The sequence below is a fragment of the Hippopotamus amphibius genome, chromosome 3, assembly GCF_030028045.1.
Source record: "Hippopotamus amphibius kiboko isolate mHipAmp2 chromosome 3, mHipAmp2.hap2, whole genome shotgun sequence".
Lineage (NCBI taxonomy): Eukaryota > Metazoa > Chordata > Mammalia > Artiodactyla > Hippopotamidae > Hippopotamus > Hippopotamus amphibius.
Window position 1 is genome coordinate 190,142,115 of NC_080188.1, and position 72,089 is coordinate 190,214,203.

Genomic DNA, 72,089 nt, shown 5'->3' on the forward strand with positions numbered 1-72,089 from the left:
GTATCATTTGATGAAACAAGTTATTTTAAAATACTCAGTAATGAGATAAACAATAGTGTTGTAGCTAGGATTATTGGACTGGATAGGGAAAGGAAGAGGCCAAATTAGACTCCCCCCAAATCTCTGACAAACCTGGGTTCCAGTTTTAACTCTACGGCATGTTAGTTTTATGCACTAAGTGAATCCATTACCACATCATAAAAACACAGCTTGTTTACCTCAAAGTTAAGTTTGAGATAACTAAGAGAAATAACTTTATAAGTACTAAATATATGTGTGTGCTTATTTTTAAGTTGTACTGGCTAACCAAACAAAATCAACCAAGAAGGTTTATAAATAAAAGCCAAGTAATTGGCAATGTGACTATATCCCATATGCAAAATGAAATACAATATTTTCAATTTAAAAAAAAATGAATGCATACACAATGATGCAGATCTATTGAAATTAACACTAATTTCACACTATGTATTAAATACATATTATACAATTTCATATTATGAACTCAATTTATAAAATTGGAGGAAAAAAATGAGAGACAATTTTAAGCAGATGGTTATCACTTACCTGAAATTAGTTGGTTTTATTACTTGCAATGTAAGTGCTTAGTAAGTTCCATTAATGATTTCTCTTTTTTTGTGACTTAAACATATTTACAATTTGCATATGAGTTTCAATAAAATAGGCTATTACTTATGCTATGACCTTTTATTGTTTTCTTCAATCAGAATGGCAAAGATTTTTAAAAAAGATAATAAAAATTCATTGTAGAAAAATTTGGGAGAAATTCTATTTGTTTAAATGGAAATTGGTAAAAAGTTTCTAATGGAAGTTTGACAGTAGGTATCAAAATATAAATTTGCACATAGAATTTGATGTAGCAATCTCATATCTGGGAATTTACACTGATATAAAGACATATATAAAACATGTCTGCACAAGAATGTTCATCACAGTATTATCTTCAATAGTGAAAAAGGAGAAACAACCCAAACTTTAATAGTCGATTACATAAGTCACAAAATAATTTGTAGACAGTAGCTACTATGCTCAAGAAATCTACTTATTGATATGAAAAGATTATAGTTTTATATTAATAGGATCTCATATTTCACATTATAAATATGATTAAATTTAATTTATTTGTAAAGCATTATGCAATTTTATATAATTTCAAATAGATAAATTCTTATGACAATTCCATGAGCCATTGTTATCTCCCTGTAAACAAAAAGATTCAGAAATTAATCCCAATCAGCAAGACACAGGTAAAACTATTTGATCCAATAAATCACAAATTTAATATTAACAAATTTTGCATGGACAGTTAGTGGCTTCATATCTTCAGGTCTAACTGGAAATAAATGATAGCGGCTCACTAAATTCAGTGAAAAAAGTAGATAATGGGCCACTAAAATACACAGGACTGATCCCTTAGTGTGAGCACAAAATCCAATTACCTCGTCTCTTTTTCCCTGTGGATATATGTCAGCTTCATGAAGAACATAAGCTGTCCATTATTTTGTTGTTAATTTTGCTTCTCAAGGCCATTACCCTGAGATTAACCAGGTCTCCTGCTTATCAAAACAGCATTTTGACGGTTTCTGATTCTGCAGCGTCTATTTCTGAAAAAAAGTGAAATGTGGAAATGTCTTTTAATTAGTCTGCTGGCTATTGTTAGAGGGAAAAAAGGTATCTATGCAAACTGCAGCTTACATAAGAAAAATAAAATTGTGTCGCCACCTGTTACTCTGATTTGAAGAAAACATTTCTGAGGAATTAAAGTATTTAGGCAATTCACGGACTCTATAAAGCAGAAGGATGTTTCTCAAATGAGGTGTGTCGTGCAATTAATGTAAAAATGTAGCCAAATCTTTGTGCTATAATATTGCTGCCTGAGGCCATAATACAAATGAGGAAAGGCGGTCAGCGGAGACAGCAAACAGCACAAAAACTGAATCTTGCCCCAAACTCCAAAAAGCTACATATTTAGGATAGACGTTCTTTGCCTTTTTGACAATATGAACAGGATTAGGTATAGGAGCTTGTTTATTTAAACAGATTTATCCTAACTCAATGATGAATTCCATCTTGCAGATACACTCATAAGTTAAAGCTATGCTGCCATGAAAGTCTCCCTAGCTGTTGAGAGAGGAATAAAAATATTCAAGTTATTTATTCTTGTCTATGCAATTATATTTTTTACATGTAGTGCTATTAATACATTGCATGTCAACCAATTTTGTTACGTAACAAGTAGTTTGCTAAGTTCTGAGAAGAAATTCAAAGCTGAATGAAACCCAAACTTCATGGGTTAAAAAAAAAGTCTAGAAGGAGAGACACCAGAAGTTCACAAGTTGGAAAGTGATTACACATTTTGTAGAGGCTATGAAAGTTCAGAGCAGCAAGACCACTCCCAGCTCTGTGGATCAGAGACAGGAACGTGTGCAAACCACACTTTGATTCGTGGGCAGAATTTAGAAAATTAAAGATGGTGTAGTTTAAGCAATTCCAGAAGGGGTTAAAGTATGGACAAAGGTACACAATGAAAAAATTAAAGTTGGAAAAATTAGTTTTCCTAAAGTACAATCTACTTTGAGACAATAAACTTTGGAAGAAAACCTACAAAATCAGACTAAAACCAGACTGTGGAAGATGTTGAAAGTTATCCAAAGAGGTTTATATATAATTTAGGAAGTAACAGAGAGACATATAAGGTCTTGGGACAGAAAATAATGAGATCATATCTGTTTTTGGCAAAACTCCTCTAAGATATACAGGTTGGGTTGGAGAGGAAAGAAATCTGGAGACAGCACAGTCAGCGAAGACAGATGTGTTAGTTTAGTTGGTTACTTGGGTCATGTTCGCAGACTTCAGAGCTCTACGTAATTGTGAGGGACATCTAAAGGAGATCTGATAATATAATATCTTCATGTGATGTAATATTAATAACTATAAAGTTTACATCTGAGAGACTGAGAGTATAGTCTAGTCATAAGCAAAAACTGAAGAATCAATGATAGAAAATGGAAAGTGAGGAATTCATTTTTTGACACATTGAATCTGATAAGCTGAGGGATAACCAGGATGGAAGTATGTAACATGTGGCTTTGAGACTTATTTTGGTCATTAATTGGGTGATTAGAACATAGCAGCTTGTATTGATGCCTATATATAGTAACAGCTAATACTTACTGTGGATGTATACAGTTTGGCCATGCCACAGAGGCATCTATACTTAAAGTAAAGCACATAGGGTCCTGGGTAGATAGGGGTTCCGCACGTAGCAGTGCAAACTTGACACGGTGTACTTTCTTCCTTGCTCTTGGCTCAAAAAGCTATGTGATCTGATAAAAAAATTTAGTATTTTAAATATATGTGGATGTGTTTAAACTGGTTTTTTCAGCTTTATTGAGTTATAATAGACAAATAGGAATTGTGTACATTTAAAGTGTACAACTTCGTGTTTTGACGTAGGTACACACTGTGAAATGATGACCACAATTAAGCTGATTAACGCAGCCACCATCACACACAGTTACCATTTTCTTTCTTTGTGTGTGTGTGTGGTGAGAACATTTAAAGGCTACCCTCTCAGCAAACTGTAAGAACACGATTGACTATAGTCAGCATGCTGTACATAAACTCTCCAGAAAAAATTCATCTCACAGAACTGAAACTTTGTACCTTTTGATCAACATCTCCCCACTTTACCCCTGGTGTCCACCCCTGGCAACCACCATTCTACTATATATATATATATATATATATATATATATATACACACACATATATATGCACATATACATGTACATATCACATTTTGTTTATTCATTCATCCATCAACACTTAGGTTGTTTCCATAGCTTGGTTATTGTCAATAATGCTGCAGTGAACATGAGAGTGCAGATATCTTTCTGAAATCAAGATTTCATGCCCTTTGGATATATATCTGGATCACATTATAGTTGTATTTTTAATTTTCTGAGGAACCTCCATACTGTTTTTCATAGCGGCTGTACCAATTTATATATCCATCAAGAGTGTACAAGGGTTCCCTTTCCTCCACATCCTCATCAGCACCTGTTATCTTTTGTTTTTGATAATAGCCACCCTAACAAGTGTGAGGTGATAGCTCACTGTGGTTTTGATTTTCATTTCCCTGTTGATTGGTGATGTTGAACACCTTTTCACCTACCTGTTGACCATTTACATGTCTTCTTTTGAGAAATGTCGATTCACGTCCTTTGCCCATGTTTTAGATCAGGTTACTTTATCTGTTATTGAATTGTATGAGTATGTATGTATGTAGGTATATATTTATGTATGTATTTATGCCACTCTATATGTATTTATCCCATACTGTATGTGGAATCTTAGTTCCCTGACCAGGGATCGAACTTGTGCCCCCTGCAGTAGAAACATGGAGTCTTAACCACTGGACCGCCAGGGAAGTCCCTGTATGAGTTTTTAATATATTTTGGATGTTAACTCCTTATTAGATATATGATCTGTAAATATTTTCTATCCTATAGGTTGCCTTTTAGTTCTGTTAATCATTTTCTTTGAGGTTCAGAAGCTTCTTAGTTTTATGCAATCCTATTTATCTATTTTTGCTTTTGTTGCCTGTGCTTTTGGTGTCATATCCAAGAAATCATTGCCAATACCAATGTCAAGAAGCTTTTCTTTTTGCTTTTCTAGTAGTTTTATAGTTTCAGGTCTTGTGTCTAAGTCTTTAATCCATTGAGTTGATACTTGTATATCTGGTGTGAGATAATAGTCTGATTTTATTCTTTTGTACGTTAATATATACTGTTCAGAAAATCAGACATACTTAAATACCTAAAAGTGGCACAGTGAGAGTAACTATTAAAATTTGAGCTATAGGTACTTAATACCTGAAATAATTAAATTGATAGGTTAATCATTAAATTCCATGAAATAATTACATTCATAGGCTGGAAAATTACATGATATAGGAAATAATGAAAATAATAATGAAAAACATTTACTATTTTAGAGACTTTAAAAAATGGATAAAAATGTTTCTAATTTTTGTTAAAAAAATGACTGAAAATATATTTATTGCTTCTCCCTCCAGAGACCATTTTGAAATAAATATTAAAAGAATAAATATTGCATATATCCACAATAACAAAGGTATTTGTAGCAGGGTCTTGAGTAAAAAAGATTTTCTTTCATCTGGAAAACTTATATGTTGTAAAAAACAATGATCATGCATCAGGGCAGATAAAGCAGAATCTTAGACTAAAGGTTCACAATGGGTGGAAAAGACCAAATATAGAAATATAAATATAAAATATTTATATAAATATAAATCTCTAGATGTTCATAATCTACTTGGTAAATTAAAGGTCCAGAAAAAGAAAATAAACTTTAAAAGAAGTAATTGTTGGAAAATAATGAAAGAAAAACTTCCAGATCTGAAGAGCATAAAGCTCCACACTGAAATGATCAATTATGTGTCCAGCTTATTCGGTGAATGAAGTAGAACCACACTAAGTCACAGCATTGAACTACTTCATGAATCCAAGAATAAAAATACAAAGAAATGAGAATTACATGGTATCAGTCATCAGCAACATTGGATGGAAACAGACTATGTGGTAATACTATCAAAATTACAGGGAAAATGGTTTTCAAACTAAAATTCTATCCCAAACTATCAATGGTATATCCATAGGCGAAAGAAAAGAAAAACCTACATCTAAACTGCCACTTTATATAAAAATGAACTGTAAATGGATCATACAATTAAAAGTAAAACACAAAACTCTAAATTGTTCAGGATAGGAGAAAATGTTTGAAACCTAGGACTTGGGGGAAAAATTCTTAGAAACACCACCAAAAGCACATCCATAAAAGAAAAACAACATTAATAAATTGGACTCCACTAAAATAAAAAACTTTTGCTCTGTGAAAGACCCTGGTAAGAGGCTGAAATACTATTAGGAAATAATATCTGGAAGCTACATATTTGACAAAGGACTCATATCTGATATACATAATTCTCAAAATTCAACAGTTTTTAAAAAACTAAATAGTGGTCCAGTTAGGAAATGGGTAAAACACATGAAAAGCTACTTCATTGAAGAGCACATAGAGATTGTAAATAAGCACGTGAAAGGATGCTCAACATTACTAGCTATTAGAAAATTAAAATTAAGACCATCATGAGTTATCACTACACACCTATGAAAACAGATAAAATGAAAGTGACAAAACTGAAAGCAAGCGAGGATGCAAAAATACTTGATATCTCATACACTGCAGGTGGAAAATATCTCTCTGGAAATATTTTGGCTATTTCTTTAAAAAAATATATGTGTATGTGTATATATATGTAAATGTATATATATACACATATATATATGCACATGCACTTACCATATGACCCAGCAATTGCAATCATCAGCATTTATTCCAAATAAATAAAAATTTATGTCCACACAAAAAGCTTCACACAAATGTTCATCAACAATCCTCCTTATAATAGACCAGCATCTCTAAACAACCAGTACATCCCTCAACAGGTGAATGGTTAAGTGAACACTGCCACAGCCTTACTACGGAGCACTGCTCATCAATAAAAAGGAACATGTTCAGAACAGTTTGGGTGGGTCTCAAGGACATTTTATATGTGAAAATGGCCAATCTCCAACGATCACATGCTGTATGATTTCATACATGTATGATAATGTAACATTATCAAAAGACAAAAATTAGAGCAATGAAAACAGATTGCTAATCCCCAGGGGTTAGAGATGAGGCAGAGGGGATGGCTACAAAGGGGAAGCATGAGGGGGTCATTGAGGTTCTGTGTCTTAATTGCAGTGGTGGTCACATGAATCTACACGTGATAAAGGACAGAACTAAACACACATGTACCAACGTTAGTTTACTGGTTCTGACACTGCTATAATTATGTAAGATGCAACCACTGGGGAAGAATGAGTGAAGGGTGTATGGGACCCCTCTGTCCCATCTTTATAATTTCCTGTGAATCTATAATTATGTCAAAATAAAAAGCTTTAAAAAAAGTAAAATAAAACATATTGTATGGCTTAAAATATAACTCAAACTTATATCATTAGTTTTGTGGAAAGAGTGAACTACTTTACCATATGGCTCCCCGAACACACTGTGACTCTAAAAAGATGGACTTCCTGTATATATAGCATTGTCTTTTGAGTCTGCGTGCCCTTTGCTAATCTCGGCTCTATTTTAAAACAGAGAACTTCCATCAAAAGCATAATAGAAAACAATGTGTAACTAATTCACTTTGCTGTACACCTGAAACTAACACAACACTGTAAATCAACTATACTCCAATAAAATTTTTTTTAAAAAGGTGTAGTAGAAAACATATATAGATTTAGAGAGATCTGAGCTTCAATCCAAGATCCACTAGTTATTAATTTAAGGAGTTTACTACTTGTGTAGTCATAAGTAAAAGTCTTACTGTATTTTCTGAGCTTCAGTTTATAATCTTTAAAGTGCAGATAACAGAGTGTATATAGTTTGTGGTCCAGAAAAACACAATTTATGAAGTGATCTCTACCAACTTCTTCCATTTTAGTTTTAGAACTGAATTTGTCTATGTTGGGGAGAACTTATATCCCTTCATAGAACAATGACTATATGATTGTAGCATGAAAGGCCACCTAACATTTGCTTTTTTTTCTAACTTAAAAACTTTATCAAATAAAGAAAACAAGTGATGTCTAATTTATGCTGGAATATATGTAGGAAATTTAGGATTCCTCCCCAACAAAAAAAATCAGGGAAATGCTGAAGACAGAGGAGATGCTGGAGTAAAGAATGAGTTGCAAAATTTCGAACAGACACAAGAAGATAATATATGGTACTTACGGGTGTGTGTGTTTAGTTTACTAAAAGACCGCATGTAGCAAAGGCATTGAGTATGTTATGTCACACTGTTAAAACTTCAAAAGAATACATGCGCTATAGCCACCCCTTCACTACCTCTCCCTTGCCCCACCAAGGTTGACTGACGCCAGGATGGCACTTCTTTTAAAATAAATCATAATCCATATCCCACTTATGTCATCGTAAAACCTGAAGTGAGTCTGCATACCTCCTATTTTAAATTTGTATTTCATATATTCTTCCAATTAAATATTTATGACCATATCTGGACCTACAAATAAGAGTATTCAGGTACAATCCTGAACAAACCTGTTCATTATTTCATTCCCACAGACACAACTTTCACAAAATAATAATTTCATAGGTTATTATAATAATGCTTGATACTTTTCTTTTAAATTTTAAATTTACAGCAAACAGTGAATGTAATTTGAGATTTTAAATTATATGCAAGGAAAGAATGTAGGTTTTGGAATCAGTTAAGCCCGTGTTTAAATCCTTACCCACTACTTAAACCAAATGACTGTTGGAAGGAACTGACTTCTTTATCTTGTTTCCTCATGCACAGAATGAGAATCCTATAGAACTTGTTGAAGAATGAACTTCAACACCCTGTGTAAAGCCATATACCCTATCTGGCATACAGTAGATGCTTACTAATGGGTTTCTAATGGCAATCCCTATCACTGTTTTATTTATTAACCTCCTCCTCATGGTTATTTCCGGTTTCTTTATACTTTCAGTACGTCCCTTAGAGTTACACATGGTTTCCTACCATATCCATCTCCGTTTATTCTTTTTACAAATATTTAAGGGGCATTCTTAGAGTGCAAGGTGCTATACGCCATGTGCTGTGAGATGCACAAAACTTTATCTCTGCCTCAGACAAGAAAATAAGACTGGGACACAGAGGGTGACAAGTAGGAAACAGGTTACTCGTAGCGTCGCAGTGCTACCAACTGAAGGTGAATGACAGGACAGGTCTTTGGGGAACACCAAAGGCTTCTGTGTAAAGGCAACTTTTAAGCTATGCTTTAGAGATATTTCAGAAGACAAAAAATGGATAGAGAATGCCAAGTAGAAAAAATTCCATGAAGAACAGAACGGTTAGATTACAGATGCACCCCCAGGGAATACAGGCAATCAGTTTTTCCGAGGGGGGAGAAAATCTGTATTTTAGAGAAACGGTTTACATGCTGCCATGCTAAGGACTCTGGGCTTACTGGATGAGCAATAGGAAACCAGTGCTCAGGAAAGTATACTCATTGTAATAGCATCTAGGTTAACAACGTATAATATCCTTCTGGGTAAAGCATACTGTCTAAAAATCAATTGATTGAAAATTAATGTACGTATGACATTTCTGAATTTCCTGCAGCCAGTGTATAAGTCAAGCTTAAGCACCAATGAGCAGAAGATTAAAAGGCTCAAGTAGTCAAAGTGATAAATTCATTGGAAGACGTTGCTACTGATTCCCAGCAGCGCACGTATCTGATGACTTCCTGCCTACTTTATAATATTGAAAAGAGAGTTCTTCCAGCAGTAATCTGCAAATTAAGAGAAACCCATTCAGCCTGTCAAAAAGTTAAATGGTTGAATATCTTGAAGTATCTAGTCAGATATTTTACTAATACTTGCTACAAAGAGTGAATACCTTTTCATTGCATTTTTTCCTTCTCCATTCTAGGAAAGGAAATTTCACATTTAAAAATTAAAAGTTAAAATATATATGGATATATATGCATATATATATGCACACATATATAGTATTCACGAAGGCAAATTATTTTGCAAGGGAAAATACATGTTTAAGAAGAAAAAAATAACAATAATCTTGTTATGCATTGAGGAAGAAAGTTGATTGGCTTGGTGACAAATTTATTTGCCTTTTTCCTTTTTTATTCTGGATAACTGATAAATAGGACGGGTCAAGTTATCCCTAGTAGGAATTTGAATCTGGTTGAAAGAAGAGAATTAAACTTTATATCATGGCTTAGATAATTGATTCTAGTAATATACAACAAAAGAAATGGAACCATTGACTTATAAAATAGTATGGGATATTGTATGCTATGCCTGAAATGTATTTAGATGTATCAGAGTTTCAATTTAGATATATAGAGCCTGAATCTGTTTTATCCTTTCTTTTTAGGCATTAGTGCCCTCAGATACAAGGAGCACCTTAGCACCTTCTTCCTATTGTAGATTTTAAGATTAAAATGTACAGAGAATCCTTCTTATTATGTCAAAATTCCAGTACCCAGACTGTGCTACTCCCTGTTAAAATGTTTTAAATATTTTGTTGGGCCACAAAAAGTGAACGAAATATTTTTAGTCAAAGATTTATATCGATTCCAGTTGAAATACTCTTTTAAAAACCATAGTGATTAGTTTTATTAATATCTCCCATGACTGCTCTCCTGCTCTCCATATTTTTGTATTGAATCCTAAACTCTATCAGAGAGTGAGGAAAGGGAAGTTTAGCTCATTGGAAAAGTCAGATGCTGTGTGCACAAGATGGCAATACAGAAATTTGAAACACGAAGGTAAAAAGGTCAATTCAACGGTTACTTTTCTCTCTGTTGTTAGCTAGAGTAAAGAAAACCCACAAGGGATCAATTAATAACAGATATTGTGAAGATTATGAGATTATAATGTTACATTCAATACACTTTACCAAAGGCAAAAAAGATGATCTTTTGATTTAGAGAATACATTTAGCTTTATTTATTTCTATCATATATTCAAGTTTAATTCTAATTAATTAATTTAGGTACATGAATCCATTAAAATGTAAAATGGTATATAATTTTTAAAACATAAAAGACCATTTTGCTTGCTCCAGGAGCTTGGTAAACTTCTAAATATTTCACTTTATCGAGGCAGATGTTTCTTTAACTGTATCAGTGACTTGGTATTCTAAGATAACAAAAAAAGTACATTTAAGACATACAAACATGAGACGTGACTAGCAAGTAATGTGATTGATTTCTCAACAAGCATACTAAGAACTAAACTCACCGACGAGCGTTACATTTCTAAGCAGCCACTATGGGAGATCAGACACATTTCAGCGGTGCTGCCACTGCTCAACACATTGCAAACTTCCCCTTTAGAACGCTCTCAGAAATAATGTATGAACCATACAAAGCTCAGGCTCATTGCTTTATAAATTGCACCTCATATAGCAGCGACTTGAGGCAAAGCAGAATTGAAATATGTAATTTTCTCCTCTCCTTTGTTTACAAGAAACAAATGTTAAATTATTAAGCCCCCAAATAAACTGCTTTTATAAGCCTATTATTTAAATCTAGAAAGACAATTGTAAAAATGATAATAAAATTCATCTTTCTTTTCCCCTTAGAAGGTGAAGACAGACATGTTATGGACCCACAATCAGTGCAGCTGTGTTGTAAGCTGCCTCACTCCTTAACTTCATGCTTGATGGTCCTGTTTGTTCTTCCAGGGACCACCTTGGCAAATTCCAGTATTTTATTTCTCCCCATTCTTCTCAACCTCTCTTAATCATATGATATTTCTGGTCATCCTTTTTCCCCCCACCATGCTATGAACAGTGTTCTTAAAGGAAATTCCACACCACTCTATATCCTTAGTCTTTCTCTGACTCACTGTGCTGTGTTTTCTTCCCCAGTTCACATAAGTGTTGCTCTACACACACAGTTATTAAAGTACTTAAATATATATTGACTAAATAAGTAGTTTAGCCCTCGGTTCTCTGCTCTGTTTTTCTGTGCTTTTACCCTTCTTAAATGTGACGTGTTTATCACCGCTACTCAAATATCAAGTCCCACTACTCAACCTCGCTCCATCCGTATCCCTTTCTAGCTATGCAACCTTGATCAGGTTATTTGAGTCTCAGTTTCCTTTTAGGTAAAATGAGGATAAAACTATTGTCTATCTCATAGACTAATAACCAGGGAAATAATGCTTAGGAAGTTTCTGATACATTTTAAGTGTTTAATTATTTTAAATATTATTTTCCCCCAAATCTTTAATGACATCCTTACTTGGATGTCATACAACTAATTCAGCATATTTTTAAAAAAATATATAAGCATTGTCTAGAGCTTGCACCAAGATGACATGTTAATGCTTTCACATAGATTAAATGTTGCAAGTTCCAGAATTAAACTCTTAATTATTTTTCTCCTACCTTTAGTAGTGAAGGGTGGACAGCAGTAGTTTTCTTAAGTTAATAGAGAAGTGTCATATAGATGTAAAAGCTCTGTGTTGTCTTGGGGTATGCTGTCCAAATGCTGTGACCTCCAACTGACAGGAAAGTTAATCAAAACTGTGTCAACATACTGTGAATCCCTAAACTTTCTTATCCTACTGACTTCCCCAAGCTTGCTTTTCTTTTGTTATTATCATGATCACAAGTGGGAACACCATTCTTTCGGGCTCTCATGTTTGAAATCTGGTCCTCTGACCCTTCCTTTCTACACAGCTTTCTACACAGCTACCACACTACTGATGCTCACTCTTCCATCCCTCTATGATCGCCCTTCTCCAACCCCTCAGCATCTCGTTCATACACCACTACACTCTACTTCTAACTCGCCCACCTGCCTTTATCCTCACGTTCTATCCATTCATCCACAGACACTCATCATGTTAGTTTCCCAAAATCAGTTTTGTACTATCTGAGAAAAGTTTTATCATGCACACCGTTTTGTACACCTATTATCACTTACTATATGATGTAAACACTCAAATTTGTAGAATAAATCTCAGCTCCTTACACAGAAACCCCCACTGATGGCATGATGGTGGTATTGCCCATAAGAGACCCACACTACATCTTAACTCTAGTTCTGTGAATGCCAAATAAGGGAAAAGGACATGAAACAAACACATACAAATACCACATGTAAGACGCCTTGGTTTAGTATATTTCCATTCAGTCTCACACAATAACCCGTGAGAAAGGTACTATCTCCATTTCAGTAGCAAAGAGCCTCAGAGATGTCAGGATTACTGTTCAGCAGGAAGGATCCACACTTACATATGAACCCACTGCTCTGGCCTCAAAATTTATGCCTATTTTATTCCACTCCTACCTTCTTTTAAGCAGCATTTTAAAAACCAGAGTTCCTTGGATGCATTAGTTTCCTATTGCTTCTGTAACAAATGACCACAAATTGAGAGGTTGTTATCTAAGAGTCCAGGAGGTCAGAAACCCACAGTCAGTTTTATTGGACTAAAATCAAAGTGTTGGCAGAGCCAGTTGCTTCTGGAGGCTCTGAGAGGAAAATCTGCTTTTCTGCCTTTTTCAGCTTCTATAGAGGCACCTGCATTCCTTGGTTCTTGTCCTTCCTCACATCACTCCAACCTCTTGCTTCTGCCACATATTTTACGAATGGCTTTAACCCTCCTGCCCCTCTATCGTAAGGACACTTGTCATTACACTGGGCCCATCTGGCTAATCTAGCATCACCCTCCCTTTGCCATGGAGGGTAACATACCCACAGGTTCCAGGCATTAAGACATGGACCTCTTTCAGGGCCATCATTCAGCCTATCACACTGGGCATGAGCTCTGATAACAGAGCCTGAATCCTCTGAAACCAAGAGCTGGTGATAATTAGATGTCCTAACAATACCTATACATGGCAATCATTTGTCAAGATGTATTGAACATAATCAAGAATCATTTAGCCTAAGAAGACAGTTTATTTACTCACCTGCTCATTTATTCTGAGCTTTCAGGTTGGTAAATAAAATTCAATTTTGTTCTTCCTGAACAATTAAGAGAAGCCTGAAAGGAACGTGAAGGACACATTAAATAACAATTGTGCATGTGGAAGGAGTTACGAGAAAGAGTATACTTGCAACTGCATTGAATAGAAATGTCAATTTTTTTGTTTTAATGTAAAATCAGTCTACTCTTGGCTAATATTTCTTATAGACTTAGCATGAGTTTTACCATGAGGGTTTTTAAATTTGGACAGTTTATTTTTCAAAATGCACTGTGTTCAAGCATATATTATAAAGTTAGTTCATTATTCCCCATCAGCAAAACAAGTCTAAATATGTTTAATGATTCTGTTCTTGCATATCATAAGAACATTACTTAACGGTGCTTGAATTAACCAAATAAATGGAACTAACTGATGGCATCCCTTCCTAATGACAGTGACTCTTTAGGCCATCTCTTCTGCTTCCATCAGTCTCATTAGCCCAGGGCCACTTGCCTAGGACGCACCCTCTGGAATTTCTGCAGATCAACAAAATGGGGACGCTTCCATGCTAACTCAGAAACAAGCAGCTTTTCTGCTGTCTTCTGACTTTTTTTTTTTCTTTAAGTTTTTTTGATGTGTACCTTTTATTTTCTTAAAGTCTTTATTGAATTTGTTACAGTATTGCTTCTGTTTTATGTTTTGGTTTTTTGGTCCCAGGGCATGTGGGATCTTAGCTCCTGGACCCAGGGATGGAACCCACAACCCCTGCACTGGAAGGCAAAGTCTTAACCCCTGGACCGCCAGGGAAGTCCTTGACTCCTTTATTTCTTCCACCCTGAAAATCGTCAGTCTTTCAGAAGTGTTTAATTTACGTTGAGTCATAAATATATACTGGTAGAATTTTGCTACCAAAGAACTCTGTCATATTGACATAAAAGCTTGAAGAAGCATGTACAAAACTTAGACTATAAATAAAAATACCAATATAAGTCCTTTATCTTGATAAATATATTCAAGTATTATCTCAAATATCAGCACTGTATAAAGAAATATTGACACAAAATGCATGATTAAAATAAATTGAGAAATGCATGTTACTAAACGATAAGTGCACAATTTTTTAAAAGAGTATGATGTCTTATGCTAGACTATTTAGTCCATGAATAAAGCTGTAAAAATCCTTAAACATATATACTTAAAGAGTATTAAAAAAAAATCTTCCTCAGACTTTCTGAAAATCAAAGATTAAACAAAAAAGACCTTGTAGACAGATTAAAGACCTAAAGGTGAATGTTGAATTATATCCATATGTTTTTTCCTGAGTTGATTTAACCTCATGTGAACAATAGTTGTCTTGTAAACAGATGTATGTGAACTTTCAAAACCAAACTTTCAAATGGAACTTATTTCAGTTAACGCCACAGACTGGAGGAAATGTCACACTTATTCGAAGAGTTATTTGTTACTTAGAAGTTTAAGCGTTCTGACCAGTGAAAAGTTAACAACAAAATGAAAAAAGCTGAAAATGGCATGATTTAAAGAATGCCAATGTGTAACCCAGAGGATAGGTATTTGCATACTAATTGTAATGTTCCTGCTGTCACATTCCCTTCAGCTTGAAGATCAGTCAGAAAGAGAAACTCAGCATCATCTGTGAGAGTCAGACAGTGGAACGAAAAATGCCAGTGAAGTGAGTTGCTGTTTAAAGCTATTTTTATCTCAGAAGATGTACAAATGGAAATGCTTGTCTTCATTAGTCTCGATGTTCTGTTTCCTTCATCTATGATAAATATGCTAATTGTTGTCTTTCCTCTTGATTGATTTTTTTCTCCTTTCTCCACTGATTTCTTCTTTTTTTCTAAAATCTGTCCACAATGCATGGCTTGCCTGTACAGTTAATTCTTTATGCTTGGTAAGATAAAGAAAGGTTACAAAGTGGAGAAAACCCATTGAGCTCGCTTTATGTGACGCTTTCCCAAACTACTAAATGTTTAGGCTAAAGACATAAGATATATACGATCCTTCCAAAAGTTATTCACGGTTGCAACATGGATTGAGAAATTTGAACATAGATATTAACTGCTGGGGAAGGCAGCAGCTGTCACTTCCTGGAGCACCGGGCTCCTTGCATGAATCTCCTGCTCTCCAGCACACCGCTAATTGAGTGTGGAGAGCTCAGTTGTCGGAGCCCACATTTTTTAGTGCCATACAACTGGTTCTAACGGGCACAATTAGCAAGATAACTGGTAGCTTTCACGCAGTTCCCATCTGGCCTGGCTCTCCTCCGGACACATAATATGGGGACTGCTGGCCTTGAAGGCACTCGCTTAATGAAGGAAACAGGAAGGAAATCAGCCAAAACCCCATGAAATACTAAGTGTGATTTTGGCTCCAGATACACAGGTGAATTTTCACGGCAAGTCAAGTCATACACACACATACACACAAGTTACCCCAACTACGCATCACAATTTTATAGGACATATATGCACACAAAAAGGAGAAGAACCAGAGAAAAGCTCTGTAAAGTTCCAAGTAAAATCTAAATAAAAGGGAAAAAAAAAGAAATGTGAGAGACAGAGAGAGAGGAGGGAGGGAGCGGTACATCGTCCATTTAATTAAGGTAGCACATGTCAAGTAAATTCAACCCAATCAGGCCATTTTTAAAATCAGCCATCCCCTTTATCCCTCGATTTTAATTCAATAGATTTTTCTTAACATTCATATAGTTACATTTCTAAAAATTTAAAACCTATTTGTCCGTCACCTCTAACATAAGAAATGTCCTATTTTCGTTTGATAATGTACAAAATTGAAGAATCACTGTCTTCTGAAAACTTTCTATTGAGTAGAAATGACTACAATTTGTTATTTAGAGGAAGTACTTGTGTGGCATGCAGTAAACTCGATCACAGGAATAAGCACTCTCAAATTTATCTGAAACATTTATTATAGATGTTCCAAAACATGAACAAAGTACAAGCATATGTATATGGACTCGTCCATTCGAGGAAGAACTGTAGAAAGAGTTTGGGTTACAAGCAGCTACACCTGTGTCTGAACTCTAACTGCCCATTCACACAGGCATGATATTACACTAGTTGTTGACGTCAGTGTCTTCTCACTCATTGGTAACATGGGATTAAAACAGACTGTCATTTTCAAGATTAAATGAGGTAAAGTATGTGACATGTTTAGCACAATGTAGTATACGTGGATTGTAAACACTCAGTACGTTGCCTTGCATTTTAGTGCTATTTTAAAACTGTCTTTCAGTTTATTCATATATAGAAATTACTTTTTCAACCAATTACATGCAATCACCCCCAAATTTAAAATTTTGAACAGCAAATTAATACTGTTTCTTAAAATAGTTGCATTTCCTCTAACTTCTGAAAAATAAATACTGCCTTACGACCAGCCCTTCCATTGTATCAGGTAGTCAAAATCGAACCTCTCAAGTCAAATTTGAAAACTATTAGAAACTGATGAGCTGAGGGCATTCCAGACATTATCATACACCAGCAAGGGTATTTCTTCAGAGGGTTGAAGGACAACTTTCTCTTTTACGACAATGTCAGTATTTGGTGGACCTTAAATATTGCTAGAATATCCTAGTATCTCTAATTCTATTCTATAGGTATAGAATATCTATAATATTTTAGTATATCTCCCTAATTCAAAACATTAGGAATTTTCTTTTTTCCTTCGTTCTACACCATCTCCCAGACTTTGTTCTCTTTTTTTGTTTCTACTGTTTCCCTGCATTAATGATAATACTAAGAACAGCTACCACTCATTTGAACACTTCCATTCCAAAAAGATTCCTTTACCTCCAACAAGTCCTTCACTGAATATTCCATTTGCTCTTGACTTCAGCAAACTCTGGCTCTCCCTAAAGGACATGGCTTTGCCTTGATGCCTTCAGGCGGGTGCTGTCCATTTCCTCCAATTTCACATGCTCAGGGTTGAGAGTGAGGCCCCTGGTCTGTGACACTTCTGCATCATTCCTCCTCCTTCCTCACCCAAAACACACTTTGAAGCTAACACAATTGAGCTACAGCTTTAATAACCTTCTTATCACTGTCATCTACCAGCATCTTGAAAGTCACTGCACTGCTTCCACTGAAGGCTTTAATGCCTACCAGAATTCGGGGTTTGGCCATTCAGTCATTATTTATTCATATGTCCAACAAATATTTCTTGACCCAGACACACTGTTCTTGGTGCTGTAAAATAACTTTTTCCTGTCATCAGACAACTTACAAAGGAATGGGGGAATACACGCTCATCCTTGAATGATTTTGTCTAGATTCTATTTCTCAGGGTTTTTCTTTGATGGCTGTTCCTTATTCAAAACGGTGTGCTGTGTGGCCAGACTGGGGGTCAGAACGGCCTGCCCTCTTCATTAACATACATTTCACAGGCACTACGTAGAAATTTGAGTACCATGCTAACCACCAAACTTCAACCTGCAAGTACACACAACATTTTAAACACGTGCATTTTAAGTGATCATATGATCATTTTAGCATCATCTGATAGAATTCCTAATATTTGACAGAAGACCTAATATTCGACTCATGAAATATAATGTAAGCATTTTACAGTAACAGTTTTCAGAGTGCACACAAGCTCTTCTACAGAAAATTACATCTTATGCCTGGTCCCATTCTCCATTTATGAAAGACGGAAACACAACCTAAATGTTTTACAATGTCCATCTGAATGAAAAAAACATCATTTCAAAAGGGCTTCGCAGGAAATGTGTCCCCAAGATTTACTAGATCAAGGGACACAGGAAAATCAGCTGTCTGCCATTGGGGAAGAAAGTAAAAGAAATGGGAGATAGGAAATAAAAGTAATGGGAGATAGCAAAATGAGTTCCCTGTCACAGAGCCCCCGCCACCTGCATAGCCTCTATGAGGACAGACATTAGTATCTGAAAAGATAACTACAACTGCAAGAGCAGAAGGGAGCAGTCACCCCTCACACAAACGATGAAAACCGCAGCAAATCACACCAAGTAACAGAATATAAAAGCATAGAGGTGGCTTCACACTAGCATATTTAAGATTATTATTAGTTGCTTTGATATGCGAATGTAAAAGTTTATAAGAATGACTAGGTGTGGGACTCTGTTATTATCAATCATTTTAATAGAAACCTTCAATTAGACCATTCATTTCCATAACAAAGTCATTTGCACATCACAGCTACATCATCCAAGATTTTTCTTCTGGGCAGCAGATGCTTTCTATGGATGGGGGGCTTATTTCATTAGGCTCTTTGTTTATTTATTTTTTTTAATTATTTTTTGGGGGTACACCAGGTTCAATCATCTGTTTTTATACACATATCCCCGTATTCCCTCCCTTCCTTGATCCCCCCCCCCTCGAGTCCCCCCCACCCTCCCTGTCCCAGTCCTCTAAGACATCTTCCGTCCTCGAGTTGGACTCCCTTTGTTATACAACAACTTCCCACTGACTATTTTACAGTTGGTAGTATATATATGTCTGTGCTACTCTCTCGCTTCGTCTCAGTTTCCCCTTCACCCCCCGCCCCCTCCCATACCTCGAGTTCTCCAGTCCATTCTCTGTATCTGCATCCTTGAGGCTCTTTGTTTATTAAGGGAAATAATTCATGATATATTTACATCTCACAAAGTTTGTATCTCAAACCTGATTTATTATTTCTACATCACATCCCCCAAAGTATACCTTCTTCAGAAGACTTACGTCAATAAACTTTTTGACTGCTTTGGAAAAGATACTACTCTGTCCTGACAGATTCCTAGATTTAAATAAATCAACTCAGAACTGGAAGCATACCAGTCTAACGAGAAATAAAGGCTGTCTCAGAGTGGCGTAAAGAATTCTCAAACTACTATAAATAAACATTTTCAAGGTCATCACATGTTAGAAATCCTTAGTCAAAGCTTTTAAAAACTTTTTTTAAGATGCATAATTATGAAATGGACAATTCTGTACACTGTAAAAACTTAGAAAATAGTTCATTCATCACTATTGCTAACATGATAACTTCAGAAATAGATTAGTGTAATGCTGCATAAATTAACAATACATTTGAGAAGAAATTCACTAGGCTCTGTAGAACAATGAGCAATCTTGTGCCTTCATCAGAGTTCAGGAATTTGCAAGTATTATTAAACACAGTTGGCTAGACTATTTAATAATTTGCTGATGTCAAATTACATCCGACTTTGCTCTGCTATTGCTGTCCACTGTGGAAAACATTATATAATTCTTGTTGACCTTCTGCAGCTTAATTCATGAAGCAAAGCTCATGTAAATGATAAAACTCAACAAACACACACAACTCAAATATTACTATAGATTACAGAAGAAAAAGATCACAATGCTATTGTCAAGGGTAGATGTTGTTTCCACAGGTCACCAACCACAGAAACAAGGGCATGGTCTGAAAATATGGACACACTGTTAACCAACCAAGGTAAGATCCACCTAAAAACAGGTTTAAAAATACAATGATTAAAATTAAATCATTAGAGTCTGAAAGCTGTAGACATGTTATAAAGTATGAGTTTGATTAGTATTTGAAGTATAAGATTCTCAACAGTCACACAAATTTATACAGGTCCAAAGTTTAAGTGGAATTAGGTTGGGTCCAAAATAAGACAAGATTATAGAAATTCCAGACATGGAAACAAACAGAAAATTCCAAATAGAAAGTCATAACGTTGTCACTTCCTTGGACTCATTATCAGTTGACGTATATCATGACTAACTTTGCTACAAGTTGAAACATACAAACTATTGAAAAGTTGAAAATTTAAATAAGCCACTTACTTTTCATATCCTGAAGGGTACAATAAAGTTTTTAAGTATTTATTTCAACTGAGCTATTCTTAGTGAATACAAAAGCATACTTAAGTGTGTGTGATTATTAATATGTACATTGTGCATATGTATCCTTTGTGGATATATCTATAATTAATAAGATGCCTTAATAAGATAATTTTGATCAATTATAAATAAAACATTCCATAATTTAATACAAAATACAAAGATATCTAGAACTTTTGTTTTTTGTTCTACATAATCCTGCTTTGCAGTCTCTCTGTCTCACATGGGATAGAAATGACACTATAGAGACATACATAGAAAATGTTTAAAATGCAGTATTGTTTGTTCTAATTAAATGGCACTTCCACTTTAAATTTATAATGTAAATATCAGAATATTAGAAAAGTTTAAAACATGGTAAAGCAGAATAAATTCTTCATGGCTGTTTATATATATAGTTAGATTGAATTAGGTGAAATTACACTCTCATTTTATGATTCTGAAATAACTAATTTCCAAACCACAGACATAAAATAATCCAAACTAATCCTAGAATCCAACTAAGAATATATATGAAAGATGTCAGGGATATGGAATCGCATTTCTGTAAGCTTTGAATGGCGTGTTTCTTTTTTCCTTAAATACATAACCAGTGGGACAGATTAGGTTTGCTAAGAGCCTCAGGAAGGTATCTCTGCAGATGGGGACTTGGCTGGGACAGCACCACAGAACAGAGGCATGGAAGGTGTCAGAGGAAAGCAAAGGCGTCCACCTGCAAACCTCCTGGGATTTTGTACCTCATGCCCACAAAAAGTAGAAAAGTCATAGATTCATCTGCAAAGCTGTTTGGTTTCCTCTTTTTATAAAATCAGAGAAATAGCTCCCAGGCTTTTTAATGCTTTGAACAGTTAGACGACCCACCATATTACCTACATGTTTTGTGACCTGAGGTTATGCCGTGCACGTGCTGAGCAGAGATACCAGTGTGGGTTCCGCCACCTGCTGCTGACTTACTCCACCAGGGCTCCTGCAGTGTCTAAACAGTAGCCGCTCCCTCCCGTGAAGAGTCCCTCAGATAACACGATGGGGACTGTGTGCAGCATGTTATTCCAAAGTCACCTGACACCCTAAGAACATTTAAATTGTATGTATAGAATAGCAGTTCAGCGATAGTGTGTCCAAGACAGAGATACCTAGTTCCAGTTTTCGTTGTTTATTCAGTTCCCTTGTGTCCAAATAGAACATTTGGAAGAGAAAAAGAAGGTGATGGCCGTGAGTTCGATGTAGCCCTTTGTTAAAATAGCAGGAGGGGAGAAAATAATAATAGTTTCTTTATCTCTAACTTCCTGTCTCTCTGGGATGCAGTAAGATAATCCTTACTGGGAAGAAGCTTTATATGCCTTAATGACACACATAGAAAACAGTGCCACATGAATCCACAATATTCTTTCAGTATTATTAAAGTATACTTAATCTCCTATGTAAAATGGATTTTAGTCTAAATTCTGTTTAGACCTGACAAATTCATCATTGTTTGGAACAAACTCATGGAAAATTTTAATTGTGTTACTAAGAGGATTTTTATAACCCAAATGTGTGTCCCAGAAGCTTCTCAGATTTTTTTTTAAATGCAAGAAATGTGCAGTTAATTGAATTTTTTATAGTGCTCACATATTAGCAACATTCACACTCTCCAATATTTCTGCAGAGAATTTTAATTGGTACCTGATAACCTTTTGCAATGACCTGTTATTTCAACTCTATTTCAAACAATTAAAAAATTGTTAAATCTATTTTTAATAGTGCTTTTAGACACTTTACTCTTGCTTCATGAAGCCCTTTTCTATTTTCTCTCACTAACCTTAACTTTCCTTCCAACCTTCAGCAACCTATGAACAACTAACTTGGGCCCCTTTTCCATACACTTTTCTCTGATGTTTTCTTTTTTGCTAGTCAATTTTTCCTTTCTCCCGATTCTCCATAATTTCTCCCTACTTTCAACCTGAAAAGTCAGCCCTTCAGCACACAGTCAGGGAAGAGCTGCTTTGAGCACAGGCACAGGGGCCCCCATGACAGGTCGAGGAGGAAACCACCAACATGTTGGAAGGCAAATCCTTCTGAATGATAAACGCACTGATGGATGTGTCCTCCTCGGAGATACACAGCCTCACTTATGAGCAGACACTGCCATCAGATGGTGCCGACTGAAACTCAGAAACGTGAACTGAAAGGGCTGGCCTAGTTCAGGCAACTGCGGGAATTTGATAATAATCTTTCTAATCTGCTACCTCTGGAGAGGCCCACGCTGACCCATCCTCAGCCCTAAAAGATTTAGAAGCATTACCTTCTCAAAGGAGCCCCAGGTGTACCAAAGAAGATTTCGGGGCACATTTGGATGAGGAAATAGAGGAAAGTGTAAATAGGTGGTCACAAACTTAAATATTTATGAGTGCAAGGCATAATAAATATGTAAATTTGGCTGAAAATCAAATAATGGGAAGAGGTGGGACCTATGGGTATCGCAGACTTCAAGAGCTACCTGTAGTTATTCAATGTAAAAAATGCTAATTATAGAAATACAGATATAAATACTTTGTTTATGACTACTGATCCAAAATGAAGTTTTCTAATGTATACAATTTGTCATATGACCACACTGTGATATACGGATTTTTTCTCATATTTTATAGCTGGTCTAGATGCTTTTCGAACATTCCTAAAATCAGAGTTTAGTGAAGAAAATGTTGAGTTCTGGCTTGCCTGTGAAGACTTTAAGAAAACAGAAAGTGCAGAAAAAATTGCTTCCAAAGCCAAGATGATTTATTCTGAATTCATTGAAGCTGAAGCCCCTAAAGAGGTAAGTGAAATATTCCACAATAGTGAACATTTATCCACTAACAAATCTGCTCCCAATCGAAAGACGCGAAGTCCACCTCGAGGGAAATTAAATTGTCACTATGTATTCAAACAGAAAATGTCTGTAAATTCGGACAGAATTTCCTTACGGTGATCCTCTGGCGCTGATTCAGTAAAGATTTTTAAGCACCTTCTATGGGCTTAAATGTTTCTGTTTTCTGAGCATAACACACAGGCTCTTAAAAAATAGTCTAACGTCAAATTAAACAGCCCTATAGAAATCCTAGTTAAATGTGCTGCTGGATTTCAAGTTCCCTTTCATTTTTCCTTTTGTAAACCACGGAGGGTCAATTTGGAATAAAATGCGAATAAAACTTTTAAAATCAGAAAGATATGTACGTAAGGGAAAAAAAAACTACTAACCAACAGTATAAATTCTTTGTATTTAATATTCTGGAGGCCTACATTATAGTATATAAAAGTGTCTTACCTTCCAAAAGAGGGGTTTGCTTACTTTTATCTCTTTGGTGGCTGTTGGGCTGCACCCCACTGGCCTAGAAGGCCTGTGCGTGCCCAGCTTCAAGACTGAAGAAAGAGCCCGCAGTCAGCGGCAGAGACATCAGTGGGTTCACGGATGGGGGAGCTTACAGGTCGGGAGCAAGGTCCTGGAGCGACACCCCACCGTGTGTGGTGCACAGCGGGGAGGACACACGGCCATCTTTACTCCCTGGCGGTGGGGGGCACAGGGAGGCTACCAGTTATAGGGGGAATTGATGTCAGCTTGGCTTATTGGTTACCAGGGAAACCAGCAGAGGAGCAAACAGCCATCTTGGGTGGCCTGATCTTACCATGGTGAAAATGAGCCGGAGGTGTGAGGCATTGTCTCAAGTGGTCAGGACCCACCTGTGCTGCTTTACCATCAGGGAAACAGAAAGGGCCTTAGAGGCCTTAGAGAGAAACCTGGAACGGCTCTAAGAATAGTTCCCCCGAAAGTGTTTTATGTGTGTAACATCTCATTTATATTTGACTTAATTTCCAGAACCAAACCATGATCATCTCTGCACACCCCCTTGGTGTTTACCTTTAAAGTTCCAGCTATGTTTTTTGTTCATGCTTGATTCCTCACTGAATATAACACATGCAAGGAGTTTTAATGCATAACTAGCAAACAGGAAGCGACGTTAAACTACTAGCACCAAACATAAACCACTAGTACAAGTCATCATCTTTCCCGACAGAGTTGAAATACTATATCCTCCTAAGTGACCCTTACTATATTTTCTAATCCAAAATTAAAATTCATGGTAGGAGAAGTTATTCTACTAATGAGGACAGAGGGCAGCACAGATGAAATGCAAACATTTCTGAAAATGTAGGGCATAAAGTTGCTGTATCAATAGTCCAAGTTTTAGATGGACATTAATTATTGTAGCATATATTGGTTCAGTATAACATCGCATACATACGAACCAATGAATCTTAGCCTGAAATTCAAAGGGGGAAAGAGAACTTAACTCCTGTGGAGCTATTTCAACATTCATTTCCCAGTTAGTATCTAAGAATCAATAAATAATTCTGGAAAATTGAAAAGGTAGTATATAAGATTTGTCAAGTTGATTAATGTGTCATTCCCTAAAAGGCTCTGAAATCAGCTTTAGAGGTATCCTATTTATTGTGATATTGGTTTGAAAGCCAGATGTTGTTCTTCTTTATGAATCCACCTACTGAATGATTATTTTAAGATAACATTCCCAAATAGTATGCATGAAAAATCTTCCAATAAGAAATGTAATCATTTAATTATAGCTGATTTCAAAGTTACAATTTATCATAAATTATCAATTTGGACAAGATAGTTTTATTTTCCTAATCTTCCCTTCCAAAATAAATTTATATGGTAGTAATTTTAAAAAATAGTACACTTACTATTTTAGGATATAAAACTTTCATACTTTTTAATAATTTGTCCATCTAATTAATTTTTACTATATAAAATATAATTAAATTTATGGCTGCTTTTCAAATAACAGGTTATATTGTCTCCTTGAAGTGTCTAAAAAGATTATTATTGGATAGGACAAAATTCTCACTGAAGACAAAGAACTGTGTATATACATTTGAAATAATCATTATCATTCCTATTATTTGCCACTAATTATTTCCAATTCAAATTACTAAAGTGCATTTGTCTCATATTATCTACCAATTGCAGTCTTCAAGGTATCCCTCTATAGTCCATCAGTTATATGTTAAATATAATACGACTATTAGTATGATTCATTGAATGGATTTTTTTCTTAGAGTATAATTGTTGTATAATGTTGTGTTAGTTTCTGCTGTACAACGAAGTGAATCAGTTATATGTATACATATATCCCCTCCCTCTTGAGCCTCCTTTCCTCTCTCCCCCCGACCATCCCACCCCTTTAGGTCATCACAGAGCACTGAGCTGAGCTCCCTGTACTATATAGCAGCTTCTAAATGGATTTTTTTTGAGCCCCTGTTCCCACAATGACGTCACAGAGTAGAGGGGAGATTGACACGTGATAAAATGAGTCGAATACACAACAAGAAATTTAATAATTTAAATAAAGTTTGTTATTAGCAGAGTGGGAAAGAGCGATTAAGTCTATCTGGAGAGTTAAGGGATGAATTTGTAGGGTGGTTCACACATAAAAAACGTATGTCAAGAAAAAACAAGTAATATTTATCAAGAGAGCAAATGAAGAAAGAATATTTCAGACTGAGGTCACAGTGTGTAGCCTGGATGTACAAAGCTCCCTCGTGTTTTCCAGAAAATACAAGCATTTTGCTATTGAAAATGAGAAGCAGGGGCATAGGCTGGACAGGCAGCAGTGGAGATAGAAGGTGGAAAATATTCTAGATTTACCTAGCAGGCAGATGTCACATGGCAAAGTGATATATTTGATATGGAGGTTAGAAAATATGATTTTCCTAAGTGGAAAATTAATTCAAGGACAAGATTCATATGAAAGTATTCTCCATTTTTCTATATTCAATTATAGTTGTAAAACTGACTCTCATAAAGAATCAAAATTATAACCAATTTCCTTGGTAGAAAACCCTAAAATAGAGAACCATGAAAAGGTCACGTTATCCAGATGTCTATTAAATCCCATTTAGTTTCTTTTCAACTTTTTATGTCTTTATTTCCTCACCTATAAAATTGCGAGCGGGACAATAATTTTTAGTGGATGCAATTAGACAATTTACAATTAGACTATAGTAAATTTACTGAATGATCCCTGTCTATAAATTAATGTTACTAATGGTTCTCAGTTTCTCATTCTAATAGGCAAAACTGCACACAGAAATTGAACTTTCAGGTCTCTGTGAGAGATGACAGCAATCGCAGTGGACCTCATGCCCGCTCCCCTACAGTGTCACCATCTCTCTGGTTTCCACACTAATCGTGTGATGTAGTGGAAAACCTAAAATTCAGAAATACAGGTTCAGATCCTGTGATCTTGTGGTGATCTGGTCACTCCTTCAAGCCTCAGTTTCCACATTTAAAAACGAATCTGTGAAAAAGCACATAGGAATCACACAGGAGAGATGAGAATGATGAATGAGATCATGTGTCTAGTGTTTACATCAGAGAGAACAGTTTTTAGAAAGTTTTAATCCTTTTTTTTTCTTTTATTGGAGTATAGTTGCTTTACAATGTTGTGTTAGCTTCTACTGTTAATCCCTTTTTTCTTTACACAAGTCCCCATAAGTGCAACTGAATCTACCTGAAAACATCCATTAACTAATTTCAAAGCGTGTTTGAAGAAAAGCCACTTTAAAAGACTTGATAAATGTATATATGTGAACACAAATTAGAAAAACATGTTAGCAAATCACTAGTTTCAGACAGAAAGAGCTACTCATCGAATGGGTTATACCTAGATATTTTCAGAAGATACTGCAGGAAAAAAATTAAGTATGAACCAGGTATTTTGACTAAATGATTTGAAAATGAGAAAATTATTAGATAGGCAATACATACTGTAAAGTGTCCTTACTTTGCACACCATAAGAACTTGTGAGTAAAAGCAAAGAAAAAAAAACCTTAAACTTGTATTTATTTTTCCTGCAATTTGGACCACTAATTTCATCATATTTGGAAATTTTCAAAAAAAACATTACTTGGTTTCAAAAAAATGTAAATCTTCAAAAAATCAAAATAATATTTTTATATTCAGCTAAGACACTGATATATTTTAAATATTTATGTCTTATTTCTATCATTTATATACATTATGTTTATATCATCACTCCCTTATATTAAAAAGAAAATTGGTCAGGATGGAAAATATATGATTAAAGATAAAACTGTTTATGTTGATTGTCATTCTGTGAGATGAGAAAACATTCCAAATCATACTACATTGTAAAGTTTAAAACTTACATAAATTCCGCTTCATAGTATGACCAACCCAGGAACAAATACATTGGTAGTTTTTTAAGTAAAAAAAAAATGTTAGTATGAAATATTTAATTCCTACGTGTCTTTATTAAATGTGAGGACCTCACAACTCATAAAACAGAAGAAACTACTGTCATGAAGGAAAGATGCCTTAATGGGTTGTGCAGGACACTTTTTAAAATACCTGTGTCTGGACTTTTTGTTTTTATTTTTATTGTAGTGCAATTTTATTTATTACCTTGTATTTTTATTTCACCACAACAAATGCTTATTCTGTGCTTACCATTCACCTTCATAAGATAAATTCCCTCCATGGGAAGGGAAGCTGGGTCTAAGCAAGAGAACAGGTCATAAACACAGAAGTATGATGCAATGCTTTGTGTGAACGAGGCAGCTTGACAAGGAAGTGCAAGAAAATAAGACAGGCTGATACCATGCTTTGGCTCAAAAGAAACTTTCATCCTAGGTGGGTTAACAAGTGAAATTTCTAGAACTAATTTAAGAACTGATGTCTAGAACTCCAGTTCTAATTTCTAGAACTTACTTTTTTTTCCTAGAAAAAATAGCAAAGCAACAAATGATTAAGTGCCAAAAAAAAAAAAAAAAAAGCAACAGGTAAAAGTGTTTGCATTATCCTAAAAGGATATAATGATTGAATAGTTCTGAGGCAGGATATTGAGATAAGTCATTTATCTTAAATAAGGTTAGTTTTAAACTGAGTCTTGAGGGAAGAGAAATATATATAAATTCTTGATAGAGAGAAGCCCATGAGCTTCTAGAAGTGTTTCCTGATATTACTGGAATGCCAATTTTGTGTCCTCCATTTTGTATTCCTATTCTCTTTGTATTTTAAGTGCCACTTTCCTAACGTGCTGATGTTATTCTGAGTCTTGGTCCTGCCTCAAAGCTGCTGCTTGCCAACAGTGCCCCCAACTATAGAATCACCTCCAAATATAACGTTTGCTTATTTATTAATTTCCTAGGTTTTTGTACACTAATCTATTACAAACCAAGCACCATGCTGGTGCAGCTAAGGAAAAAGAGTCTCTGAATAAATAAGGTAACCATCTTGGTGGGAAGGCTCTAATTAAAAAACAGATTACAATAAACTTTCATGAGTGTTGAGATAGGGAAACATGGGCCAAGTGGTTGCATGCAACAGGAAAATCCAAGTCTAAGGGATCAGGAAATGTATCTCAAAAGAAGTAATTACCAAGCTTTGATCAGAAATTTGAGTGTAGAGGGAAATAAGACAAAATGGGAGGAGAGAAACATGATAGGAGAGGAAGAGGAAGAAGAGTCAACCGAAGGACCAGCTGGTGCCCAGAAGGCTAGTCCAGTAGTGAAAGAAGCCTAGTACTGGGTGTCGCGGAGTATAAGTAGAGGCAACAGCATCTTCTGCACCCCAGAGATTTCTGCATCCTTGTTTATTCCATCTTAAATTAAAGGGATCTCTTAAAAGCGAGAGCGACAGAGACAGAGAGAGACAAAGAGAGAGAAAGAAAGAGGAGGATGAAGTGGAGGAGGGGGAGGGTGGAGGAAAGAAAGAAAAGCAGAGCTGAAGAAAGTGTAAGCCACATCTGCCCAGGGCTTTTATGTGGACTATCTGATTTGAGGACCACATTCACTACCTTAGGGAGGCATTACAATCATCCACCTTGCACAGGTGAAAAATAAACGGAGCCTTAGAGAGAAACTGATGAGTCCTGCAGCCACTAAGATACACAGATCAGGAGGAGAGACGTCTTCTGCCCATGCTTTTACATTTTATAAATAAATTCCTTTCTCTAGATCCACTACTTATTTTCAATGTTCATGACACAGCCTGGGAACCTTGAGGTTTACACTAAAGGTGAAAGCGTAAAATTACCTTGTCACATAGAGTCTACCTTCCTTTCTATCAAAAGCTGTATTTCTCTTCCCATATTCCCTCTAATTTGTACAACTTCTTAAACTATAAAGTGAAAAAAAGTGACAGGAATATTTTTTCTAATAACCTGTAGTATCATTTTGGCCCTCTGAAAAAAATGCTGCATCTTAACTCAAAAACAAAAAGCTCAGGTGTTTGTTTTAATTGGAGTATAGTTGCTTTACAATGTTGTGTCACTTTCTGCTATACAGCAAAGTGAATCAGCCACACGTGTACACGTATCCCCTCTTTTTTGGATTTCCTTCCCATTTAGGTCACCACAGAGCACCAAGCAGATTTCCCTGTGCTATACAGTCAGTTCTCATTAGTTATCTATTTTATACATAGTAGTGTGTACACGTCAATCCCAATCTCCCAATTCATCCCATCCCCCCATTCCCCCTTGGTATCCATACATTTGTTCTCTACATCTGTGTCTCTGTTTCTGCTTTGCAAATAAGATCATCTATACCATTTTTCTAGATTCCACGTATATGAGTTAATACACGATATTTTTCTCTTTCTGACTTATTTCACTCTGTATGACAGTCTCTTGGTCTCTGCAAATGACCCAATTTCATTCCTTTTTATGGCTGAGTAATATTCCGTTGTATATATGGACCACATACTCTTTATCCATTCCTCTGCTGAATGGACATCTAGGTTGCTTCTATGTGCTGGCCATTGCTCTTTGAATTTCCACAGGTCCCTGAACTACTTAAATTAATCCTGGGTTAGCATGTCGGGGTTGGTGAAGGAAGCCAGTCAATCAGACTCCCTTTCCGTTGCTCCAGATAGCATTTGCCAGGGACATCTATTTTTAGCAATTCGTACCCATCATGCTTTTATATGTTATGATCGCATACGTTTGATAATTTTTTCCATTTCTCTTGTCCAACTTGTGCCGCTTATTTCTGCCTTTAAAACCAATCATAACAAAGGGACACAGTCCTGTGCAGCATGGGTTCCTTCTCCCTGTCACAAACTTGGCTATTCTCAACTTTAATAGCCGCTCTTGAGAACATCTTGCAGGATATTCGTGCGCCTTTAATGATGCTAATAATGAAGTAATACTAGAGGTGTTAGTGGTGATTAAAGAGAATTATGTAACCAAAAACATGATTATAGGCGGCTTTAATCTGAATAGTAATTTTTAAGCTATGTTGTGAATGAGGTCTAGGAAGCTGCCTGCCCCATTTGAATGAGGCGGTTTACATATGCATGTACACACTTTTTGCATAATGACAGTCTCCTGCTACACTATACATCCTAAATGAGGAAAAGGCTATCTCATTTGAATGTGAGAGCTTGATTGAAAACTTTTCATTCAAATTTTGTAAAAATATATAGAGCACAATTTAGGGTCACAGGAAAGCCAAACGGTACAGTTTAAAATGCATTCTTCCTGCTAAAATAATTTGTTGGAAGCTAGAAGAATTTAAAACTGCTGGTGTAGAAATGAGGCATTGGCTTGCAGCAATTGCAGTTATCAAAATCACCTGAGTATTAAAATATCCCTGGCTCGTTATCATAAAATCGTTTTTAAACAACGACCACAGACACCAGTCAGAAGGCAATTATTTTAATGAAATGGATTGTTGTCAGTGTCAGCTGTGTCAAGGCCTTCTCAAACCTGACAGGATTTAAAAGCCTCTAAACAGTTGCGATGACATCTCAGCTGTCATCCCGTGAGAATCACAAGCCTAAGTCTTGTTTTCTGAGACTGGCAGTGCAGCGGTCTCAGATAGCTGAGATAATTCATGACCTTTTGAAAAATAAGCAAATTAAAGGTATTTCTGATCATCCTTGAAACTTAAGTGTACCCATAGAAATAAAACGCAAGTGACTATTCACATCAGTAAATAATATAGATAAAACTGTTTATTTCATCAATCAATACACCATTCAGCCCATGCTCTGGACCTACGAATTTGAGATACTCAGCCAAGTCGAAGCGTCCCTGCAATTCCCAAGCTGCTCAGGAGGGGCTCAAGATCACACAGTTGGAAGGTCTGCATCTCTAGAGGGTTACCTCCTGTTAAGGCGCCTGCCTTCAATCTACTACAAGATGAACATGTCCTCTGTTCTTATTTTTCGAGATAGAAATTGATACAATGCCACCAAAAGGTAAATTTGAGATGAGTGCAAAGTTGAGGGTGTAGTTTGCAGACGTGCCCCCCCAAAGTGATTACATTAAAGGAATGTACGTGTCAAAATATATACAGTATTAGCTCTAATATTTTCACTTTCGTCTTGATCCTGAAATTTCAGGAAAGTCAAGGAGAAAAGACAAGGCACACTGGAGAGACTCTTCTCAAATCTCACCCAGGCTGACCCTCAGGAACACTGAACAACACGGATCACCATCTTGTAATTGAAGTACTATCTTCAATTGGCTTCTAGGACTCAATTTCGTCCTGTCTTACTCACTACTCTCTAACAATTTCTTTTGCTGTTCCTTCTCACAGCCCAGCACACACTGTCATGAAGGGAGCTGGTCCTCATCTATTTTCTGCTTTCATTTACCCTTCGGGTGATCCCTTCCAGTCCTCTAGCTTTAAAAGAGCATCTCAAAGTTAAATACAAATCTGAGTCCTTATTTTCTCCTCGAAACTCTCTTCTACCTGAGTCTCTCTGTCTCAGTGAATGGCCACTCCATTCTTTTTGCTCTGGCTAAATAACTGACATTCACCCTTGGTTGTTCCCTTCTGCTTACACACCATATCCAATCCATCAACACTCTGTCATCTCATTCGTCAGAATATTTCTAAAATCCAGTCATTCTCAAAGATTTTGCTTCTCATCCTATCTTATAAATATTCAGGCACAAGCTCCATCCATTCTACTTTCTAAATATCTTTGAAATCTATGCATTTCCCTCCATTCTCAGTAACATGACCCAGCCTAATCCACCATGATTGACCACCTGAATTTTTGGTATGACTTCCTAACTTTTCTTCCCTTTAACCACACCTCGTTATTATACCACATAGCAGCCAGTGACATGTTTTTTCAAATATGTGTTTACATCAGTACCTTACATAAAATTCTCCTCATTGCTCTCAGGTTGATTACAAATTATTTAACAAGACCTATCAAGTCTATGTGGTCTGGACCTTCATGCCTTTCCAGGCTGTTGCCCTCTTTCCCCTGAAAACCCACTGGGCTTCTTCCAGTTTTCCCTCCCATGTCCAAGTTCCTTCCTTAATCTTATATGCTCATAATAATACCTTGATGATCAGCTTACAATCTCATTTCCTTCAGAAAGCTTTTTTTTTTTTTTTTCAGAAGGTATATTTTCCCCTGTGGATTACCTTCTCAAAATCTGTCTTCTTGAGTGACTTTCAACGTAATCATCTGTATATGGTCAGATCTTAGTGCAATTCCTAAGCACCCACTCAATGAAATACTTTAAATGAATAAAGTATAGAAATGACTACAAAAAACAACTACTTTTTCAGATGAGGTTTTTTTCTCCAGAAAAATAGGGATGATAATACAACCCATCTTACAGGTGTGTGTGTGTGACATAAAGTCGTCATATAAAGAGAGCACAACAGTAGTAATACTAGATGAATGTTACCTATTACTATATACACTTAAAGTAATCATCTTTAAACATCCTTAGGATTATTTTAGAAATAATGCCATTGGTTAAATACTTTGAAATGGGAGAAGACAAAGTCACCAAGGAAAAAAATTCAGAGAGAAGACTTGGCACAGAACTTAGATAATATGTATCTGCTCTGCTCATATTTTGAGGGGCATGTAGAGAAAAAATAATTACTGAAAAAACAGGGGAAACACAGCAGATTAAAGACAGGTTAATTGCATGCCACAAACTACTGAATTCCCTTTGTAATGACAAATCTCTCTCTGATTATCAGATTGAATATTTCACATTAATAGAGGCCATGGTATCCAAGTCTGTTTAAGCAAGAAATCAAATTTCTTAAGATTTTTGAATCAAAATAATGTATGATGATAAGGAAATTATAGTGACCTTCCTTTTGTGATCAGGGAAGGCTTCTTGAAGGATATTCAACTTAAGCTAAATCATAAGGGATTGAGGATAATCTGTACGGAATAAAACTGTGAAGGCGAGAGGGATTTTAGATGGTGAAACAGCATAAACGAAGGCTTTAGATACAAAATTCACCTTGGGAACAGAAAGTAGACCACTTTATGGATATCACCAAAGATAAGTAGGAGATGATTTCAAAACAACACTTTGACGTCCAGGTATGAGGAAGCTCCAATGCCAGGGCAAGACGTTTAAATTTTGTGTTATAGAAACTAATGGGTTGTCTGCTGAAAACTCATACAGTGAAAGTGATATTTTGGTGAAACTGATATAATAATGCCGTCCACAGTGTGCAGAAGGGGAGGTATCAGGTAAGAGGTAAATTCCATGGTTTCGGGGAAGAGATTACATTATGGAAGATTAAACTGGAGAGACAGAAGTGAGAATGAAAAAGAGCATTGTGAAATTACAAAATAAAAGGTGAATAAGGAAAGCATATACTGTATATGCGTTATATAAAGCATATATATATGCAGAGAGAGCGAGAGGTGGGAGGGGGAGAGGGAGAGAGATTAGAGGGAAAAGGAGGTGTCAGAGATGATTCTTATGTTTCCAGCTTGAAAAAATTGGAGAAAAATAATGACATTTATACAAACATGTGGGTGTGATATTTTGTCACTGACCTTAAACTGAATTGTCAAGACACAGCTTCAAAAGGCTACTGATTACCCCCAGGCAGCTTCTTGGTAGGAAAACAGGCAAATCAGAAAAGTGAGAGGGATAAGTCAGAAGCACAAGCTTAGTATATGTGAACAAATAATATTAATTGTCAGTATTATATTGAAATGGAATAGTTCTGCTTAAAATTTTAACATGGTTTTTTAACAAATGTAGAAACTTTTTTCACTTTGTACAACATATATTGTCACATATATTACACTGTGCAAGGCATAGTGAGAGATGGGTGAAATGTAAATATTCTCTGAGTAATATAAAGGCCTTTCAGAGGTCAGAAAAGGGGAGAAATCTACAAGTAAACCTCACAAGGTAGATGTTATCTGAATGTAGCCTTAAGGACATAAAAGACTGTGAAAGACCTAAGTGAGAAGGAGTGATTTTCAGCTAGACTCAGGTGGTATGGGAAAATATTCATCCGTAACAAAATACAAGAAATTTGAGGGGCAGTGTCTACCTTAGTGGGGGACAGGGCACAAAGAGAGGAGAAAAATGTATAGGTTTGAACTGTATTGTACAGGCCATGAATGCCAAGATGGTGGCTTTGGGCTTTTTAAGTAGGGAATGAGGAGCCACTGTAGGTGTTCAGTTCTGATGAAAATAAGAAGGCAGCACTCGGCGCACGCTGGCCCTGCTGTCAGTGAAAACTCGCCCAATGAATGAATGCCTAAAGGAGTTAACTTGCCACATTTACAATTAATTATGGGGATATAAGGTTCAACAAATTGCAGGTGACACCATTAAAGAATTAACAACACAGGTAAAGGAGGAAGCGGGCAACCTGTATTCTCACATCCCCACAACAGAAGATAGGATTAATGAAACAGACTATTCTAGGTGTTCAGAAACCACTAGAAGATCTTGATAATACCAGCTTTTCACTGATTCCCACCATGAGCCAGGCACTGTGTTAGGGTCACGACACGTTATCTTGCCACCTCCCTGCTCAGATCCCTGCAGTATCTTCCCATTGCTTCTAGTAGAAAGAAAAGAGCCCCTTACCAAGGCACATGAGCCCGACAAGACTTGGCCTGTACCTCCTCTCCCACTCTGCACCCCCGCCAGGCAGGCGCAGAGGCTCTTCAAACATAAGCATTTCTTTCTTGCCTCAGAGATTCTGCATTTGTTTACTCTGCCAGAAATGTTCTTCCCCAGATTCTCAGAGAACCTGCTTCTCATCCTTCAAGTGTAAATATAAACTAATACTATTTACAGTATTAGTATACTATTACGTAGAAAGCATAGAGTACTTTCCCCAAATATAGAAAGCGTCTGGCACATAACATACCCATAAATATGTGTGGTCTAAATGACCGTATGGGTCATCTCACTTTAATTCTTGTAACAATTCAGTCGAGAGCTGCCGAGCTTAACACTGAAAAAGCAGAGCTTGGAAATATGGAAGTAACTCACCCCAGGTCACCAAGAACAGAAGCGTTAGAGGACAGATTCGGAAAGTATCCTAAAATCTTAACCACTACCCCACATCATCTTCCTGTATAAAGAAGCAGAAATTGATTCCTTCCAGGAAGTTGCGTCCGGAACTTTGATGAAGGACCTGAAAGGATGATCAAAGAAATAAAAAGCGGATGTAATCTGGATCCCTGAGTAGCTGAAATCCCTAAAGAAAGAAAATATCAGTGCACAAATAGTGGTCTTTGATGATTCTTTTCAAAATAAAAAATCTTTTTCTTTTGTTCTTTTCCTAGAATTAATAATACTGAAACAGTTTGATATTACTTATCTCATCTACTCCTTAAAATACTTTAAGACAGACGCTATTATTATCCTCTTTTACGCCATGGAAATAAAAAATTGAAGGAAACTGTAGAACTTGCTTCACATATGAATAGCAAGTAAGCAGCTGAGGAGATATCTGATTGAAGGTCTATCTGCCTATCTTCTAATTTCAATTCAAGAAGCATAAATTGTCATTTATAGTCTTTTACCAGACCCCCAAATTCCGGCATTTTTACAGTCTCCCCCCATTTCACCAACAGACATTCTAATTCTACTCAACAAATATTTATTGGCTGCCTAGTATATGGTAGAAAACCCGCTAAGTGCCAAAAAATAAAATGATGAGTAAGACACATAGCACCTGCCTTTGGTGAGCTCTGAATTTTAAGGTTCAAATCTCTTTCGCACTTCATGAATATTTTCGGTTTAAGTGAAATAACTTGGATGTGAAATTTTCTGCTTCTCAGAATATATTCTGGAATATGAGTATAATTGGACAAGTATCTCCACAAGGTCTGTGGCATTTTAATGTATGTGCAGGTGAATAGCGTGTTCCAATATAACAGATCTCTATTAGACCATGTGGTAGTGCTCAGGGGACAAGAATACACACACACACACCTGCACATATATATGTAGATTCAGTGGGAGGCATGGTGGTCTATGAAAGGGGGTGTTATTTGGTCCATTTTGGCAAACAAAATACAAATTAAGATGAAAAACAACATTATGGGAAATAACATGGGAAGATATGGAGAATGGGAATGGATTGGTGAAAGCCATCCTAGTAAATTCTAACTATTGTTCTGCCTACAGAAAGTACATTTTAGGCATTGAGGTCAGAGTACTAGAAAGAAATAAAGGATGGGAGGGAAAAGAAATTTAAAATCATAAAAAATCTTGTTTGCATTCCTCTTTGCCATTTTTTTTATAATCTCAGACTAAGGCTTGACCTCTGTTCTCTGTCAATGCCAGCCCTCTGAACCTAGGAAAAGTAATTAAACCAAGCATGTGTTCTGCATTTCAGAAAATGAATGTGTGACCTTTCTGGTGTTTTGCATCAGACTGACTTTGTGTTCAGAAAAAAAAAATTCAGGTCACGTGTGTAGCTACAATCTGTGTAAACTGTGTATTCTTTGATTAAACTAGTCTAATGCGATGCAATTTATTTCCACAGATTAACATTGACTTCAGTACCAGGGACCTCATCTCAAAGAATATTGCAGAACCAACTCTCAAATGTTTTGATGAAGCTCAGAAGTTAATCTATAGTCTGATGGCCAAGGATTCTTTTCCTCGATTTCTAAAGTCTGAGATTTATAGGAAACTGGTAAATAGCAAACAGGTTGCAAATCATAAAAAATGGCTCCCTTTCTTGTAAAGAAGGTAAATGACAAACTAAGAATCAGATTATAATTGGGGGGAAGACAAGTGTTAGGATAGATCAACTCAATCACTATACATCAAGACTAGAATGCTTTAAACATAAAAGCACAATGTAAGTTTGTTTAGGGTTTAAAATTCATGTTTTACTCCAATAGAAAAATGATATCTTATATCTGAAGCCTGAATGTCTAAGTCATTTGTTTAGAATGTGTTTATTTTATCAGGTACTTAAAAATCTCCTACTGGGAGAGTACAAAGGAAGTTTATGGAGATATAATACACTCAAACCATAAGTGGATATTCTTATGACATTGCAAATTCAAGAAATTATATATCTTCACGTTGCGGCGTGCAAGACTGTTTAGCATCATATGCATGATTTTAAATACCATTTGCATTATTCAAAACCTCACTTCTGTAAAAAGAAATTCTGAACCAAAGCATAACCCTTCATTTAGTGTATCAAGTATTTCTTTTCAACCAGGATCTGCTACATAATAATGTGGTGGTTATCTAAACTGCTATGGCCCTCAGATTAATGAAAAAGGAAACTGGTGTGCGCACGCGCACACAAACACACACACACACACACACACACACACACACACACATCCCATTGATCAAACCGTCAAAATAGATCACTTGGTTTAATTCAATGGCATCACACAGGCATGTATGAAAAGGACCTTGAGGGTGGGGAGGATTGATTTTCTTCAATCAATAAAAATATAAAGGGAAGAGGAGGAACAGGGAACATGGATAAGTCCTTATTTGATGAACTGCACAGCAGTGACTAGCCCATAAAATAAAAAATTACTGCAATATTATCTACTCAAATAACTGTGGAGTTAAGTATTTATTCACTCCTTGGGCACTGGAACTTGTTTATAAAACTCAAAGAGATTTTTTAAATGTATTTATTTTGAGATGTTCCTAAAATTGTCCTCTTTCTACGTGTAAACGTCCCAGGACAATTATGAATAATTTCATGTCAATATGAGAAGCTATAAAGATTCAACGGATCTTCCATGTTTCCACTTTATTTTCACAGATTTATTTAACTTTGTTGATATCTCTATTTTGCAGATTGAGCATTAGAAAACACAGGAAAAATAGCAGGATTTATTTTACATTTCCACAAACCATTCATTTGATAGACAAAATTTTGTCTCCCCTTTGTCTTGAAAAATAAACCTTTAAACACATGCAAATGGAGCATTCCCTGGACACTTGTAAATTCTTTAAAGGAAGACATAATGCACACTGATTGTGAATATTCAGTGCCCCTTAAGGTGCACTTCATGAAAAAGACCTATATCTTTTCAACATTTCTTTTGAAGGTTCCAACCTTAATTTAGTTTCTACTTAAATAGAAAATTTAAAAATTAGTCCTAGAGATGAAAAAAAAAAAAAAACTTTAAAAGATAGAAGGGACCTTAGAAATTAAAATCACATCCCTCCTTTTAGACATAAAAAACCGAGATCTCGGTTATTTCCTAAGATCACATGTGGTAAGAGGCAGAGCTGGTAGGAACAGTGTTTTTCCCATGAGGCCACAACCTGCACCTTGTTCCTGCAGCAGCAGAGTAATCTCCTCCCCGTTAGAGCTGTGCTGAGGCCTGAGAATCTACTATCCTACTCATCCTCAAATACCCAGGCACTGTTCCTTTCACCGAATATGCAAATTGTCCTTTTACAGTCAGTTTGCAAATTGCTTCCTGTCATAGAGCAAGACTTCCTGTTCAGTGATTGCCTCTCAGGTTTTCTTTAAAGATACACAGGAAGTCACAAATCAAACTTTCACCACCTTGAAGCAGATGATTGGCAGTGGGTAAAAATACCGTGGGTGTCAAATGATCTGTTAAAAAAATTGGATGTTGAATGACCTCTAATAGATCCCAACAAGAGACCCTCAATTGCAATACTTCCCTCTCACCTCCTCAACTCATTCCCCATCCCAGGCTATAATTATAGGTTTTCTGACTTAATAGGACAGAAAAGAAAACAATTGCAAGTTTTTAGAATAAAATCAATTTCAGATTTTTGGAACACTTGGTAGTGAGGAATTTCGGTAAAATATCAGATATATATCTTTCACATGTTGTTTTCTGAGTGTCTCTTTCACTCCATATGTTACTTTATTCACTAGTAATCATTGATGAGTGATTTTTATGGATGGGATTTTTAAATAAAAGATTAACTTGCAACAAAAAATGAATGACAACATTAACACTCCTGGTAACATACTTAAATATTCAATAATTGTGTAACGCTATTTTCTAAAAATATTTACATCGGCTTTAAGAAATGAAGTACATATATTAAAAACTAAGCTAACGTGGGAAGTTCCTGTATAACATAAGGAGACAAACTCAAAGATAGGTGATGACTTGGAAGGCCAGGATAGTGAGGGTGGGAGGGAGTTGCGGGAGGGTGGGGATATGTGTATAAATACAGCTTTCATTTTGGTGTACCTTAAAAATTGGCACAGCACTGTAAAGCAATTATATTCCAATAAAGAGCTTAAAAAAAAACAACACAAAGCTAAGCATTGAGCAGTAATAAAATTACAAGACTGACATAGTATATGATCTTCAAATTATAAGGAGAGTTTTCCCAAGCATAGTGTTTTCCATTTCCTGACAGTTCCTACAAAATATATTTTAAAGCAATTTGTCTGCCTTCCATTAGATGGGATCTAAAGAAATCAAATGATATATGTATTCCAAAAAGAATTTTAGCTTCTTTAACAATCCAATGTAGAGCTACAATCCATAAATTTATCTAAAATCCTTTTGAATTTATTTAAATATCAAATAGTGATAATTCATCAATAATGAGTAATGATTCCTATAAGTTTATGCAAATACTTGCCTAGGAAGGATCTATTTCAGCCTCAAAGTATAACTGACAGATTTTTTTTTTTTTTTACTACTACTGTATTATAAAAATCTAAAACCTTTAGGGCATTACAAACATGAGCTAGTGACAAAGTTTATTTTCCCAAACTTTTTTTTAGTCTATGTTTATAGAGAATTTATTCTATTCGCCTTTGTTGTTTTACTTTTTTCTAGTTTCTCTAATTTTGTGTGATGCAGTAACTTTGCGTATGCATAATTTCCCAGGTGAGAGTACATGCTGATATAATAAAAGTAAAAAAAAAAGTTTTTCTGTTTCCTTTCCAATATTCTTTCTAGTAAGCTTAGTATCATCATGGCTTTTAAACAAATAGCAGCATTCTGGCCCATAACTTTGGAGAACAGTCTGCATTTATTTCCCAATATTCACAAAAAGTTCATATCCATTATCCAGGACTTGAAGTTTAGATTAAATGGAAGTGATCAGCTAATCTTCCAAATCATACAAGCCATGTCCTAATGCAAGGAATCAATATGAATTGTTGTTACATAACTAAACAGACCCATTTAAAAAAAAGAAAGGAAAATTCTCTTTAAAAACAAAAACAACTTGGTCTCAGTGTCACTAGCCTTCAAACATTTATTTCCTATGCAAAATTCCATTTCTAACCTTCACCCACACAATCCCTGTATGAGTTTCACCCAATTATATCTAATGTGGGCCTGATTTGCTTCCCAACTACACAGTCATGTAATTTATTTCATGCTGGTGCCAATTAATTTAAAGTGAACTCTTTTCACAACTATGTGAAAAAGGTGGGATGTTGTCACAGCAGTAATCAATTATTATATGAATAAAGAGTCACTCATCCTGCTTTCCCCTTACTGTTTTGTTAGATTTGCCATTGCATTTTAATGGAAGTGCATCGGGGAATGAATATTAAAGGAAAACTATTTACTTTAGCTATGCCATTTCAGAGGAATTTAATGTTTTATTACAATTACTATTTATAGTGTGCATTTGAATGTAAAATATATATGCATAATTAATTTTAATAATAAGTAAATAGATATTAGTGTGTTTCCAAGTATAATAAACAGGAGAGAAAAATAACATTTTTTTTTTTATTTTTTTTTATTTTTTTATTTTTTGGGCACACAGGCTTAGTTGCTCCGTGGCATGTGGGATCTTCCTGGAGCTGGGATCGAACCCGTGACCTCTGCATTGGCAGGCGGATTCTTAACCACTGCGCCACCTAGGAAGCCCAAAAAACAACATTTTTAATGACTTAATTTCTTTAAGAAACCACATCATTTTTTTCTCCTTATTTCATTTAAGATACAAAAATAGGATTGGATGTCTAGTATGGAAAAAAAAATCCAATGAAGTTTCATTTGGGTTATTGTTTAGCCATTGAATATTTATGCCTTGTGTTTTATCCAGATTAAAGTTAGCAATGAATATTTCTGCAAAAAAGGAATCTGTCTTGTTAAATTCACATTTTTTCCTGGGGTGATGACTATTTAACTATTCCGGGATATCTCACATAAAACATCATTTCATTGACTTATATTTTTACAAATAAGAATTTTGAAGTAGTTAATTTTTTCAAAATATGGTGTAGTTTCCTTATTCTGATACTTCTATTCATTTAGTGCATTAGGAAAAATAGTTGTAAATTAATTTTGTGAATGATGATGGCTTAGATATAAAACAAATATCTGGTTCTTTTTAAAAACTGATAAGAAAAAAATTAAATTTTTCATAATGCAGGTATATTAAATATTCTTATATTTGTTTCATATATTTTAATTAAGATATTTTAAAAGTATCAGTTTAGGTCTTTAAAAAGTAAATATTTTTTGAGTAATGCTTTTAAATTATTTTGTTCTTCTTTCCAAATATGTCGTGTTTACCACAAAGACATAATCATGAATCAAAATCATAAGACTGGTTTTCCTTACTTCTTATAAACAGAAAAGACAGAAGAAATTCCCATTACGTACTAGAAAAAATATATATTTTGAAATTGATCATTCAAAGCAGTTTTTAATGTCTGAACATGAATCTTTTATGGGATCTTACCAAAGCCCATTATTAAAAACCAAGAGCTCCTCAAGGGAGATTTAAATGTTGAATTTATGGTTAAGCTACTATAAATTTGCTTTTAAAGCATGTTTATTGTCAAACAATTCTATAGATTCTTTTATAGGATTTTGTTTTGCTAGAAGCAGTCTTTTAAAATGAGTAAATAAAGCCCCAACACTAGAAGATTAAAGATTGATTGGAAACTTCAAACGATGAGCCCTCACTGTGTTTTAAGCCAGATAAAAGCCATTTTCCCAAAAGTAGTTTTTTTTTTTTTTAATTTTTAATTTATTTTTTTTGGGGGGGTACACCAGGTTCAATCATCTGTTTTTATACACATATCCCCGTATTCCCTCCCTTCCTTGACTCCCCCCCCTCGAGTCCCCCCCACCCTCCCTGCCCCAGTCCTCTAAGGCATCTTCCATCCTCGAGTTGGACTCCCTTTGTTATACAACAACTTCCCACTCACTATTTTACAGTTGGTAGTATATATATGTCTGTGCTAGTTTTTATATGAAGTGGTAGAAGCCAAAGAAGAGTAAAAAGTATCATTATATAATGGCTTGAAGTAAATTTAGAACTTCGTTGAGAAATCTAAAGTTACATGTATATATGAATATATACATATATCCACTTAAGGAACTCTGTTTCTATCTTTTGAAAGCATTAATTACTTATTTCAATTGGTTATTTTTAAGCTCATATAAACTATGTTTCATAATACCTCCATTTCAAATAGGAGTAAAGCCTCAGAAAAATAAAATCAATCAGATATTAATCAAATTAGGTCTATTTTCTAAATCAATAACTTTGAAAAAGTCCAAATATAAGCAAAACACATTTATTTTCTCATTCTGTAATTAAAATTAAAATGCAATTATTAACCGTGAGACATAAACGAACATTTCTTAAGTCAATGTTGAAAAGACTATAATAGTCTATTTATGTGTTTAATTACTACCGTCTGAGTTGAGCTTTAAGAATTTCTCATTGAATTACTACTTCTGAGGTAATTACTGTGGAAAACACAGAAGTTTTTTAAAGTCTTCAAAAAGTATTAAACTGGAAAGACAGAATTCGGACAGCAGCTCATAGTTTAAAGCATTTTCGCAGAGAAAAGTGAGTTTTTGCTTCGTGCAAAATATACGGTTAAAAAAAACTATGGCATAAACGCTGACTGCAGGATAATGTACAGACAGGATACGTGTTGATAATTACTGTCACTGTATATAAAATATATACATGGAGACATCGTTACAATGCGGTCAGCTGAGACTTGGAAAAGAGAAGCGGTGGACCATGTGCGAAAACGCAGGGCCCACCCACTACAGAAGAGCGCAGGGACCACGCGCAGGCGCAGTGAAGAGAGCCGGCTGGGCAGAAACAGCGCAGGTCACCTGGGGTCGGATAAACAAAGGGAAGGAAAGTAGATTTCAGGATCTGGGCCTTGAAAAAATGGAGGAATGATGCTAAAACTAACCGAAGTATCTTGTAGAAAAAGCAAAATGACTGAAGGAAGAGCATGACTTAGGTTTACGTTAAAGGAATTCCATTCGGCAAGTAAAGCTGGAGGGCTGCCCCTGTCCTGTGGTTTTGCAGGATGCAATGAAGCGCACGCCTTTCCTCTTGCAGCTTCCAGCAGCAGTTACAAATGCTCAGGTCTCCCGCTGCGGAGTGGAACAGCTGCCTCTCATTCTTCGTCCCTGCTGTATTTCTACCCTAATTTATCCTCTTCACCTCTAAGCATCATGAAAATGTGGTCTGCACGTTGTCTTTGCTTACTGCTCTTAAACTCATTGTTTAACTTAGTACAAGAGGGGCTTTTGTCATTGGTCCTCACTTTTCACTGAAATGCCATGGCTGCTTGAGAGTAAATCTACTGGCCAATTCCCAGCCCTCTCATGATGGCCATTCTGTGGAACTGAACACGGTTAACCATTTCCTTCTGAAAACTCCACTCACAAGGTCTCTGTGATACCTTTTTCCACTATTGTCTTTGTTCCCTAGCTGCTCCTTTTCCATCTGCTTCAAGGGCTCCTCTTTCTTCTGCCTGCTCCTTAGTTTCCCAGATTCAGGTTTCTATTCTCGTTCTCCTTCCCCGTCCCTCGGGACATTCTCCTGAGGACCACACACCCCCAATCACTGTGAGTATTCTGACTCCTGAGTGATTCAGGTTCTGTGAGTTCTGAAGCTTATACCATAGGGAGGGTCCTCTTTAAGAAAAGGAAAACAGAATTCTGAACACAAAATTAGTTAAAAAGTGAATGTATACTTGGGACAACAAAAAAACCCCATAATTTTTTAAAGGCTGACAAATATCACAGTATCGTAGAAACCAAAAAAGTAACACATTTTCATTAATTGACACAACTCTGTATTTTACTCCATTTTCATTAATTATTTTGTAACATTATAGAGAGACTAGAAAGATAAATCATTCTTTCATGTGGTGTGGTTAGTCAGCTATTATTTCTTATTACTGACAAGAAAGCAAAAAAAAAAAAAAAAGACCTCACACAAATGAACTTGCTGTGAGTAATCCTCTTATAGGTCTGTATCCAATAAACAGAGGAATTCATATAAAGCTCATTTCTTAAATTCTCTTAAGAAATAAAAAATATTGTGCATTTATAATTATGTGTTTCAGTACCAAATATATTCATGAAAGAAAAGAACTTCTGTTTTGATCAAGTGTTAGTAAAAGCCACATCTTCCACTCAAACTTTGTCACATCTGGATGATTCGAAGAGTTTTCCACAGGACAACTCGTGGTTCCGTACATTCAGACTTTACTTCTCCTCTGTGACCCGCATATTTCTATACCAGGCAACCTGGGACACTTGGCCCTGCCCCGGCACATCGTAACGTCAGGTGAGTTGGCACAGAGGACCACACACATGTGCCTGAAAGCCTTTCCTGAACCAGGATGGATAGCACCAGGATTGTAAATGTCCTAAATACTTTATTCTAAACCCAAACTCTATCATCATTGTCTTCCAGGCAGATCCCCAAACTCACCCAGCGACACTTTAAGAAGGAAAGTATAGCGGAAGGAAGTCAGAGTAAAAGGGGCGGCAGTCTTAGACAACTGCCGTTAAAATATCTTACTGCTGCAAATTTTACAAAAGCATACGACCTTGTGAACCCATTGGGAGGGTCCTTCCCAGAGTCACGTGGGGGTTGGCTCCCACGGGCCAACCCTCTATGTGTATTAAAAAAAAAACAGAGAAGGAAGTAAGGCAAGTATGGAAATAGATGTAGAGAAGAAAGAACCAAAGAGGAATTAAGAGAGAAGAAAGCACAGTGCACAATAGAGCATGATTCTTGAGAGTAAGCTTTCTTTTCTACACGATAGAAGTTGCCAGACCCTAATAAATTACCCAAGTTAATCTATGAAAGACAGGGTGTCACAAAAAAGAAAAAAAATCTATAAAATACACATAACTCGCTAATGTCAAATGTACTTATCACTATTAACATAATTATCAGACACCACTGACAAATCTAAATTTGAATAATGAAAAAGAACACTATTATATCTCCCTGAATTTGCATTTTCAAGTAATTCTAAATCCTACGTGTAATAACAACATTATTATGCTGAATTAGTTTTATTAAACCTACAATATGAAATAAAAAGGCATTTAAATCCAAGTGAAGTGCTTAATGAAAATTCTTATTTTATAAAATGCATCTATTAAGAAACTATATTTGAGTTATTTAAAACTGTTATTTAAATCAGTCTTCTTAAATATTTTAAGAGAATGCTACCAAACTTATACACAAACAATTATAATGTCCCATGAATTTAAAATGACATTTAGCAGGAATTAAACTATATGAGTTTTTAAATACAACCATATTTGAATGTGAACAAACATAGCAAGTTTTATTAAGCATGCGTATTTCAGAAACATGCCTTGGGGAAAATACAATTTCTTGGGGACATGAAATATAAGAAAATAGTTGAGAAGCTTTATGGTAGAAAGTCCCCGAAAATTTTTAACCATACAACTCTTGTAACTTAAAGGTTACTTTTCTCTCAAGATTGAAATGTTAAGCTTAGAAAAGTAGCGACTTTCTAACAAAACATGCAACGTACTGGTTGTGAAGAGCTATGCTATACATTATGCAAATTTAATTTTACCCTTGCTGTAACACTGAATAAATGCACATACGGTGTCATAATGAAGCATTTCTTCTCAGTACTATTCTGAACTTATACAACTCAGCCATCAGTAAAGCGTTATTTAATATATTACCAGTTACAAGTATTTGTTAAAACCAAAGGTTTAACTAATTAATTCTATATCACAATGCTTAAAATAGTATATCTTACCTCACTGTTCTCACTTACTGGAAGGATATGAGATGTTATCCTATTTTCAAGCTAACAAGCTGGCCTACCATATCCCATAGATGCTAGCCGAAGACACAAGACTCCTGAATCTGAACCAAAAGATGTTATTACTCACGGGAAAAGCAGTAGCCAAAGTATCAGGACCCTTGAGTCCCCCCTCCCACAAGGTGCAGAGAGCTGGGTGACACCTGCCTACTCAACGCTTTGTGTTACAAGAGGGAAAGTCTGAGCTTAGGGAACCTGAATCTTTATAATGGGCAGTAAACATGCCTAACCTTTGCTCTGGAGAGAGACACACTATTTTCCAAGGCTGTTTGCAAAAATAGTACCTCTGCTTGCAAGATGGGCAGAAATGTGAGAGGCCCATGGAGAACTGTCTCCCAACATCTACCCAAAGCCTGGAAAATAACTAGTCTTATTACAGGGAACACAGGGAAAATGCTCAGACTTCTTTGCTCTGTGGACTGTGAATGCAGAGCTGCATTTGAACTTGCAGGAAGCCATGCCCTGAGAGCAAGAGGTAATAGTCAACAGAGAAAGGGTAACATTCATCTTTCATTAGAGAAGATATTCTCCATAATAATGAGTCAAAGTATATTACTTTGTATGAGATGGGATTTTTCTCTTTAGATGCTCTTCAGCAAGTCGCCTACAAATGGATAAGAGAAGTGCCCTGGAAAAGAGGCCTATGTTTTCTAAAGATGATAATACTTCGAGTTAAACAGATTGCATTTAAAATAAGTGTCACAAGTGAGATGACTCAACTGAAACTTTGCTGCTCCCAGATCTGCTGTTTGCTGTCTTCTAAAAAGAAGTCATCATTTCAGATCTTAAATGTACCAAATATAGTTTCAGTTGTGTCACACCCCTTGTGGCTCCACATTTCAGTTATGCAATATTGCAGTGGAACAACGTTGCCCACTTGAAAGTCAGCTTCATTTACTGTGTTGCTATAGTCCTGAGAACCCTCTGAGGAGATATCAAAGCAATCATTCCATTTATGGTTAAATCAATGTGTGTCTATGGGCAGTAATACTAAATTCTGGTGCTATACAAATTTTTAAAATAATTAAACTCCTTTTCCACTGTAAGTGGCACAAGACAGCTCCTTATGAGTCCACTAATTCATCAAGTACACAGATATAATTTACGCATGCAATAAATAAACTCTATCGTTAGAAGTTTTAGGGAAAACCATAATCAAAATGATGCATTAAAATCACTGATTTTTCTTTCTTTCGGAGGAGGGGCTCATTTTAAAAAATTGTGCTACCTCTACTGCAACCCTAACAAAAATCTCCGCAAAACAGGAAAATATCTTAAGTAAACTGATATACTGTTGTAAAATGTAAATGTTTAAGACTGTGCACCAGATTGCTTGCAATAAGAGTATTTTTTTTACTTATTATTTTGCTATTAATTCCTTCCTGTAGAGTTTTTACTCTCGTCTACCTAATCTATTGTTGGAGTATAAGAATCATCCAAGTTGGCAAGACAATGTAAAAAAGAAGTTACTGCTCCAATTCATCATCCAATCATCCACCCATCCATCCATCCATCCATCCAGTCATCTATATGGTAACCCTTTCAAGCATTAATTAATCCAGCAAATAATTAACTGTTGAGTTGCTTCATAACTGGTTCATAGAAAAGTGAGTAGAGACTTCTTCGATGGGTTAAATAACATGTTACTTTCACTGATCACATACTAGGGAAATTATTACAGGAATGTAATGACAGAAGGCCCTGTATGTGAGTCATCTGGAATGGAGCAGAGAGTTTAAGAAAGTGAGAAAGAAGGGGTGTGTGTGTGTGTGTGTGTGTGTGTGTCTGTTTGGAACAGGAAGGGCCTAAAAAGAGGTGAAGACTTCGCTGTCAAATGTAAGGGGTGTGAGTTTGATCCCTGGTTGGGGAGCTAAGATCCCACATGCCTCAGGGCCAAAAAACCAAAACATAAAACAGAAGCAATATTGTAACACATTGAAAATGGTCCACATCAAAAGCATCTAAAAAAAAAAAAAAAAAAAGAAATCTAAGAAATAAGTTAGGCTGAAACCAATCCTAAAAACTACCAGATAGGGTGATAGAATATAAAAGATGTTGGGGGGGGAAATAAAGAGCGAGTGAGCACTGTGAGTCTGGAATACCTCAGTGCCCGGCCAGCTGCATGCCTGGGTGGACAGTTTACAGACTCATCCTATCTCTGTCCACATTCACTGGTCTCCTCATTTCTATGGCTAAATCTGAAAGTGGAAACACATGGCAGCCCTAGAAATTCCACCACTCCTCTCCCCAACCACAACTAATAAGCTAAGATGGTGGGGTCCACACACAAGCGGAGCAGCACTTCTCCTTTTGGCGTTGCATTGTTGCCTGCTGATGTGCTACAGTCAGAGGTATTAATAGTCACACGTTCCAGACACGTTTACTGAATACTTGCTATGAGGTATACAAGGCACTAGTTTCTAGGGAGACAGAAATGAATAGGGTGGATAGAACACCTGCCTCTTTGGAAAGTACAGCTTAGCAGTGGAGAGAAAACTAAACAAGTCCAATAATATTTTCTATTAAAGGGAAAGGACAGGGTTCATAGAAGGATATGTCAGAGTCTTTGACAGGGGTGGAGAGCTCCAGTAAAGCCTTCCAACAGGCATCTGTGATTCTGTGCCAGAGTGGGGAGGAAGCTGGTTAGGGGTTTAAGGAACAAAGTAACAAAGTTAAAATTGTCTTTTAGGAAGATGTCTGCAGTATTGAAATGCCTTGGAAATGAACAAACCTTCCACTTCTAGATGTTAAATGTTTATGTATAATCTTATAAATATAAAAATGTTCACCTAAAATATTCTAGATCTTCAATCGCCTTTCCACATGTAAGTTATAAGCCTCTTTAGGGCAAGAAACTTTCCTTTCACCAAGTAGTGGGACAGAGCTTTGCACACAGTAAAGGCATTTTGAATACTATTGTAATGTCTGATCCAAACCCGGAAAATGCAGCACAGTGAAGCTGGTAGTGCCTGTTTGCTTTCTGTAGACAATAAATAAGTTCATCACAAACCCTAAAAGTGGTTACAAATCTGGTTGACATGATTATCAGACTTTGATTTTGAAAGACTTTCATGTTCCATATGCCATGCAATTAAAAAATTATGTCAAAGTTTGACTAAAATTCTGTAACCAGTTCCTTACAAAATATCAACCGCTTGCCTACTTCCTTGGTCCGCACCCTAGGAGGGTGGGTTCGTAGATGGGGAAGTCAACTAACGCTTTTCACAGAGTAAACTCTTACAAAAACTACTCCAGCTCATCTTCAGATGGGATTCCCTGTGAGACCCACATAGGTATTTTAGAATGAGAGCAACTTCCTACCTGACTGCTCCACATCAAAATTCATACAACTGAGGGGATATTTTCCCTCTAACCTTTCACTCAGTTAAATGTCTAAACATGGGAAGAAGTGAAAGAGCGCCTGGTAGAAAATCAAGGCTTCTGCTAATTAGCATCTCCACACCCCTCACAGGAGGCAGGTGGCCAATTAAGCGTAATTGCTGAACACCAGGCCACCGGGTCTCACGCCTCCAAAACTCCCAGCTGTAGCTGCGGGGACTTCTTCACCCAGGGCAGGGTTTCAACCCCACACTCAACTCAGTGACACTTTACCCTAACGCACTCAGGCCAAGAGAGGGCAGATCCACCTTTAGTTTGTTGCCATATTATTTAGGATTGACCTTCAATTAATGTTCTGAATTTTAACATATTCCCTGGTCTATACTACTTATTTGGTTTATGATGGGTAAGATTAGTGCTGGGGAAAAACACACCTGTGGGAAAACGTGAGTGCCATATTTTCATTAAAAAACTCAAAACACACAGTTTAATAAAATTTAGAACTCACTACATGTATATTTATTGAATGTCACACACAAAATTTATTCCTTGCCTCTAATTTAGAAAGAATTCTCCAAATTGTCAGTTACAGAAATCTCAAATAACCTCAAGGTGAATGTATTTTATGTCCTCACCTTTGTAAACGTAGGGTTTTCTGTCACCATTCCTTCTCCAACGCTTTGTTTCGGGACCCTGATAACTAAGATTTTTCAAGATATATTCTCCATCTGACATTGACAGGAGTGAAATCGCAAACCTGTGTGCCTAACTCACTTTTTTTCCAGGTTTATTTTTATAAAGAAGTAAGTTGCTATGCCTCCTAGTTGGCATGACAGCTCTCTGCAGTGCCGAAAACACACCCTTTCCCCTTGTCCTACTCAGGTTCCATGATTTGCATCAAAAATGAACAAATCCTGAAGGATATGCTTACTCCAGGCCTTCTGCAAATGGGTTTGCATCCAGGTTGCTGCTGGAGTGAGAATAATTTTCCATTCTGCATTCATTAGTCATAGAAGCAAGCAAAGAGGATTTATAGGAAATGATGGAATCTGGAGGCTAACTTTTTTTCTCTCTGATGGTATTACTGATTTCTTGACATCTTTTTCTTTAGCTTTAGGAACACAAATGATAGGCAAGAAGTTTTCTAAAACATAATTAAATAATTATCATCTTTCAAGAAAAAATTGTATGTGAATTGTGACAAGAAAAGTATGCGTACAGAGAAATATAGAGAAAAGACAAGCAGTAATGCTCAGACAGGTAGGAAGGATGAAAAAAGGAAAGAGGTCAGAAAAGTGAAAGGCAATTACATATTACATCAATGATGACTACAAAGAAGGCAGTGGGTTTTACTTTGCATCTTTTGATACAAGGGCCATCACAACCTAGTTACACATCACATTCACACATGCTGTACCTTGGCAGTCTCTGATTCTCTAAAATTATGTGAATATATAAAAAGAGAAAAGTCAGCAGAAAAGGAAGTGACATCATGGAAACTATTTTAAACAACATCTTTTTAAGCTCCAGTTTAACTGAATAAATAACATTATAAGTATATTCATGGGACAATTAGGAAAAGAAGTTTAAAAACAGATACATATAAAAAAATTTCTACTAAGCAATGAATCATGTGAGAAAGCTTCAAGAATATTGAGCAAATTTACAGAAGAGAAGAAAGCTATGTGTTTTTCAGAGCTTCTGTTGGATGTTGTATTAATTTGCTAGGGTTACTATAACAAAGTATCACAAACTGGGTGCCTTAACCAACAAAAATATATTGTTTTATGGTTCTGAAGGCTAGGAGTCTAAAATCAAGGTGTGGGCAGGGTTGATTCCTTCTGAGATTCAAGAGGAACACTGTTCCAAGTGCCTATCGTTGGCTCGTAGATGGTCATCTTTATGTTCACGTGGCATTCTTCCTCTATATGTGCCTATGTCCAAATTTCCCCCTGTCTACAGGGACACTAGTTATATTGGATCAGGAAGCCACTCTACTCGATTATGACTTTATCTTAACTAATTATATCTGCAATGATCCTATTTCCAAATAAGGTCACATTCTAAGGTACTGGGGTTTAGCACTTCAACCTAAGAATTGGGACACACAATTTAACCTGTAACAGCTATGGACCTCTTTCAGAGGGAAAAATATGTTAGTAGATAGCCCACACTGACTATTTTATTTTCTGTTACCTGAATGAGTAACAAAAAAAAACCCCACATATTTCCTATAATTCACATACTATTAAGCAAACAAAAACAAAATTTTAAATTATATACAAATAAAATAAATTGAAATTAATAACACTAATTTATCATGGCAGAAATGTCATTTTGTTGCAACCAAATCACATTTAGAATGTGACTGTGCTTTTGGCAGTTACAGTATTAGTTCTTCTGATTTCAATAGAGGCTGTGGATGATTCCATATCCCCCTAGCTTTCTCTATTTGGATTTACAAAAGCAAGAGTGGTCTCGGTCAGTCCTAAGGGAAAAGGGGTCTCTGCTCAAGAGAATCTTCCGCTTGCGTTCCCAGGCGGTGCGATCCTGTATAAAGCACGTCTACCTGATGACAGAATTCTTCTGGGTGCTACCATCCAATTAGAACGTGTCTCTGACATCACCCAAGACACCTTCGGTATTTTAGGTTTCAAGATTATTTTAGGACCTTCAGTCACAGTGGAAGTTTCAATTAATGTCTGATAGCAAGCTAGTAATTGCCCCTCAAATGGAAACCCTCTAGTCCAAAATCCCAGGAGTCCTTGCTGAGAGGAACTCACAGACTTTGCCACAGCCCCAGTCTCTGCTCCGCAAAGAGCTCTCACACACAGCATCTGTCCCCACCTGCACACCAGCTCCTGCTCTATAGGTGTGGGCTCCGGCCATCGTACTGGTTCCCACTTAGCCTGTCTAATTCATCTTGCTCAAATGGTGAATTTATACATCATGTCTTTTACAAGACTAAGTAGGAAAAGTGTTCCCCAACCACTGGAATGAGACATACTACTCATTCCTATAAAACATTCGATAAAAGAAACACAACTTCTTTACATAAACATTTAAACATTCCAACTTTTATTCAAACTTTCACTTTAAACCTATCAATGATACGCTTATTTTTTCTACACTTTCAATCTAATTACAGCCAGAGTTAGGGCTTCACCAGTGAGTTTTGGTACCACAGTGCCCAGGGCTCCTGTACCAAGGAGTCCTGGAAACTTCCCTTCTCTGGCCCTGACCATTCTACACACTCTGATGCAAAGGGCTTCGGGTTCCCAGCAGGAGGCTGAGCTAGGGACCTACCCCTTTAGCCAATCTTTCTCCTGCTTAACCTGCTTAACTGCTGCCCAGCAACTGCAGTTCAGATTTCCCATCGTAATCTTTGCCTGTCTTCCAGCTTTTTAAGTTTCTCCAAACTAGGGTAAATAGATTGGACTTGCTTGGGTCCCTTTAATGTTGGGGATAAGCAGGGAGGTCCCTCTGTCCTGCTCAACACTTGGCAGTGCTTTACTAACACTGTGCTGTAACCCTGCCAGTGTTCGTTTTATTGACCCATTTCTTAAGAGCTATCTGAAGCTCTCCACCCTGCTTGGGTGATTTTAGCGACCTTCCCCTTTCTTTCCCCTTTCTTTTTCCTCTTTTTTTTTTTTTTTTTGCCGCATCATCAGTGTTTCCTTTATCACTTTCTCTTTCTTTGCTTTCTTTCTTTTCCCTTTTTTAATTTTTTTTTTATTTTTGCCATGCCTCACAGCTTCAGGATCTTAGTTCCTCAACCTGGGCCCTGGCAGTGAAAGAGACAAGTCCTAATCATTGGATCGCCAGGGAACTCCCTATCACCTTATTTCTTAATAATAGTTTAAAATTTTCCACCTTTGGGGAAACAGTGCCTCTCCCCATTTTCTTCTGAATTAACCTAATGTCTTCGTTAGCCTTTGTATGAGCCAACCTGGGGAAACTGAGGCAACAAATTCAATAAAACTTCCGGAACTGTTTTGCAGTAGTAAGGGTACGTGGGTGCCCGTGTGAAAAGGACCCTCTGAACCACAGCATTTTCCGTGACAGGGTACTGGGCACATGCAGCGGCTGACTACCTGGGTCATCACAAAGCACGTCGGCTGCTTCACCCGGGGTGTTCCACTTGGCATTTACAGGGAAGATGGTCAGTCCCCCTTCTCAGGACAAGCAGACTTCCCAGGGGGTTCTACCCAGGCCACACGCTGTTCTCTGGGGAATAACCTCCTGTGACATTCACTGCTGAGCCGTGTGTCCTGTACAAACCCAAACGTGCCCTTCCATCCCACATCACTCAAAACCAAAGACAGTAACCACTCTCACCATCCATTTCAGCAGAGCTTCTACAGGAATCTGGTGACACCCATCTACAAATGTAACAACTCTTTTATACCATGCCCCTTGGTCAGTAGTGTCTTGGTTTTGTTCTCTCCCACACTGACCACCTTCTTGGTGACCAAGGTCTTAGAGGTACTTTCTGTTGTCCCCTTTTTGGGTGGCTTTGAGACGAGTGGCCAGACATCCTGAGTCCACCATCAAGTCCCAGCTCAGCACTTTCTTTTACTTCCTTGTAGCTCTTGCGGGTTAAAATAACCAAGATATCATATATTTAGCCTTTTTGCTCTTGGTGTGCATTTCCCTGCACATCCAGTGAACCAAGCCCTACAGGCAGCTCCAACTCTAAATTCCGTTGGTAACTTTTACCTTCAGTAACTGGTAGTGCAGCTACTTCTCCACACTGTGCATGACCACGTGGCCATGTAGGAATCAAGGCTCCTCATCCCTCACCCTTTAACCCTTTAATCTGTTCTCTTCCCAAACTACGCATCTCCATGAGCCAGGGCTGTTCTAGCAAATCCTACTTCTCTGATTCCAACTAAAAGAGAAATAGTTGTTCCTATACCAACACAGCCATGCTTCGTCTGACACCAAATGTGGGTGTTTCTCCCACACCATGTGATTCTAACTCTCCAGACACTACTGGGTATCCTACAGTTCAATTCTGACACGACCAACCTGGAGTTAGTATAGATCCCACAGGTTAAGGGCTCTGTTTCACAGGACTGCCCCTCCTCCAACACCAGCCACAAGTACTGGGTTCCCAGGTTTCCCACACTTCCATTGAACTTGGCAGACAAATCAGAAGTTCCCATGACTCCTCCTCAGGTTCAGATAACTTGCTATAATGACTCAACGGAATTCAGGAAAACACCTATCTTTACCAGATTATTATAAGGCATGTGACAAGGGATGCAATGTAGGCAGATGAAGAGGTACATACGGCAAGGTCCCGAAGGGTCTCAAATGCAGGGGCTTTTGTCCCCTGGAGTTGGGGTGCGCCAGCCTCTTGGCACATGGATGTGTTCACCAACCCCAAAGCTCTCAGACTTCACTCTTGGACATTGTTATGGTGGCTTCATCACATAGGCATGATTAACTATTAACTCGGTCTCCAGCCTTTCTCCCCTCCCTGGAGGATGCGGAGTAGCGTTGAAAGTTCCAAGCCCCTAACTGTGGCTTGGTCTTTCTGATGACCAACCCACCCCATCCAGCAGGTATCTAGGGACCCCTACCCACCATTCATGTTTTAGCACATAAAAGACGCTTTGATTACACCAGAGTTTCCAAGTATCTTAGAAGTTCTTGGTGTCAGAAACCGGAGAAAAAACCAAATATTAGAACAAAAGATGCTCCTAGCACCCCTATAACTTAGGGTATCATAAGGTTTTTAGGAGTTTGGTGCCTGAAACTGGGGGAAGAGGTGAAATAATTCTTATTAAGTCACAGAACCATTGCTGAACATTAGTATGAAGAGCCTACCGTATCAGCCTGGGTCCAATCAAGACAGAGAAACCATGCAACTAGGACAGAGAAAGTTTAATATGAAGAGTAATTAACTACAGCAAGGGATGAGAGTAACACAAGTTTGGCTAGTAAGAAGAAAGAGAACTTAGAGTCTCCAAAATTATCAGGTAAGAGGAACAGCCACGACCTCCAGGATTAAGAAAGAGCATTCAAGGAAGAGACAGAGACCCAGAACCTGCAGCTCAGCCTCATGTCAGGGCAAAGAAGTTGCTCTGTCACTGCACCAGCAGAGCTTGCTAGGAACGTGTCCTTTAGGACGCCAGGTAAAGCTGTTCATGGGGGGATGTCTCACCAGAGTCTCTCTGCTACAAAACCTCCCAAGATGGTACCAAGGGGGGCTTCCTAGGTGGCGCAGCGGTTGAGAATCTGCCTGCCAATGCAGGGGACACGGGTTCGATCCCTGCTCCAGGGAGATCCCACATGCCGCGGAGCAACTAAGCCCGTGCACCACAACTATTGAGCCTGCACTTTAGAGCCCGTGAGCCACCACTATTGAGCCTATATGCTGCAACTACTGAAGCCCACGTGCCTAGAGCCCGTGCTCCGCAACAAGAGGAGCCACGGCAATGAGGAGCCCGCGCACCACAACAAACAGTAGCCCCACTCATGGCAACTAAAGAAAGCCCGTGCACAGCAAAAAAAAGGAGACCCAACACAGCTAATAAAATAAATAAATAAATAAATAAATAAATAAATAATAAAAGAAAAAGATGGTACCAAGGGGAAGCCACTGGCTGCCACGCACTGCAGGAGCCAGCAGCTCCTGTGCGCCCTCTCCTGGGAGCAGCTCTGCACCTTCTACTGGTGATGCTTCAGTGCCAGGGGGCAAAGAAAAACGATTTAAAGGGTTCATTGTCCATGTTCACTGATCAAACAAAAAGCGTGAACGCAGAGCTAAGAGACAGTAAATCAATAGGCAGCACATCCACTGAACGTTACCACCGTCGCTGGGTGCACGTGCCATTTATGTAGTAAAGTCATTCTAGTATTGTCTTATTTGGCAATACAAACAAAGTGTTATTGATTCACAACTCCTTATCCTCACTGTCCACTATTGAAAATGATTTTCATAATTTATTCATGGCAAAATCGGACGTGATCTAACAGGAGAATCCTTACAGTCTTCACCTCCCACGTAGTTGGAGGTACACGTCTGTCACCGGGCTGACTTCAGGGTTCTGCCCCACCCCACCTGGAAGTTACATACTTTGCAGTGTATGCACCATGTAACCTTTCTCAGATCTAGAATTATGGAAAACATCTAGCTCCAAGGTTTCAGATACTGGATTGTAGACCTCACTAAGTGGAATCAATTTGATCTTAAATATGAACACAGATACGGGGAGGTAACAACAGGAAAATGGCAGAATAGGAACCCCCGGACCTCATTCCCCAACAGAAACACCTTTACAAACTTCACAACACACCATCCAAAAAGCCTTCATGAGAACTCCAGAAACCAGTTAGAAAGTCTCAGTGCCCTAGGCAAAGTCAAAGCCAAGACCAGTCCCACTGAAATGGTCAAGGAAAGCCATTTCTTTTCAACTATATCAGTGCCCCTCCCAAGCTAGCACAGCTCATGACCAGGAGGAAAAGCCCAACTCCTGGCTTCTCTCTTGGGATGGGAAGAGAAGAGTGGATCGTTAGTTCAAAGTTCCAGCTCTTCAGGGGCCTGCCTGAGGGACTGGTTTCTGTCTCACCTGGTTGGAGAGCTGATGGGGAACCAGCATACTGTGGACGCCTAGGGTTGCGGAGAAAAAAGAGAAATCACTGGCTTGTGACAGCATCAGTGAATCTGCAATACCATAGATAAAAGGCGATAGCTGTTGTGATCAGGAGAAAGCACTCGGCTTGTGACTTCAGCCTTTTGGGGAAGCTGCCCTAAGACGGCTTTCTGTCTTGCCTGACTCACAGCACTGACAAAACCAGCACACCTTGGATGTCTGGGGGCCATGGAGAAAAGTACCTGCAGTACCACAGAGAAACCGCAGAGCGAGCAAGAAATCACAAACTCCTGAAAAGGAAACCAGCAAATCTCTCTCATGGAAAAATGACACACACAAGCCAGAGAAGACCCATATTGATAAAAGTTTTGCGAGATCTGCAGAGTTTCTACTCAAACTGATTGGTGAAGGTCTTCCCCCGTATGCGGCCAGGCTATATAATGACTGGAAAAGTGTCTGCTTTTTTCAAATGCAGAAATCATGACCAAAGAAACAAACCAAAACAAGGCACATGAGGAAACAGGTGGCCAAATCAAAGGAACATATTCTTCAGAACATGACACTAAAGAAATGGAGATCTATAAATTACCTGACAAATAATTCAAAATAACCAAGTACTAAAAGACAACACAGACAGACAACTAAATGAAATCAGGAAAACAATGCATGTACAAAATGAGAACATCAAAAGATAGACACTATAACAGCGAACTAATGAGACATTCTGGAACTTAAGAATTTGATACCTGAATTGAAAATTTTACTAACAAGAATCAGCAGCAGAGTTGATCAAGCAGAGGAATCCATGAACTTGAAGCAATGCACATTTGGTTAACTCTACTGTCCTGTGCACTTAAAATGGTTAAGATGGTAAATTTTACATTATATATTCTAAATAATAATAGTAATAATCAAACAGATAGGAGCCCTACAGGGGCCTCACTGTACTCCGTTCAATATAATTCATAACATGCTTCCATTACTTTTTAGGTATATATATACAAATGAAATTTTTAAAAATTAATCTTTTCTCATGAGGAGCCAGAGTCCCTCCTAGGATATTTCCAGAATCTGGGCAGTTGCGACGAGGAGAGTGTGGAGGAAACAGATGGGGCGCATGCATACCCTAATTTGAGAAACTCAGTGTATGTGATAAAGTCAAACCTCACATATGAAAGAGCACAGCTTTAGACACTGCTTAATTGTCCTCTCAAATAACAAATTGCCAGGAAGAAGCAAAATACAGGATGCCAGCACCCAGAGTTAACCCTCACCCTGACCGTAACCTTAGCCTCAGTGAATTCTTACATGTTATTGATAAATAATAAAAAGTCTTTATTTTTAAATGAGCCTTGTGGTAAATAGAAGCTGCAATGAGTAAAGCCATTTCTAATAACAAGACATTAGCCTGCTCTTAGATTAAATCTCTATCACTATCTAAAATTTTCTAAAGGTTAAGCAATCTGGTAGCTCTCCGTTTCACTTTCTTTGGTTGCCACTCATTATTTTGAACTATAATAATGTCAATACACTTGCTTCATAATTTCCATAATTATGGAATTTTATATTCTAAAATTTCATTTTAATTTAAATTAAAAGTGTGAAGCAATCTGCTTTTTATTGGGGGAAAAGAATCTCAGTCCCATACAATTGTCATACGTTCAGAGCACTTCCATTTCTCCACCGAACCATGCAGAGCAGACATTGTTTATTTCCTTTATATATATCTTATCAAATCCATGGCTCTATTCTTTACTGCAGGTGCTAGTATAGAAGAGTACAACATCAAATATTATACTTGTGCGAGGAGACCCGATTGATCAATCTAACAACACAGGAATCATTCAAGTCATGTCAGACCTTCATTAAATATTAGCCATGCAACAAGATACCTTACAACTGTAATTCAATAATTTAATTAAAATAACCATATGAAATAAAATAGTGGTCACAGACTTGGAAATAATTGAACATTAAGGAAAAAATTTAAGAGCCATCTAAAGGATGAGCTTCTTTACTGCACATTTGGCAGGTAAGTGAAGACAATAACATCCCCAGCTAATGCTCAGATATGAGCATTATTCGCACTTTGATATTTGCAAAGATGGCTCAGAAAATTGCCATAAAGCATTGAAAGTACATATTGTCAAGCATTCATCTACCTGACCCTGAGCATTTAGAAACACATTCTGCTCTTTGAAAATGTAAATGGCTAGGATTGTGGCCATTGGTAACTAAAGTACAAGTGTGCTATTTGAAAATTAAAATACGGGTCCATGCATTGCTATAGATTAATATTGTTAACCCATTTCACGAGCAAGTTGAAAATAATGGAAACCTCAAATAATTTTAAAGTTCAGTTAATAATGGCAAAATTGCAAAGTTGGCAAAATTACAATGGACCCTTGAACAACATTGGTTTGAACTGCACTAGTTCACTTAGATGTGGATTTTTAAAATAAATACGCAGTCAGCCCACTGTATTCCTGAGTTTGGCATCCGTGGATTCAACCAACCACAGATTGAAATTTCCATGCAAGGTTGGTTGAATCCGCGGATGTGAAACCCATGGATATGACGGGTCAACTATGAGATCTGAACATCCACGAATCTTGGTATACATGGGAGGTCCTGGAACCAACCCCCTGCAAGACTGAGGGACAACTGAGGGACTACCGTACATATAGTCTGCTGAAGCCCAGGCCCCCCCCACAGACAGTAGTTTTGCAGATAAACAGAAACACTCTCTTCTAAACTTTTACAGTATCTTGGTATCAAGCTGTTGTTTATACACACAGGAACTTCTACAGATGATTATGGTTACCACTTTGCTATTATTTTAACATAAAATAACATAAATCTTTTAAAAAATTGTACTAACAGTATGGAAGCACTCATCAAGAAGCAACGATAGTGCTTAAGATCAATAACTTTGGAATCAAATTTTTTTAATATTGAAAAAACCCACTATGAAGATAGAGAACCAGCACGATTCACTGTGCTGTTAATTTGAGGAAATGCATTCTTGTTGCTTTAGAACCTTCTCCGAGCTGCCTGGGTATGATCTGAAATCACCCCCCACTTCACCGGTCACAGAGGGCACGGAGAGACCAAATAAAGATGCAGATCACCCCAGATTGGGAGGTGGCAGGTTTAATAAACAAAGAGACTTGCATGTGAGGCTTGTCTTGAGCAGCTGCAAGCCGAGTAGCTCTCCACACACCTGCCAGAATCTTAAAGGTTTATATAGACCGTCACAGGGTTCAGCTGGGTATTTACTCTAGAGGGCTTCAACAGCACATTTCTATTTCAAGGCTATATGCTTGGAGCAGCTTCTAGGGGCAGGGAAGCCAGTAGAGTGCAACTTCCAAGGACAAGAGAGGGCGTCGGGAGCCTCCCACTACCAGGAGCCAGCTTGCAGGTCAGAAGGAGGTCATGTCTTTTGGATGGCTTCCTTCAATGGCTCTGTGACATGTTAGAGGTAAAGAACTATACCATCATATTTCCTGAGAAAAATAAGCCAGTAAGTCAGGCACACCTTTTAGCTTGCCAAAATCACAACATCCCAGGCAAGAAAAACAGAGAAAATGCAAGCAAGTTGTTGGCACGTGGTTGCAAGATGAACCTCTCCTTGTAAAGTGCCCCTGAGTTTAGTCCTCAGGGAAATTCAAACCTGCCTGGTGCCCCAGCTGGCCTCCACATTCCCCTCAGCATGACTTAAGTTTAGACTCCAGGCCCCTGACCTCCTTTTTCTTAGAGCACTTACTTGAGAAAATTTATGATGGTAAATCCACTCTCTGCCTCTATGAGAAATATTTTTTTTTAATTTTTATTTTCTATTGGAGTATAGTTGATTAACAATGATGTGTTAGTTACAGGTATATAGCAAAGCGATTCAGTTATACCCATAGAAGTATCCTTTCTTTTTCAAATTCTTTTCTCATTTAGGTTATTACTGAATATTGAGTCGAGCTCCCGGTGCTATACAGTAGGTCCTTGTTGGTTATCTATTTTAAATATAGCTGTGTGTACATGTCAATCCCAAACTCCCAGTCTATCCCTCCCACCCTACCCCGTAACCATAAGCTCGTTCTCTGTCTGTATTTCTGTTTTGTAAATAAGTTCATTTGTATCATATTTTAGATACCGCATATAAGCAATATCACATGATATTTGTCTTCCTCTGACTTAAGAACATGTTTTTTTTTTAAGCCTCTTGTCAGTTTTACAACCAGAATGTCTTTCTCAAGGACCTAAGAACCCTTCCTTTGAAAGGTAAACGTCATGGAAGACAACACCCTTCTCTCCCAGACTCAGTGGGAAGGAAGAAGTCTAACTTCCTGGACACCTTGCTCCAAGCTGTGAAACTCCTTCCTCCTGTCGTGATGATAGGAGAAAGTTTACTTTTCCTTTGGCGAAGGTCCATCAGCAAATGCAGAGAGTCTGTGTGCCTCCACACCAGCTCTTAGAAACACCTGCCCTTCATCTCAGTGGAGCTGGTACCCACACTTGGATACCACAGTGCGGCTTGTGCTCGAGCCCCTACGGCTGGAAGTAGCACCAGAAGAAAAGTCAACTCTCTCTGCTTATCGTCTCGACTGGTGCACTTTCTTCTTTAACAGGTGAGTTTTGAAGAATATCGTGCCTGCCACAGACCATGGCCTCTGCATCCTGTAGTGGTGGGAAACTGAAGCTGAGTAGATAATACAGGGAGATAGAAAATGGTTCTGGAACATAGTAGAATGTCTCTGATTCTCAAGGGTTTAACCTGTCAGCACCACAACAGAAAAAGCAGGGGGAGGCGCTGAGAGAAGATTGTGGCTGAAATATTCTAATTCCACAATTCTGGAAGCTGTCCTGTCTCCACACTCCACAGTGGAAGAAGCATGTTCAAAGCTAATAGGATTTAAATACTGAAAGAGGAGAAAGGGCCCTGGAGGGAAGAAGAACAGAGTCTCATTCATCGGGAAAGCAGAGGCTTTAAGGCTTGATGCAGGATGGAGGGAGTGAGATGGGCTTCAGGGCAGACCACTAATACGGGCACCTCTTCAGTTTTATTAAGAGGGAAAGAGTGGGGAATAAATTGCTTTCTCCCATTAGTAAATATTGGATGCTTCTTAATTTATGTTCTATATAAGGAATTAATGAGATATGATTATCTGAATCAGATGTTCTTGGAAGTCAAAGGGTTGAAATTATAGAGAATCAAATAAGACACTCACCCGAGGTAAACAGCTCTCCTCAAGCCCTGTTCAGTTTTAGGATCTCAGCTGATTTCCACTGGACTTTCAGGGACCATCAGCCAGCATGTCTGGGGCCTGGTGAGAGGCCTAGAGCTTCTCTGCACAGCTTCCAAGTGTCTTTAGAAAGAGGTCAGCGGATTATTTTTCTCTTTTTATTCAATGGTGCTATCTTCTCAGTGGATAGGAGGTAATTTATAGCTCCACACTTCTGTTAAGAGCTCTGTACAGAAACCTGAATTCACAGCATCATATTTTTAATTTATTCTTTGTTGACTAGAATAGCTGCCTGCATTCTACACTGACTACTTCTGAGTGAAGAAAACTTAAATTGGTTCTCTGGACAAACTAAGGTAAATTGGGCCAGAAGAAGGAGGACGAGGCCGAGGAGGAACAAGAGAAAGAGGAAGACGAAGAGGAGGAGAAGGAGGAGAAGGAAGAAAAGGAGAAGTAGTAGTAGTAAGTACTCAACCCTCGGTTGAGAGAAAAAAAGTGCTCAGAATATCCTGAAGAAATCAGAACCCCACCCCCCAAACTAAACGGTGAGAGATTAAGGCCTGCACAGAGGAGGGACTTCCTGACACTTAGACAATGCAAATGTAACCCCAGAGCCAGTTTACACTAAAAATTTGTTCATCCAACAAATATTTACCGAGCACCTAGTATGTCTAAGCACCAGAGTAGGTAGAGGAGATACAGAAGAGAAGATTAACCAAACTCTGCTCTCATGCAGCTTGTATTCTAGTGGAGAAAAAACATTCCATCAATCAATACAACAAATGAGAAAATATGAGACAGTAATACTGGCTAGGGAAAAATTAAAACAGGATGACCTGATAAAATTATTTTCATAATTATATTATCAGATTTGATGCTCAGAGAAGGCCTAACAGAGTTGGAGATATTTAAGCTAAGAACACAAAAAGGGGTCACCCATTTGCAGATCGAGAGAGCAGCTAGGGAAAAAACCCTGAGGCAAAGGACTTGACCGTAGGAGGAATGAACACATCCATGGGCTAACGTACTAGGGATGAAGTAGAGAATGGAACAAGGTGGGGTGATGGCGTGCATGTGGCGGGGAGGGTGGGTTTCAAGGATGGGAGGAGCCATGACTCAAGGGGTCTATGCTGTGGAGGAGGTCTGGATGGCCAGCTCCTGGGGTGTTGGGTCCTTGGGAGACCCCGCGAAATAATGGTAACCATAGCCATGAATTCATCAAGTGATTTTTGTGCCGTATAAGACAGATGTTTCACCAAACCTGCAATTACCCAGCAATCTACACCTACTCCCATTCTACAGCTTGAAAACAGAAACTTAGGTACATAACCTCATCAAGACTTCATAGCAAGTCCTTGGCAGACTCAGAATTTGCAATATTTTATGAATTTCCTGGGTTTGATTCCTTGGTGAAAGGATTAGGAGACACGAGCAGGGCTGAGGGGCCATTTCCCACTTCTTTAGTTCTTTCTGCTCCTTCTCTCCACTGGCTCAGGAAGGAGCTCCCGTTCCAGTTCCCCTCTGCTCTCCTCCCTGACGCAGCTCTGTCTCAGGCTTTCCTCACCACACAGGTGGACCTGAAACTCACTGATGGCGTCTTCTCCTCTAAACAACTGTTGGAGCAGATCCCACCCCAGGAAAGCCATCCTCAGAGGGGCCACTCGTTCCCAAATCATTAACTCACACCTATAAAAAGGACTGGGAACTTGGAATATAATTGCATTTTTAGTGTAATCTTAATGTAGAGCATTTAAGATTTCTTATATAGATATATTAAAAATATTAAGCAGGGGACTTTCCTGGTGGTCCAGTGGGTAAGACTCCAAGCTCCCAATGCAAGGGGCCCCGGTTCGATCCCTGGTCGGGGAACTAGATCTCATATGCCCACCGCAGCTAAGAAGCCAGCATGCCACAACTAAACATGCTGCAATGAAGATCCCAGGAGCTGCAACTAAGACCTGGAGCAGCCAAAATAAATAATTTTTTTTTTGAAAAAGCAATAAAAAAAAGAATCAATAAAAAAATATTAACTAGGATATTTAACTAACTAGAACATCCCAGCTCCCTAGTTTACTGGAAGGCCTTTCAGGAGCATAAATTTATTCTGCCCATTAGTCCACTTATCCAGCTCATGACTGCTTTTCCAATTAAATGTAGAAAATGTAGCTTCACAAATGCCACAGGACACAGTAAAAGGCAGAGTGTAACTTAGCACATTAGAGTTTGAAAACATCGCAAAGTAACTTTCAAATTGCAAGAGTTTCTTTAAAAACCAAAGCAAGTTTATTAAAGTAAACTCTTACTTGTGATGAGTCTGTAACAGAAAAAAATAAATTGCTCTACTTTCCTTCTGAATAGGAAAAACTCATTTTATATAAGGAACATTCCACAGATTTTTATTTAACCACACGCATTTGACTGAGTGTGTCTGAAGTACTTCAGCACCTCTTGGTATGTCATCATTCTGAACTCATTTAGAATTCAGTGAAACATCACAGAGCATAATATATTCATTTGGTACCCATTTGGATGTCACATTTACTTCTATAGGTGTTCAATTGTAGTTTGACTTTACTGGGCACTCAGGAAAAGTGTTAGCCTTAATTTCTAGAGTTGCCCACTGTTAGAGTTCATCTTCTGCATCTAAATCAGCATATTTGCATGTACAATGTATTCTTAATGTGAGCTTTATATTTGAAAGAAGCTCTTTTTCCTGATTATCACGTTTAAATGCAAATTGTTTGATACACTGCTAGTCTGCACAGTTGTGAAGAAATCTTCTAAAGCAAGAGAGTCCATAGGTTAGGTATAGCTGCAAAAAGTTATATGAGGTTGTGTTATTTTCTTATGAAAAAAAAAAGTACATTGTGCTGAAATAATGGACGTATATTTTGGCCACTTTTTACCCCAGCAAAACCCAACCAAGCTGCGTTAAAATATAAATATCCCATGGGAATTCGTCTTACATCTTATGGGTTTTGAGGAAGGCTATCCGTCGCACAGAATGTGACCTCTTTATGTCTGAGTGAAGAGAGTTGAATCATAACACAGGGGTCAGAACACGATTCTGGAAGTGGCTGGATACTTCTGAGGTTTAACTGCCAGCACGAGAACTGAAAACCGGCAGTGAGAAAGGAATAGACAGAAATGTCCCAGTTCTAAGCACAGCTAAAAAGACAGAGATAACTAAATCGAAATCACAATTACGATCTGCTGAACTAAGTCTCCAGGGTCACCTGTAAAATATAAATATGTGTGCATGGGATAAAGAATCTTCCTTTATTCATCATGTGGAGATATTAAATCATAATAATGACAACTTGTTGAAAATTATAATTTACACGAGCTAAACTCAAAAATATACATAAACATGAATATAAATATATGTGTATTTCATATAGATAGAAATTATTATTGGTTATGTAGCAACATTTTTCTTAATTATAACATAATTAACTATAACTAAGATCTAAAATTCATTTGAAAATAAGATCTCCAAAGTGATACTTCTTCAAAGATATAAGAGGAAGTTTAAACAGCATCTAACAGAAGACAAAGTACAGGTAGAATTTTGAATTTGTAATTTAGTGAGCTAATCATGAATTAAAAAATGACTGACTCTTGCCCCATATTTTTCTATGGGTTTTAAATATGTTCAGTTGTCTTCAGTTCTCACAGCAAATATATTCTCTCCTGAGAAAACGAGCTGAGAAGCAGTAAATTATTGCCAAATTCATTTATTTGTATTTCTCCTTGGCCTTGTAAAACCTGAATCACTGATGAATGAATGAACTGTAAACAAACAGATGCATAAGTTATTACATCGTTCCAGCGTGAGATTCTGGCAGAGTCAAGACATACACAGAAGCACGAGTGGTGTCTTGGGTCAACACTTGGCTACTCCCTGGGGGGCTGGGGTGACACCACCTTCTCTGACGTGACTCCCACCTTAAAACTGAGAAACTCTACTTCTGAGAACATTAAAAGGATCTTAACTGAAAAGTAACTGAAATGCCCCGCATCCCTTTTAAATAGCATATGTCATGCAGTACAGGGAAAAAAAATGTGTGATAGTTTAGCATGTATAATTTTACCAGCTGAGACATAATATTTTTAAAAAAGAAAATTTGATTTAAGATGGGTGGTAAGAGAGGACTTTTAAAGAATCATGGATTCCTTTTTTCTGACTACTATTCCTAGCCAAAATGTCTCTGTTTTACCATATGTTTGCAGATCTTATTTTTAATATTTTTAGACTGTAAATTCACCAAATGGTATACAGTTATCACAAGTTCACATCTTTAATACATGAAAGAAAATTTTCATTTAAAAAGAGTATTTTCTGTTTTGAATTTTCCAATTAGAGATAGACAAGATTCTACAACACAGTTTTTCACTGGGAATTTTTCTTCACAAACACTATCAATCTGAATTCCTAAGTAACAGAAGAAAAGAGATGTTTCACGGAATTTTAAGTCATGAAAATAAGCTAGAGTTTGTTATGACATTTAAGTGCCTCTGAATAACTAAATAATGTGACCTATATGAAATAAAACATCTGTTCTTGTCTTTCAAGAATCAAGGTTTTTTCTTTGACCTTGAGGTGATGGTCATACCATATTAAATTTTCTAACTTTATCAACTAAAATGCTATTGGTCTTAGATGCTATTTAAAACCACTCAAACTTTCCTCCAGGTGATAGGGGAAACAGCATTTCTAGCAAACAGGTATTAACCCCTTCCCTAATGAGATTAATTTGTTTCCCTGTAGGTTGGAGATATCTATCCAGAACGATTTCTTTTCAGAGGATTTCTGCTTTATCAGAGATGGCAGACAAACATTTAATCACCCCCTCATCTCTGTTCCTTTTTCCTGACCTGTTTCCTAAGAGGGAAGGCCTGGTTGCTGAGCAACAGACTCCTCTGAAGAGCACACAGCACTCCACCTGCTTTACTTAGTAAAAGGCAGGCAGCTGAAAGCTAGCCAAACGAGGCTTGGGCACCAGGAAGGGATTTGGGCTGGGCCACCTTTCCCCAGCCACGGCAGCACTGCAGTCAGTCGTGGAGTCTGGCCGCCATATAACTGCACAGCTGTGAAGTAGCAAATGCCTTTGTAATAACAGTTACTAAATTAGAGTGAACTAAATGTTTAACAATTAATAAAAATAAGCAGCCTAAGTCTCAGGACATATAATAAATCAAACAGTACTGTTTAGTCTCAAGACAGTGATGTTCGTGTTCTCACGTGGGTTGGACTAGAAAGCAGAGTGACACCTTATTTTTACATTTTATTTATTTACTTAATCTGTGTGTCTGTTTATTTATTCATTTATGTTGGAGGGGATATTTTGATTTATTAATAAACACACGTAACAAATTTCATCTAAAGGCTATTCATTAGATTTTCCCTGACTTCAACTGTGCTGTCCTGCAATTTATATAATTGATTTTAAATGGAAAACTCACTTAGTGTTCCAGAAATTGATATTTCTTGTTGCTTTCTGTGAAGAAAAGAGTGACCATGTCCACATAACTTCTAAGTTGTTTAAAATTTCAGCATCTTTTTGTCATCAGAAGTGAGTTCTCAACTCTTACTTTTTCAGTAAGTCTCCTGCTCTGCCCAAACTTTTAAACAAATCAACAAAACTCAATAAACTTGTTTTTGCTCTATTTCAGGACTAAAATGAGCCAAGATTTCATGAAAGATACATTTAGCCTCTTTGTTGAAAGTAAAGGCTATGAGCAGAAACTTAAACAGCCATACTTCAATAACATAAATTTTTTAAAAAGCTGTGAAAACCTTGCAAAAGTGCTGTACATTTTTTCCCATTTGCCCATATACATACATACAATGGAATACTACTCAGTCATAAAAAAGAATGAAATAATGTCCTTTGCAGCAACATGGACGGACCTAGAGATTATCATACTAAGTGAAGTAAATCAAAGAACAATAAATATATATCACTTATATGTGGAATATAGAAAAATGATACAAATGACATTTACGAAACAGAAACAGACTCATGGATAGAAAACAAACCATGGTTGCCAAAGGGAAAGGGGGCGGGGTGGGATAAATTAGGAGTCTGGGATTAATAGACACACACTACTACGTATAAAATAGATAAAGAACAAGGACCTACTGTATAGCACAGAGTGCTAACTATATTCAGTATCTTGTAATAACCTATAATGGAAAGAATCTGACAAAGAATATATGTATATATAACTGAATTACTTTGCTGTATACCTGAAATCAATACAACATTGTAAGTCAACAATACTTCAATAAAATTATAGATAAGAACAAAAGAACCCCAAAACTCAAAAATAAAAACAAAAGTGCTATATTAAAGTGACTAGAAAGAATAAATTCTTTCCACCAATGTTTACTGAAGCGCAAAGCATCCCTCTGAATCACTGAAATCAACCGTGATAGAAACAGGCACGGTCTTGCCTTCATGGAGCATATAGTCTAGTAAAGCTGATGGACATTTATTTATTTAAAAATTCCTGTGTGCCTGTTATGTTTCCTGCACTGTCTGGGTGCTGAGGGTACAGCAGTAAATAGACAGATGTAATTGTAGCTCTCAGGAGATCACAACTGCAGCTGGAAGAGGCAAACAGCAAAGACTCATCTGTCCGACTGTGACCAGTTTCATGAAAATAAAGGAGGAAGGAAGCAGCGTTAGGTGATAGCGATAGACACGTGACTGAGTGGGTGAAGAAGAGGGACGTTATCCAGGGACTGGTTTACAAAGGAAATGCTCACTGCCATTGTAACACAGAGTTTGTTGCCACGTTTGATGATTGACCACTGACAGCTTTTAGGCCCCATGTCTCCCACTCTTCCTCTTGCCCCACATCTGGGCAACCGATCAGAAAGCCTGTGCTCTCTTTCTCTTAGCACCAGTGCAAAGTTCCAAGCATGAAAGTCCCCACCCTGCCTGGGAACCCTCACCTCCCCTACCCTCTAACCACAAGAAAAACCAAAGCCATCTACCTCTCCCATCGCCCAAGCCACGTTCAGATCACTTGACAGCCTGCCGTGCATTCCCCAGAGGTCCTCTTTATGTGAGTAATACAGCTCTTCACACCCTCATACTGTATGTGTGGTGTCATCAGTCTTGACATGCAGACCCGATTTTAGGTGGGGAAGTGGATCCCACCCCCCATGGGGCAACAATACAACAGTGACTTAGAGTTTCCAATGGGCTCTAAGAATTTATAACCTTTAGAGAAAGGATTTGATCACTGTACATGAAATGATCTAGTCATTATTGCTTAGTAGTTACTGGTGAGCTTTTTTAGTAGTTACCAAAATATTACCATCAAGCAAGAAAGACAGACAGAAAGCTCTAGAATCTCAACTGAGACTAGATCATGTGTCATAAACTCTACGTACATGTCTTCACATTTGTCATAGTAATTTCTTGCAAGCCTGTTCAAGTGTTCATAAAATGAGATTAAGTAAATAAATAAGTGTAGGCAGCTTATTCAAACAAAACATTTATATGAATACTTACTCCAGTGACAGGAGATGCCTGAGAAGAGAAAGCAAAATTATAAACATTTATTTCAGATGCAAAACATTTCAGGCAAGTGTCCACTGGTCCTGTTCTTCTTTTTTTCTTTTTCCCCTAATCTAGGTGCTCATCTACCTTTAGCTTTGCTCTATGAAGTGCGTGTCTCCATGTTACCGAGAAGGCTCGCTGCCCGTTGAATTTCAGGTCCAGAGTGGTGTGCAGGAGCAGCGGGACCAATGTTTCGGGAAGAAGATGTTCCCCAGGAGCTGTCGTGGCTCCAGGAATAGGTGGCAGTTAAATCCATGGGGCATTCTCAGGGAGAGAGCAAATATTTGAAACCTCAGGTCCCGAGTTTAAAAATCAAGGGTATTTCTTGAATAATATCACATTATATAAAACAAATTGACCTCTTTATCTATAGAAGCTGCAAATTGCAGCTATTTCAAGAGAAGACACATGGGGAGAGACAGTTTGCCCTGAGGTAAGCATTTCATGCATTTTGTTAAAGCAAAATCAAAGTTCTAAAATAAGAAAAATAATAGGAGAGGATTGTGGCAGAGCCACTGGGAGTTTCTCCTGACCCCTCATGTAATTGAACAGCCTGAATACAAACCCAACTGCATATTGGCTGTCCTGACACGACCGTCTTGGCACCTTTCAAAACAAAATGAATATTCTCTATTATTACTTCACCTTTTCTGCCAGTTGTATTCCGATTTAACACTTTCAGGTTTTTTTCAGGCATCTTACCCATATCCAGAGTTTTCTTAACTTCAAAACGAACTCCAATCATTACAGTGTACTAAAGAGATTTGAATATTGAAAAGAATTATGTCCCAAACCATAATTACTTTAATGTCCAATAATTGCAAAAATAGGAATTCAGTATAAAAACCATGTTCTCCCGCTTGGCTTCACAAGATAAGGGTGAATTTATTTGCTTTTTCTCCCATATTCATGAGCAAAAACTAACCCCTCCTCACCAATTATATCAATTCCAAAATAGTCTTAAAGAACCTAGAGATGGAGCAAGCTTTTGGACTTCAGTTTTCCTGTGTCACCTGAAAGTATGAAAAAATTTCAGATTATGAGCTCAGAATTTCTTATTTGAACAAAGATAATAGGCTCCTATACCACTTCAAACTCCATTCACTTTATTTATTTTTTTGTCCAAACAAGAAAAGAGCAGCATGGTTAAAAACAATTAGTTTAAAATATGAAGTCACATCAAGGAAAAACTACATGAAATCCCCCTCTCTCCTTTATCAGACTTGTTCTCATAACTGGAAGTACAAGGCAATTAAAATCTAAATTGGGACGTTGACATTCTGGGGAATTATCTCCTCCATAGTGAAGCTGCTAAGATGCTTTGTCTTATTGTTACATTTTTAACTCTGAAAATCCTGATGTACGCTCTTATTTTTCACAATGCCTTTTTCATTGAATATTACTCTGCCTTTCTAAGAAATAATCAGAATATTGTGTTAAAACCTTAATAGGCCACTGT

General features: G+C 37.2%; 1 protein-coding gene across 1 annotated transcript; it reads left to right on the forward strand.

Annotated features, from left to right (window-relative positions):
- Positions 1 to 15,291: 15,291 nt before the first annotated feature.
- On the forward strand, positions 15,292 to 37,516 carry RGS21 (regulator of G protein signaling 21). Its single transcript, XM_057729119.1, has 4 exons — positions 15,292 to 15,302; positions 20,010 to 20,086; positions 23,130 to 23,296; positions 37,313 to 37,516. The coding sequence occupies exons 1-4, from the start codon at positions 15,292 to 15,294 to the stop codon at positions 37,514 to 37,516; spliced, it is 459 nt and encodes a 152-aa protein (XP_057585102.1).
- The last annotated feature ends 34,573 nt before the right edge of the window (positions 37,517 to 72,089 follow it).

What these genes read in the sequence shown, in the direction of transcription:
- RGS21 (XM_057729119.1), top strand. An exon ending in CACACTGTTAACCAACCAAG is followed by an intron (nt 20,087 to 23,129) that starts GTAAGATCCACC and finishes CATATTTTATAG; the next exon opens with CTGGTCTAGATGCTTTTCGA. An exon ending in AAGCTGAAGCCCCTAAAGAG is followed by an intron (nt 23,297 to 37,312) that starts GTAAGTGAAATA and finishes TTATTTCCACAG; the next exon opens with ATTAACATTGACTTCAGTAC.